Here is a 72,089-nt window from a genome sequence, read left to right as displayed (position 1 = left end):
ACTTGGTGAAAGAAATTTGTGGATTTTTCACTACAAGAGATGCGGCATTTTATGACGTATATGGCATGACAATAGGTCAAAATATCACTAAATCATCTGGTTTGGAGATGGAATGTCGAAAAATGACATATTACTTGTAGTGTTTGGAGCTAGAATGTAAAAAAAAACACATTTCTTGTAGTGTTTGGAGCTGGAATGTAAAAAATAACACATTTCTTGTAGTGTTTGGAGCTGGAACCCTATCAACCAGAGGTTTATTTACTCACATACTCCCTCTGGGTGAAAATATTATTCAAACCAGGTCAAATCATCTTAACTTTGATTGAGTTTATACAAAAAATATCAATATTATTTATAATACAAAACAAATATTATTAGATTCATCATCATATATTTCATATTTGCATAGTATAAGTATTCGATGCCATAAATATTAGTACTCTTTAGATAGTTTGATTACAGATAGAACTAAAATTGCAATCTTTTTCTGATGGAGATTGTAGTTTTCTATTCAACTTAATCTTAAATGATAATCACACCTCAATTATTTGAATTGTTCCCATACATTAATTATTATTACTTGCTTAACATATTGTAACATGTGAAGAGTGCCTAGGATGCCAGATTAAATTCCAAAAGAGCTTGATTACTCATGGATAGATATTACTAACATATTGCAACATGTGAAGACCACGCACTGTCACTGAGTATATGGTACTATTATACATGATCCCACATATCATGTAGGGCCATGTATGATCATCCTTAGGCCTCGTTCCGTTGGGGTTGGGAACGATTCCCAGCCGAGTTTCTTTCGGGTCTCTTTCGGTTAGTCAGGATTGTGCCTAGGAATCATTCCAGTTCAACAATGATTATACAAATTACACAAAGAATCCGAGTAGAAATAATTTCAGTCCTCCATTCCGTAGGACCAGAGCCTCAATAATTTAAATAGCGTTGGAATAGTTCCGACCAGGAACGGAGATAAGTGAACGGGGCCTTTGGATTATTCTACCATACATGTCACGATCTCGATGACCTGGTCCTGATTCTATATCATCGTTAGGCGCCACTCCCGACATAAGAATCATAGCTGAGAGCGCCAGCACTCTGCAAAGCCATGGCAGCACCACCGGCGCCATTCATCGCCGCGGACAGCAAGGGGGCCGCCGCCACCCACCACGGACATGGTTGCCGCCACGTGCTACTGTTCCCGTTCCCATACCAGGGCCACATCAACCCCATGTTCCGTCTCGCCGGCGTCCTTCACAGGCGCGGCTTCGCCATCACCGTCTTCCACACCCACTTCAACGCCCCGGACCCGGCGCGCCATCCAGACTACCGCTTCGTGCCCGTGCCAGACGGCATGTTCGGCCCGCCCCCGGTCACCATCGTCGAGGACACCTTTGCACAAATAATCTCGATCGGCGACGCGTGCGAGACTGGCTTCCGGGACCGCCTCGCCGCGGTCCTGCAGGAGTACTCCAGGGACGCCGTCGCGTGCCTCGTCGCCGACGCGCACCTGCTGCCTACGCCGTCGCGTGCCTCGTCGCCGACGCGCACCTGCTGCCTGTCTTCGAGGTGGCCTCGAGGCTGGCCGTTCCCACGCTGGCGCTGCGCACCAGCAGCGCTGCTTGCCATGCGTGCTTCCTCGCGTACCCGATGCTCTGCAAGAAAGGCTACCTCCCCGTGCAAGGCAGGTCCTGCTGTTTTTGGGTGACGCAACACGCATTTTCCCCTCCTGTTCTTGAATCCACTAACAACGTGCTCGCGTTTCGTCGCTGCAGATTCGCAGCTTGACCTACCGGTGACGGAGCTGCCGCCGTACCGAGTGCGCGACCTATTGCACATCAGTGAGGCCGGCTACCACCTGGCGTGCCAACTGGTGGCGCGCGCTGTGGCGGCTGCCAACATCTCCTCCGGTGTCATACTCAACACGTTCGACGCGCTGGAGCGCCGCGAGCTGGAGGGCCTCCGGCGGGACACTGCCGTGCCGGTGTTTGACATCGGTGCTCTACGTGAGCTTCGGCAGCCTGGCCTTGATGAGCCCACGGGACCTGGTGGAGACGGCGTGGGGAATCGCCGACAGCGGCGTGCCGTTCCTCTGGGTGGTCCGTCCAGGCCTCGTCCGCGGGTGCACGCCTGAGGCCAGCCAGCTTCCAGAGGGGTTCGAGGCCGCGACGCGCGGGCGCGGCATGGTGGTGCCGTGGGCGCCACAGGAGGAGGTGCTGCGCCACCGTGCCGTCGGCGGATTCTGGACGCACGGTGGGTGGAACTCGACGACGAAGAGCATCTGTGAGGGGGTGCCGATGCTGTGCCGCCCTTACTTCGCCGACCAGATGGGGATCACGAGGTACGTGGAGCACGTGTGGAAGGTGGGCCTCGAGCTGCGTGGCGAACTCGAGAGGGGCAGCATCGAGGCGGCGATCCACAGGCTCATGACTGATAAGGACGGCGCCGAGACGAGGTCGAGGGCCGGCGTGCTGAAGAAGGCGGCAGTGGAGTGCACCGGCAAGGCCGGCTCGACGCGCATGGCCATCGATAAGCTGGTCACACACATCATGTCGCTGTAAAAGTTGCATTTGGCCCAACTGTTGTTTGCCTTATGATTTTTTTTGAACTCTCTACTTGATGCTCAAAGTTTTCATATATGCTACACACCTGAAACTCTACCAAAAAAACAAAAATAAACCTCTTTGTTGTGCTTGCCTGAAACTGATTCATTGTTGACTGAAATCGGCTGAAATCTTGCTGAAATCCCGGAGACCATGAGATCGAGCACCAGTTAGCAGTATTCACTTGTCATATATGTAAAAACAATAAAGTGCACATTCAAGATGCTCTCATGTTGATGCCAATATGCTAAACAGTGTGTACCGGAAGATGAATAAAGAATAATCATCCCAAATCAGCACATTCTTCAACTGTATATCACATACTAGAAGGTGCAGTCTGGAGATTCTTAAGAGGTCTACCAGACAAGAACTCTACAGCACACCCCTTGTGCAGTTTATGCTTCGAGTGGGCGTGCTTTGTCATTCACTTTTCCTCCATTTTTTTACTGACCAGAACTCAGAAAGCATGTGATCGTCGTGCATTGACACTTGAGACCAAGTCACTGTTCTCCCAGCTTGTGTCTTGTGACTCCAACGAACCAGCACAACACTGCTACATAGTACTATTAAGCATCAGACGACGTTCCAGAGATGAAGATCTTGTTGTAAATGAAATTCTTCAGTTTCGCTGCCTGAAGATGATTTCTTTCAGACCACTTGTCTGAAGATTAATCGAGGAGATGGCTGTACACAAAGAGAAATATTTTTCAAACACTGCAGTTTAGCTGGGGATAGCCTGAACTTCATCTAAAATTCATTCTGAAAGTTGACCTTGTGGCGAATATGTCGTTGCTCGTCATATATATGTCTGTCTTATTTTTATGTTAAATTAAGTAAATGATTATGACTACTGAAATTTCCATTTGGAAGCAAGTCACTGTAACGTGTTAGTATCTTAACCATTCACTTGTCTGACATAACACAGCTGAATGCATGTAAAGATTCACTGAATCACTCGTAGCATGATTTGACAAAGCCACAAAGCTCTATAATCTGAAAAAGATCCTTCACACTACACTAGAGCTGCTGAACAATGTTCATCACATATTGAATAACTAAGATAAAGAAAAAGAATGCGCAACAGTGTAATATAACATTAAGCAAAACAACTATATGCATTAATTCCTTTAGCTTCATACATCATATCATCTCTCTGTCAGGCGTTTACATAGAGTAATCAGAAAACCACTCATCGTTTGGTGGTAAAATACAGAACACTAAGCTACATGTACATGTTTAGCAGACAGAAACATGTCCTGGGACAGCGAACTCGCAGCCCTGCTCGGCCGGCTCGGCGCATGGCTGCTGGCCTGCTGCAGCCCCTGCTCCCCTGCGGCTAGGAAGTCTTCGAAGCCTTTCCACTCGTCGGTCTTGAGCAAGTCTTGGATGTTGAACTCACCCAAGTCGCCGCTGTGCTCCGGCTCAACGTCGCCGAACATCACGGGGTCCACGCCTTGGGGACCACCATGACCATAGCAGGCGGGCATCGTCGGGTAAGCATTGGTGAAGAAGGCGGCGGGGTTCTACTGCACCTGCTCGTCGTGGATCAGCTTGGTTGGCGGCGCCTCGGGGTGATCGCCTGCCGCCTTCCTCTTGGATGACGATGACGACGACGACTCGAACTTCTTCTTGGCGAGAGACGAGTACGAGCGGTGCACCCTGCACAGCAGGTGGTCGCCGCCGCCGCCCTGCGTGTCGTCAAACTCCGTTATGCACCATCCCATCCTGTCGAAGCGCTGCCGACCCGACGCCCCCTCCTTCTCCTTGCGGCCGTAGGAAAAGTTGCAGAACGTGGCGCCGGGCACGCCTGGCACGGGCTTCGGGCCATTCTCCGAGTGCCAGCATGTCTTGCCGTCGGGCTCCACCGCGTGCTGTCTGTGCCCGCCGGCCTTGCCCCGGGTGTTCTTGTATCGCTTCAAGCAGTAGATATACCACACACTGTTGTACCCGTCCTCCGTCACGTCGGTTCCCGGCACCGGCTGCAGGTCGGCGACAAGCTCCTCGGGGGCGGCGGAGCACACGTCGGCGCGGTGGATGAAGCTACAGTCGACTATGGTTTTGGTGCGGAGGCCGCGCAGGAGGGCGATCGACGCCTCGTCGGTGGGCCGGAAGATGTCATCGTCGTTGGTGGCCATGCCGCCGGAATAGTGTCCGATTTTTGTCAAGAAAACAGTAACAGTAACAGCATCTTTCTGTCGATGTCAATACGGAAATGTTTTTCCTCCGTTTTTTTCGCTCATGTCAGATCGCCTGCTTCTAAACCTTCTCTGTGTTATTAATCAAGAATCAACAGAGACGCAAGACGCTGCCTCGGGAGTTTAGGATATTTTAGAAAAGAAAAGTAGTTAAAATTATTCCATTCAAGTTTAGTCTATGTCCGAATAATCTCCTAAGCTAATGTTTGTTCAGTTTCAGTAAGTCCAACTTACCCTTTAACAAGATTTTTTTTTACTTCTCCTAGTACAACTTGAGTTTTGTTTTCAAATGTCGTGAGTTGATAGTGGCATCACAATTTAGGTTCAGAAAATACATAATGGAACTTTCTTTACCATGCTTCTTACGGTTTTTGTTTTTCTAGTGTCAATTTATTACTACTAACAACACATGTCTATGCGTTGCATCGAGATGCATAATTTGCCTGATCCAGCTCCAGGGCGTCAGCTTGCTCCTCCTGTGAAGTCACCAATGGGAAAGAGGCGGAGGCAGACCGAGAGGGGGAGGAGGTGAGGCCAGATTCGGCCATAGCCCTTCCCCGCGCAAGAGGAGTTCGACAACAGGATTGAGGGGAGGGGGCCTTGGAAGGAAGGAGCTACGGAAGGGAGAAAGGACGCGATTGTCGGTTGGTACAGTCGAGCAGGTATGCTCGCTCGCAGATGGTGATAAACAACCCGTAATGGTTCCTTTGGATACACCCTTTCTCCATCGAGATTGAGGGGATTTTGAGGGTGAAACAGGGAGGGGTCGTCAGTCGCTCTACCTGGCAGGCAACAGGCATGCGTGTTTCATCTCGTTTACAAGGTTTTCGTCCTAGGTCAGCCAGTCAGGGATGGGTGGAAGATTTAGATGTGTTAGATCGAGTTTTCAAAACATATCTAAGGCCATTAATTATGTGGATAAGAAGTATTAGGATGAGAGACTTTTTTGAATTCTTTCACTCTTTTATAATGTAGATATAGATATTATATTGGATAATATATTGCTTAAGATTACACTAAAAGCTGATCCAGGTTATTAATAAGAATAAATTTACTCCTAATCAAAACAACATAAAATTTTTAATAGTGAGAATATTTATTTGTTAGAGAAAGGTCAAGACTCAAGAGTTCAACATAATAATACATTTCTCTTTTATATTTATAAAAAGATGGGAGAGGCTCGGTGGAGAAAAAGGACGATCGAAAAAATGGATGACCAAAAACGAAACGAAAAAACGAGCTTGCCTGCGAACCGTTTCTCGAGCCGTTCACGTGCCCACGCGGGGCCCATGCCACCCCGAACGTCGCCAGCATCGGGAAGAAGGGGAGGGACGGCAGACGCCCAATCGGCGCCAGGATGAGGAGAAGACACCGAGGCGAGGCAGCAGAAAGCGAAGAAGGAGATGTAACACTCGATCTACTTTTAAAACATTAAGATGCAACACTTGCAACATACGTCCGAAGGCAGATAAAACACTTGAAATACGCGTCTGAAACACTTGCAAAAACCACGTGGGCCCGCGCCGCCCCGAACGTCACCAGCATCGAGAAGAAGGGGAGGGGGCGGCGGATGCCCACCGGCGCCAGGAGGAGGAGACACCGAGGTGAGGCAGCAGAAAGCGAGAAGGGAGATGCAACACCAGATCTACTTTTGAAACATCTAGATGCAACACTTGCAACATATATCTGAACGCAAATGAAACACTTCAAACATGCATCTAAAACACTTGCAAAAACACTTAAAACCATTTTAAAACATACGCAACATCCAGATAAAATACTTACAATATATGTGTGAAACATATGCAACATCCAAATAGACACACTTGCAACATACGTCTGGAAAAATAAATAAAACATTGAGAACAAAAGCTTGAAACGTAAGTGTATAATCATTGCAACATATGCAATATCCCGATCTACTTTTGTAACATCCGCGTGAAACACTTACAACATACCTCTGAAACATACAACATGTAAATCTTTATTCATCGGCTATAAGTTCACAATACGTGGTTCCACCACAAGACATGTCGATGAATGAGAAAATTGGCTATAACAATGCTAATTATTTAGCCAGTTGCTCTAAAAATTCAGCACCATATGACAATGCTCCTATTCATAATTCGGCTCCATATGTTACTCCCAACTCGAGCCGAATTAATGAAAATTCAGCAAGGTGTTTAAGTGCTAATACTCATGATTAGGCTTCACGTGTTACTAGTAACTATAGCCGAATCAATGAAAATTCAGCACCTTATACAAAGATCAATGTCCATAACTCGGCTTTGTATTTCGCTCATGACCATAGCTGAATTAGTGAAATTTTAGCAACGCATTCGAGTGCTAAAACTTATAATTCGGCTTCACATATTGCTAATAATCATAGCCGAATCAATGAAAATTCAGCAATGTGTGCACATGCAAACAATCATGATTCAGCTTCATATGTTGCTCTCAAAGCAAGCCGAATCGATGAAGATTTAGCCCATGCTAAGAATCAATATGGTTCCTCTAAATGGAAGGTGCCCACTTATCATAGACCGTACCCATTATGCTATGATTACTTGAAAACTCCTAATGGTTGATGAGTACCAGATTTTTATGAATTTAGTGATGAAGATGATAAAACCGTTATGGAACAGATTAGTATATATCTCTCATAGCTGGGTTTTGCTAGTAAAGAAGACTATATAAGAGTGTGAAATTTTCCTTTATCTCTTACCGGTATTGCATTTGCATGGTTTACATCTTTGCCCCGGTGTACTGTTGGTTCATGGTCTCAATTAGAGGAGCAATTCTATGAATACTTTGGAAAGACTAATAAGAAAAGGCCGATCGCAGTTGAGTCATCGGCTAAAAGAGGGTTGCTAGTGGGCATGAAAGAAAGAATTGATTCGAATGTAAGCAAGGGTTCGGCTACAAAAGCCGAACAACACAATATCCCTTTCCAATCAATCACATCTCGAGAAATAAGTCTTACTACAGAAAAGCATGAGAAGCGCAAAAAAATAGATAGACTAGATTTTTTAGGAGCTAAAGTGATTGTACACTTATCTAGTGATTACCGCATCATTGATGGAGATCAAGCCCCTACAAGCAACAAAGAAGGGCTGCCTGCCTGCTCAGAATCGGCTGAGCCAACTTTTAAGTCAGCTGAGCCGATTGCTGCCTGCCGTGAGTCGGCTAGGCTAACTGCCTTTGCCGCCTACCTTGAGTCGGTGATGCCGACTTCCTAGTTGGCCAGGGCGACTGCCCTGCTGCTTTGCCTGCTAGCGCCCCAAGTCCTCTGTTCCTGCAGTTGTTGAGGTGCTTCCAGGTGATTTGACTCCTCTTATTGATTGGTTTCTGGAGATGAAGAGCAACATCATTAATGATATACACTTCTGTAGCTTGATCAACAAGGCACAAGGTACAAGTACTTTACCAAATTCCTAATTTGGTCATATTATTTCAATTGCTACATCTATTAGCGATATTCTTTTTAGTAGTTTTAAAAGATCGATTGAGGAAGGTACTTTACTTGTTGATGACAAAATAAATTTAGATTCTATCGGCCAACACATTGTGTCATATGGCAAGGCCGATAGTGGTAGTTCATCAAAACTAAAGTGTCCTAGAAGCAATTGCAAGGGTGTGGCCGAATGGATTGATGTCAAATCTGATCCCTTTGTTTGCCTAGCTTTAAAGCCAACTCTACAAAAGAATCAGCTGAGGAAATCAAAGTATACCTTTGACTTTACTTTTTGTGATCATGTCTTTGATATCTTGCTCAAGAATAATTTTATTAGAATTATTGATCATAATGTTTTGCCATCTATTAAAAATTTAGAAGAGCTTACATATTGCAAGTGGCATAATTTATCTGATCATAATACTTCTAATTGCAATATGTTTCATCGAGTGATCCAATCGTCCATTGATAAAGGACGATTGAGATTTTCTAATGTTCAACAAATGGACCAATTGGATTCAATTGGTCTTGATGGCAAATAGGTTTCGAATCGACTTGCATTAGCCGATTCACTCAAAGATCAAGGCTTGAATGCCTAGGGGAGAGATATGGAGCCCTCAAGTGAAGACAAGGTTGTTGTCCAAGAATTACAAGTTGAAGATATTCTAGAGGACAACAAATTGATCATAATTCCAAAAGAAACTGGGGGGCAGGTAAAATCTCTCCAACTGAAGCAAAGACCGATTGATTCTGTTGAGTAAGGGGAATCGGCCAAGGATCCTTTGGAGCATGTATATCAAGATGGGGAGAAGGAGAATGCCCATAAAGTTGATGGAGCTAAAGGCCATGACAAACAAAGAAGTATAAGGCCGAAGCTTAGCTTCGAGAAACTTCTAGCCAAATATGAGAATATAGCAGAAGCAAATGTCACTAATAGGCCAAAGAAAGTCCAATCATCAAAATTGCCTCCAAAGCTCAAGTCTCAAGAGTGAAATTGGCAAGGAGATAGATCTCACGCAGCAGCGGCATATTCTCTTTTTGAGCAGCCAATTCCCATGTCAGATGGACCACAGCCCACATACTTTCATCCTTATTCATATTGGGGCTGGTTTGATCAAGAGGCACATGTTCCATCATATTTTAGGCCACAATATGTAGAGTATGCAGCTCCTATACATTCAGAGAGATCATCATCTTATAAAGACAGTTTCGATCAAAATCGGTTCGGAGCTCAACCGAAGAAGAAAGTGGTAAAGCAAGTTTACCGCGTGAAGTATTATGGCCAAAAGAAGAAAAGTTCAGATCTGAATAAAACTATTGAAAAGCCTATTACATTGTTGAAAAATCCGGCTATTGATGGCAAAGAAGTAGGAGAATCATCTATTGAAATTCTAGATGCTAAATTTGAACAGAAGAAGGTGAGAGTGCCTAAAATCAAGAAAGAATTGCTGCTGTCCAAAATAGAAATAAAACAGATATGCTCAATTGGTTTACCAAAGTGGCAAGAAAAAAAATTATAGAAGCTTAGTGTAGAGAAGCTGAAAGAAAAAGGCTTAGCATGGGTTCCTAAAGGAAGTATTCAAGCTCAAAAGGATAATGTTCAAGTAAGTGGTGCAACAAAGGCAAAGGAGAGAAGGAGATTCAAGAAACAATTGCCAAATTGGAGGTTTGCACCAAATCATCAAAGTTATTGGTCATGGCATCATCCATACTCTCTGCCTATGCCTATGTGGAATTCATCTCCTGGTATGAATGGCTATCCCTCAGCTCCTTATTTTGATCCTTGGTATGGATCTTTATGTTATGGAGGGTTGCCAAATTATTTTGCTTATCGATGATCAATAGCTAGAATATTTATTTTGGTTATGCATACTTTTTTGGATGAGTTCATATGGTCGATATTTTGATATCACCCTTAGTATAAAAATATAGCCGATGAATGCTTGCAACCATCGTGCTATTAGAAAGACCCCATGGAATTTACTTTAATGGCTTTCAGGACCGGGGGCATGATATATGCATTTTGATTTACTTCATGGATGTGACAATATATTAATCAGCTTGCAAATAAGGCTAAGGTGTTGGCATAATCATTATTTCTCACAATGGTGCTGTTTGAGATATCAAGCCGATTAAAATTATGTTTGTACCAACATTCGAGCCTAATGTGAAGTTTTCTTATTCGGCTTGGCCATATTGCAATTCATGGGGTATGACATGTTGAAGCCTTTGGTGATTCCTTGCTAGTGGTACAGCAAGTAGTTGGTGAGTTTCAATGCCTAGAAGGATCACTTGATGCTCATCTTGATATGTGCCTTGATATAATTGCTTCTTTTGCCGAATTTCAAATTCGGCATATTTCAAGGCATGAGAATTTTATGGTCAACATGTTAGTTTAATAAGCATCTGGCTTTGACGTCGGTGGGTGTAATTTTCACATCAAAGAAAGGCCGATGCAAGAAAACTTTGCTGTTTTGTGTGCAGAAGCAGCAGAGTTGGCTGAGCTGACTCCCCGAGTCGGCTAAGCCAACTTTCCTCTGGCTCGCCGGGGCAGTTCACCGAGGAATTACCAAATCGGCCCAACTTGATCTCAAGTAATGACGGATGATTTGGGTGATTGGAGAACTCCCATATTGCGGTATTCACAGGATCCAAACACCAAAGTTGATAAATGTTTGATGGAGTGCAGAGTTTGTTTTGCACCATGAGCTATACCGAAAAATTGTCAAAAACCTATCGCTGAGGTGTTTAGGATTTGATCAAGCAAGGATGGCTATGGGAGGAGTCTATGAATTTTGATCAAGCTCATCAAGAAGAAGATTGGGGATAATCCAAGGAAGTGGTCTAAAGTTTTGTTTGAAGCTCTATGGGCATATTGCATATTTGGAATGGTGCTAGGTGTAGAAAACCATGCTACCAAGTAGACAAGGAGCAACAAATTTGGTAAGAGGACACCAAGTTGAGAAGGTCCTTATAGAGTGATCAAAGCGATATTTGGCAATTCATATCTGCTGGAGACGTTGCAACGTGATAGTCTACCAATAGCAATTAACGGGAGGTGTTTGAAAATGTATTTTTTAAGTGTTTGGCAAGAAGCCTAGAGTGCTCTCTAAACAATAGCCAATGCATGTATCGCCTTAGAACAAAATATGGCTGATGTATACATCGCCCTTAGATGCTAGATAGCCGATGAGTTGAGTATCGTTGCTATTTAGTTCTTTAATTATGCATATATGAGAAGATGATGAAAAAGTCGAGGATATTACTCTAGTTAAGTTCGAGACAGCAAACAGAAAGCATTACTGAATTTTTCTACACAAGACAGAAGCCAAAGGATAATTTTGGCTTTGAGGATGCTTTTTAGTACGCAAGCTTAACTAAAAAGCAGGGGGCATATGTTGACACCCAAAATTGTTTAGAGTGCATAATAGACCTCATCATCATGTTTCTGTCATCAAGACGGCTAGAGAACATACTTGGATCATCGCATTTGACGCTTGGGAGAAGAAAATGACTTTTCGGGTGCTGAACCAGCTAGAGTTGGCTTAGCAGCTTAGGCGACTTGATCAAATTCCTCAAATGCAAGAACAGACTTCACCATTGAGTTCCTCTCGTCGAGCTGATCGAAAAACATATACGGATTGCCTCATTTAAAGTTCGGATGAATTAATTATGAATTTCGGAAGTTTTTCACCCGAAATTTCCAGCCGCCAGTCGGCTTAGCCGAGTCCCTCAGTCAGCTAAGCCGACTCCCTAGTTTTCAGTCCATAAACAACGTTCCGGGCCTGTGGGAGTAAGCTAAACCGACCTGGGAGTCGGCTAAACAGACTTTTCTGCTGTTTCCGATCCGGTTTGACCCCTAAGTCGGTTTTGGACCTATTTTGAACGTGAAAAATTTGGAGATTGCGATTTGAACTTGTTTCTTACTCGCATAAGAGCACCCCATCTATATATACGAGAGGATCAAGGCCGATTGAAATCCCAACTATCCAACCGTCAAACAAATCAATCTACTACCTCTACTCCAACCATTTTACCCTCTTCTCCAGCTCCATGTTGTTCATCCCTTATTCGATGACCAAGGATGGCGCCATAGCCTTGCCGGCCGATCTAGGGCAACCCGACGACGTTCTTGCCCTGACAGGGTCCCTCCCGAGCAAGAGCTTCGACGGTTTCTTTGCTAGTTTGTCTGAAAACTAGCCGGTTCTTCGTCACGCAAGCACTTTGGTTATCCTTTGGTGGTTTGCTTGCAAACCTCCGTTCTTCACCACGAAAGAGTGGCATCCTCGCTGCGTTCTTCGGTCCATAGCGGCCAGGACATCCAAGGCCCTTTTTATGTTTGATTCGGACCACTTCCTTCTCTGACATAACACAGTTGACTGTAAAGATTCCTCATAGCATGCGATTTGACAACGCTACAAATCTCTATAATCTGAATAGGATCATTCACGCTACACTAGAATTGATGAACAATGTTCACATATTGATCAATAATGATGAATAATTATTTAATTAAGAGAGCATGCGCAACTGTAACGTTAAAACTAATAAAATATATATATATATATATATACACTCCCGGGAGTAATTACTCCTATAATCAATAAATCACGTTGTGTATGTGTACATACTCATTTATCGATTTGAGTATGTCGACATACTAATATTAAGATACTCCAGATCTTTACTATATGATTTTTTTTTCAAAAGAGCATATTTTTTAATATATTATATAATACTATGATCCGTATTTTTTAGCCGGAAGAGTGTTTTTCTCTCACAACAAATCAGCCGAAACAGTGTTTCGGCTTATTTTTTTAGCGAAGCGAACGGGGCCAAAATAAGTATAACCATATACTCTAGGTATACATACATACTTGTCATACATAGTACCCTAGATGGTCTAGTATGATAATATACTCCATCTACATATACATGGGAGTACCTACTCCCTAGGAGTAGGAAATAATTTTCCTTAAATGGAGTATATCATCATCCTAGACCATCTAGGATACTGTGTATGACAAGTATGTATGTATCCTTAGAGTATATGGTTATACTTATTTTATAATGAACCATATATATATATATATATAGAACTACTGTTCTGCAGCTGACCATAGAATAACTTATTCTGTGGCCACTTTAAGTTACGATAATTACCATGCTAATTTACGAGATTACAGTAACTTCTTACTAAGTGATTTACTATAACATTATCGTAAATATTACCGTGAGTTGTAATAACACGAGTATCGTAAATGCATATTCATGTTATCGTAAATTGGTACAAATATTATCGTAAATCAAGGTGGCTATAGAATAAGTTATTCTATGGCCAGCTGTAGAATAGTCTTACCACACACACACACATATATATATATATATATATATATATATATATATATATATATATATATATATATATATATATATATATATATATATATATATAAAATCTGTGCAAACTTGAAAACTACCAATCAGGGCCACTAGATGTTGATCCAATGGATGGGGCGATAGGTGGGATTTTTTTGCGTTTAAGCCCCCCACCCGCCGGTCTTTTTTTTTTTTTGCGTTTAAGCCCCTTCACCATATCCATTGTATCAGCATCTAGTGGTCTTGATTGGTAGTTTCAAGTTTGCACAGGTTGGTTGGTTTACACCTGATATTTTGTGTGTGTATATATATATATATATATATATATATATATATATATATATATATATATATATATATATATATATGCATTAATTAATTCCTTTTGCTTCATGCAGCATACATCATCATCTTTCTCGGTCTGGCGTTTATACAGAGTAATGAGAAAACCACTCATCGTTTGGTGGTAAAACACAGAACACTAAGCTACATGTACATGATTAGCAGACAGAAACATGTCATGGGACAACGAACTCGCAGCCCTGCTCGGCCGGCTCGGCGCATGGCTGCTGCAGCCCCTGCTCCCCCTGCGGCTAGGAAGTCTTCGAAGCCTTTCCACTCGTCGGTCTTGAGCAAGTCTTGGATGTTGAACTCGCCCAAGTCGCCGCCGTGCTCCGGCTCAACCTCGCCGAACATCACGGGGTCCACGCCTTGGGGACCACCATGACCATAGCAGGCGGGCATCGTCGGGTAAGCATTGGTGAAGAAGGCGGCGGGGTCCTGCTGCACCAGCATCTGCACCTGCTCGTCGATGTTGAGCAACTCACTGAAGTTGAACTCGCCGCCGTACTCCGGCTCAACGCGTGGCAGCTGCACACCATGCTCCTCCTCGCCTCCGACCATCATCGTCACGGGATCAAAGCCTTGGGGAGGTCCATAACCATAGCAGGGCATCGTCGGGTAAGCATTGGTGAAGAAGGCGGTGGGGTCCTGCTGCACTTGCATCTGCATCTGCACCTGCTCGTCGTGGATCAGCTTGGTTGGCGGCGCCTCGGGGTGATCGCCTGCCGCTTTCCTCTTGGACGATGACGACGACGACGACTTGAACTTCCCCTTGGCGAGAGACGAGGACGAGCGGTGCACCCTGCACAGCACGTGGTCGCCGCCGCCGCCGCCCTGCGTGTCGTCGAACTCAGTCATGCACCATCCCATCCTGTCCAAGCGCTGCCGACCCGACGCCCCCTCCTTCTCCTCGCGGCCGTAGGAGAAGTTGCAGAACGTGGCGCCGGGCACGCCTGGCACGGGCTTCGGGCCAGCCTCCGAGTGCCAGCACATCTTGCTGTCGTCGGGCTCCACCGCGCGCTGCCTGTGCCCGCTGGCCTTGCCCCGGGTGTTCTTGTATCGCTTCGCGCAGTAGATGTACCAAACGCTGTTGTACCCGTCCTCCGTCACGTCGGTGCCCGGCACCGGCTGTAAATCGGCGACCGGCTCCTCGGGGGCAGCGGAGCACACGTCGGCGCGGTGGATGGAGCTGCGGTTGACGGTTTTGGCACGGAGGGCGCGTAGGAGGGCGACCGACGCCTCGTCGGTGGGCCGGAACTCGTCGTTGGTGGCCATGCCGCCGGTCTCGAGGTGGTGGCGCACGGTGGATCTGCTAGGGTTCTCGCCGCCGGCCGAGAGGTGCGCACGGCGTGGAACGATCGATGGGAGCAGTGGAATCTACGACGATCGACGTGAAGGTGTGCGTGGCAGCGCAGCCCATGCAGATGCAGGTCTCCTTATATTTGTCAGTTGATCTCCACCAATAGGCCCAACGGTCTATTGGATCCTTGCCTATGCTCCCAGATCGGGAGAGCCTAACCCTAACTGGTTGGTGGGCCCCTGTCGCACAGCACATACAAATAGAGAAGGTGGGGATCGGGGCTCGTTTAACGAGGTTCACTGGAGCCGCCTCACCCACCTAAAGAAAACCCTAATCCGATCTAAAGGCCGTGCTGTCAGCGACGGGATGTGACCCACCACCGTCGTGCTTGTAGGTTCTCCGCCGGCGCCACTGGACTTCTCTCCACCACGCTGGACGACTCCTACTACACCGCGGCACCGGCGTCTACGTTGCTGTGCCGCAAAGAGAAACATCAAGGATGCTTACCCGATCCTACGGTCACAGAAAGGTACACATCGATCCTAACAATGGTACTAGAGCGGGTTGCCTCTGTGTAATCCTAACCCTAACCGGGTAAAAGCAAAGAAAAGGGACCGGGGTGGCGGAAGTCACTGTCTACCGGTCGCCACCGCCACCGCGCGGGAAAAGTGCCGCACTGACACGGCAAGAAAGAACAGATCCGTGTTCGGATCAGAGAAGTAAAGAAAGGGGAAAAGGATCTCAAGAACCCTAACCCTAACCAGCGCAGAAAGCTCGGGGAAGAAGAAGAGAAGAACCGAACGGGTTCACGAACCCTAAACAAGTAAAAGCCTTCAACGGGGAAGAGAAACAGTACCTAGAAAGTATCCCCATCTCGATCTTGAATCCAAAAGAGAAGAAATCAAAGAAAAGGAAGGAAGGAAAGAAAAGAACAGGGGTCGACACACGAACCCTAACCCTAACCCTAATCCCCACCTTCGGTTCGGAAAACAGAGATCAATCCAAATCGGAGAAAAAAAAGGGGAAGAAGGGAAGAGATTCGGATGAACTCCGAAAAGGAAAATAAATCAAAAGAAAATGAAACCCTAACCCTAGTACCCCGAATCGGGTTAAACTCGAAAAGAAGAAGGGAAGAAGAACAGGGGCTGGAATCGAACCCTAACCCTAGATCCCCTTTTCGGGTGAACAAACGAAAAGAAAAGAAATAAAAAAAAACAGAAAACCGAATCGGCCCTTTGCCGGCGCGGGAGAAGAAGAGCCGAGCCGGCCTTTCACCGGCGCGAGAGAAGAAGACCGAGCCGGGCTCGGCAAAGGGGTCACCGCGGCTAGGCCGCTCGACGGCGACACGCTCACCCGCTAGGGAGCGCGCACGCCGGCGAGGGGGCTGGCGGCGATGCCATGGACGCCTTCGCTCGCTCTCGCTCGCTCGGTTGTGCTCGGCTGAGAAGAGAGAGCAAGGTAGAGAGAGGAGAGAGAGGCGAAGAAGAGAGAGAAAACAAACGCTGAAATGAGCTAGGGTTTTGGGTATCGACGCGGTGTCGGTTTTTATACCGCCCGAAACGAACGCGCAGCCGTTGGATGCAGAACGAACGGCGCAGATCAACCAGGCCGCCTTTCGGCCCAGGCGGGCGAGGGCGTGAGGCCACTTTCCCGGCCCAGTGTGGCAGAACCTCCTAAATTATAGGGCCCACATGCATTTGTCACTGTCCGACGACCTTTGACATCTATGCATGTGTTTCTGTTAACTTAAGAGGATTGTCGGGTGTCCTCGGGGAACCCCGAATCATCCACGATTTCCGAGCAGGATCACGTTACAGAGTCATTGCAGTATTACAACATTTATTCAAATATCTACACCAGAGTAAAAACAACGGAAGTCTTACGATAACATAGTTTACAAACCAGTTGTTTCAAACCTTACAAACTAAGTTCGATAATTATTACAAACCATATTAGTAGTGGAGTGGCATAATTAACATATACATAACACACAAAATAAACATCCTGCCCAAGGATCACACATTTACTTCTCATCGTCAGAACGAACAATAGTCATGCAGCACGATCCAAAACAGATCTGCTCATGAGGCTCACCTGCAACAAGGGGCAATGAATCCTGAGTATAAAAGTACTCAACAAGACTTAACCGAAATAAAACTAATAGAACTCGGGAATGATGGCTCATGGGATTCAAGGTATGGCTTTAACAATAATCAAGGTTCTTTTGCGTAAAAACTCTTTAACAAAATTCTTTAATTCAAAGGTAAAACTTTATAAGTACCACATATGAATCTGCCATGATCTATAATGAGAACATAAACTTCATATCAATCTCTTTCGCAAACCTTTCTCAAGTTCCAGTTATTAATACTACGATGATGAACAGTGAGTTGAGTCTCCATAACCGAGGAGCAACGACGATTCGAACCGATTAAACCCAGCTGAGAATTCCAGACCACACAACATATGCAAGTCCCCAACCTACATATACCAACCTGCACTCAGATCCTCTAAAACAAGAACAGGTCCGCGCCACCCGAGAACATAGTACTCCACCAATCCAGCCCATGGCCACGTGGGTACACACTATTCCCACCATCTCTCCACTCCCAGTGCGCGAGTAGCCATTCTCGTACTAGAATCGCCAAGTTAAGGCTTACCAGAGTATGTCGTTAGTACTACAAATTCTTACCTCATGCAATTCAACAACGGACGTGCCTTAATCGACACAGGCGGAAAGAACCCGCTCACAAGACCTCCATGTCTTGTGGCTCACATACACCGCGTTCGCCCGGTCTAGATTTATTACTCCACATTCCCATATCACATGATAACATAAGTAACCAAGGTTCCATTAGAAACTTGCAGGTGGCAGGTAATCACCCGACTTTCATCGTTCTAAGCATAGCTAAGCAAAACTAGGCACATACGAATTTAAAACTAGTAATATGGTAAATATGGAATAACAAGGTTAGTAATGCACCAATTTGTTTTTCACTTGACTCCTAATCACTTAATGCAGTAAAGAGAAGCAAAAGCAAAATCAATTTGTAAAATATAAGGTAGGGTTGTATGCATCCGGGGCTTGCCTTCGTTGATGGAAAAATCCGGTTCCTACGACGTTTCACAAGTATTTGATTCGACCTCAACAGACAGATTAACCTCCTCAACAACTTGATTAACTACCACGTGTTCACCTTCGTTCACTACACGTAATAACAATGCCATGTTGAACATGATGCGGAATACGAAACATGATGCTCGATGATGGATGCAAAATTTAACAATTTGAATACAACTTTCCTTCGCGGTACAGTTGCAAGTCAAACAAACTAAATCTTTTTCGTAACACATACATCAATGGCCAAGGATCATTATCAACTAATGACCCAAGGTCATCACTTAATCCAAAATTTCAAACAAAACCTAAATCATTAAAGGTTACTATTTGCTTTTATGAATTAATTATTTCATTCAAAATTATGAAATAAATCAACTTATTCTAATTGAGCTCAAAATTTTAGTAAATGTTCATTACATGATAAGTAAGTGGCAAAACAAATTTCATAATTTTTGGACTATTAAATAAGCCTAAAAAAATCATGGAAATTCATTTATTAATAAATTGAGCAATTTTTATCACATTCAAAAAGTGCTAAAAACAATATTTCATATTTTTCTTAAATACTATACATCACAGAGAAGTCACACAAAAATTTTCATAATTTTTGGAGTTCTAAATAAATCTACACAAAAATAACAAAAACAGACACTATTCATTTAAATCTGAAAATAGAAAAAAATCCATTTGAACGCTGAGTCGCTGACAACCCGACCCCACCTGTCATCCCTAACCTCGCGCGTTTGACCACGACGGTGACGGCGCTGACCGACGTAAACTCGTCGACGATGAGTCCAACGACGACGGCCAAAGTACCAAAATGATCACCAAGACTAGGCGCATCGATTTACGTCCCTATCAGCACTGATTACGTCCCTATACTAGCTCGACGTCGGCCATGGCGGACATGGTGGCATGGCAATGCTACGCCGGCAGCGTGCAACCGGTAGAGCTCAAACAAAGGATCCAGGAAGCACCAGTGGCTCACCCCGAACGCGTTGAAGCAAGGAGCGAGGTCGGAGAAGCAACGAAGAGGCGTGACGACGATCACGGTGATCACGGTGGAGCAAAGATCGTCGGTGAGGAAGAACCGGCGACTGCAGTGGTAAAAATGAGCAACCAACTATAGATTAAGTACCATAGCATCGAGACAAAATGGAATCAATCAAAACCAGGGACGGAGATGCACCGTGGAGCTCTAGCCGTGGTGAATCGTGCTTGGCGGAGGAGTTGCCGGCCGCAAGGAAGAAGACGATGCAACTCGAGTTCCCGACGAAGACAAGCCGAATTGGTGGGTTGGCTGGATACGCAAGGAGTAAGCGAAGCTGGAACTAGCTTATCAGCGACGGTGGAGCACAACAACGACGGCGCGGGCTCGCCGGAGATGAGCAAGGCGACGGGAAAAACAGAGCAAGGAGAAAGGGCAAAGACGACGGCGGCTCAGGCTATAAAGGGGGCCAAGAAGCTCGAGGAAGCTGCGCTGTGGCCTTTACCGCGCCAGCGCGATGCCAAAACGGCCACGACCGCGCCTGGAACACCGACGAAGGAAACGCCGGCAATGTAGCTTCGGCGGTGGACACTGTTCACAAAAATTCCAGATTTGCCATTCACCAAAATTCACAATTTACTCTTAAATTTTCATAACAACTCAAAAATCTCCAAAAACAAAAGTTGTTCAAAATCAAAAGTTCTACAACTTTGCTTTTATAACCAACCCCTAATTCAGTCTAGATTTTGAAATGATCTTTTAAATTCAAATAGGGGATATTTAACGAATTACGCCTTTTTGAATTACTCCAAATTTTTCTAAACAACTTGAAAAACTCCTAAAATAAACTTTGTATAACTTGTCAAGCTCTACACTTTTGCTTTTGGGCTCAACCCCAAAATATGCTTAGATTTTGAAATGGATTTTCAGGGTAGGGTTTAAATACTGAAAATCAGGGTTTTCTGGAAAATTCAAATCCAAACCAAATTTTGACATGATTCAAACAATTCAATTCAACACTCATAACACAAATGTAAACTTATTTTAGTGAATGCATATCAAAGTTTGCAATTTGACCAAATGCCTTGCAATGCATATGATGACATGTCATGCTTTTAATATTTAAACACCCGGGGTGTTACAATCCTTCCCCCTAAAAGAGATCTCGCCCTGAGATTCAAAGCCATAGAGTAAGTAATGGAAAAGGAAATGTGTCAGTCCAAAAACATCCAAAACTTGTCCATAAAACAGCTGAGGTTCCTTTTACAAAACACAACTTGTACAACCGAGCTCAACCACATTATTCTATTCTATAAAGACGCTAGAAACTGTGGAAACTTTTCTAACAAGTAATCTTCTGATTTACAAGTAGCTTCCTCTTCTGAATGTTGATTCCATTGTATTTTATACAACTTGATTGTCTGTCTTCGAGTAACATGATCTTTCTGATCTAACACTCGGACAGGATATTCGGAATAAGTTAAATCCGGTTCTAGTTCCACTCCTTCAACTTCAACATTCTGTTCAGGCACTCGGAGACACTTCTTCAATTGAGAAACATGGAACACATCATGCACAGCTACGAGATGTTCAGGTAATTTCAAGCGATAGGCCACTTTTCCATACCTCTCCAAAATTTGATATGATCCAATATATCGAGGTGCTAACTTGCCTTTAACACCAAAACGGGTAACTCCCTTCATTGGTGATACTTTCAGATATACAAAATCTCCTTTGTTAAATACCAATGGTCTCCGTCGTCTATTCGCATAACTCTTTTGGCGGGACTGAGCTATCTTTAGATTACTCTGTATTTGCCTAACCTTATCTTCTGTTTCTTTCACCAGGTCAACTCCAAAGAATCTTCTCTCTCCAAGCTCAGACCAACTCAATGATGTTCTACATCTACGACCATAGAGTGCTTCAAATGGAGCCATTCTAATGCTTTCCTGATAACTATTGTTGTATGAGAACTCGACCAAAGGTAAGCACTCATCCCACTTATTGGAATAGTTAAGGACACAACATCTTAACATGTCTTCAAGTACTTGATTGACTCTTTCAGTCTGTCCATCAGTCTGCGGATGATAAGCTGTACTATACAGAAGTTTGGTACCTAACGAAGCCTGTAAGTGTTTCCAAAAGCTAGAGACAAACTGTGTACCCCTATTTGACACTATGGTCTTTGGTACTCCATGTAAGCTCATGATTCTTGCTAAGTACATCTTGGCATATTGAATCGTAGGATATATAGTCTTGACAGGAAGAAAATGTGTTGACTTAGTGAGTCGATCTACAATAACCCATACTGAGTCAAATCCCTTTGATGTCTTGGGTAGACTAACAATAAAGTCCATACTTATGTCCTCTCACTTCCAAGATGGAATAGGTAATGGTTGTAATTCACCAGCAGACCTCAAATGTATAGCTTTTACCTTTTGACAAGTATCACACTTTGCTATATATCTAGCAATCTCTATTTTCATTTTAGTCCACCAGAACCTTTGCTTCAAGTCATGGTACATCTTGTTGCTTCCCGGATGGATAGATAACCTAGTAGCATGTGCCTCTTCTAGAATTGACTGCCGCAACTCAGGAACTTTTGGTACCACCAGGCGATCCTTGAACCATAACACATCTTCATCACCTATGCTAAAGCATTCCGCTTTTCCATTCTTAACTCTTTCCTTGACATGGGCGATACCCTTATTTTCCTTCTGAGCAGCAATAACTTGATCTCAAATAGTGGCTTTAACAATTATGTTGGTCAAGCTTCCTTGTTGAATTACTTCTACATTCAACTTCTCCATTTCTTGACATAAATTCAAACCCATTGTTCTCACTGTCAGACAATTGCAATAACTTTTGCGACTGAGGGCATCTGCAACCACATTTGCTTTACCCGGGTGATAATGTACTTCCAAATCATAATCCTTAATCAGTTCTAACCATCTTCTTTGTCGCATGTTTAATTCTGACTGAGTAAAGATATACTTTAAGCTCTTGTGGTCTGTATACATATGGCACGTATTACCAAGCAAGTAATGCCGCCAAATCTTCAGAGCATGAACCACAGCTGCTAACTCTAGATCATGAGTCGGATAGTGTTCTTCGTGTTGCTTAAGTTGCCTGGATGCATAAGCAATGACTCGACCTTCTTGCATCAACACACATCCAATACCAATACCTGAAGCATCACAATAAACATCAAACGGCTTCTCGATATCAGGTTGGGCTAACACTAGTGCAGTAGTCAACAGCCTCTTCAAAGTCTGGAAAGCCTCTTCATAAACTAATGACCAGACAAACTTGACTTGGTTCTTCAAAAACTCAGTTATGGACTTTGATACTTTAGAGAAATCTGGAATAAACCGACGGTAATACCCCGCCAAACCCAGAAAACTCCGAACTTGATGAACTGTTGTTGGCGGTTTCCAATCAAGCACATCCTTCACTTTGCTGGGATCAACTGCAACTCCTTCGACTGACAAGACATGTCCAAGAAATTGCACTTCCTTAAGCCAAAAATCACACTTGCTGAACTTGGCATATAGTTGATGTTCTCTCAAGCGGGTCAGAACAATTCTGAGATGTTCCGCATGTTCTTTCTTATTCTTGAAATATACTAAAATGTCATCAATAAACATCACTACAAACTTGTCTAGCTCAGGCATGAATACTGAGTTCATCAGATACATGAAATGAGCGGAAGCATTTGTCAAACCAAAAGACATTACCAAGTATTCATATAATCCATATCTTGTGGTAAATGTCGTTTTGGGAATATCTTCAGGCTTTATCTTGATTTGGTGATATCCTGACCTCAAATCTATCTTGGAGAAAACTTTAGCTCTGGCCAATTGATCAAAAAGCAAATCTATCCGAGGTAATGGATACTTATTCTTGATGGTCACTTCATTCAATGGACGATAGTCAACACATAACCTCAGGGTCTCATCTTTCTTTTTTACAAAAATTGCCGGACATCCCCAAGGTGAGGAACTAGGTTGGATAAACCCCTTCTCAATTAATTCTTGTAACTGAGTCTTTAACTTGGCCAATTCCTTAGGTGGCATCCTATAAGCTCTCCGAGAAATCGGAGCTGTTCCAGGTTGTAACTCTATATTAAACTATACATCCCTATCAGGTGGTAGACCGGGTAAATCTTCAGGAAACACGTCCGAAAATTCACACACTACCAGAATATCTCTAATCTCATTGAGAATAGTTGCACAAATCTTTCCCATAGATCTTCTTAGGGTTGGAAGTTGGATGAGAAGTTGAGAATTACTATCAGACAAACTTACCCTTAATGTCCTATTCAACGCATCTATAACAGCCTTATGCTGATACATCCAATTCATTCCCAAGATTACATCTATATCCTGATCCTTAAGGATAATCATGGTAGTGGGAAAAATATGCCCACCCAGGTTTACGGGTACCTGGTATACCATTTCCTTAGTACACAGATGTTCCCCGGGTGACTGTATAAAGAAACTTTCCTTTGTTGCCCCAATTGAAATTTCATACTTCATGACAAATGTTCTATTGATGAATAAATGCGATGCGCCATAATCAAAAAGTATAACTACAGGGTGATTGGCAACAGGAAACATACCCATCATCACTGGCTCCCCTTCCGGAATTTCTCCAGCTTGAATATAGAACACCCGTCCTGTCTTCCTCTCATCTTTGCCCTTCTGAGCATTCTGATTGGGGTTCTTGTTTGGTGCCTGACCTTGTTGTTGATTGGCAGGGGGCTTCTGATAATTTTGATTAGCCTGCCTAGGATATGGATATTCCCTGGAGAAATGACCAGTCCTTCCACAATTGTAACACGGATAGTTGTGGCCTTGGGATGTTGGAGCATTGCCACTAGAAGCATTGGTTGACTGTGAGTTCGGATAGGTTATAGCAGGACGGACATTTGACTGTTGCCCGGCTTGAGACTGTGGCGGACGGTAAGGAGGATGATTATGATGTACTGGATGATAAATCACCCTCTGCCTCTTCTGATTTCCCCCAAAAGATCCAGACGGCATATTCTTTTTCTTTTTGAGCTCATTATGCTGCCGATACTTTGACTCTAAAGCAATTGCAATATTTACGGCCTCATGATAAGTGACATTGGTGCAAGTTGTCATCATTGTTTGCAGCTTGGTATTCAAACCTCTCATAAACCACCTCTTCTTCTTTGCATCAGTATTGACATGTTCTGATATATATTGGGACAGGTGATTAAATCTTCCCACATACTGCATCACAGTTTGATCTCCTTGCTTCAAAGCAAGAAATTCATCTAGTTTCATAGCCATCACTCCTTCAGGGATATAATGGGCTTTGAAGGCAGTACGGAACTCAGCCCAAGTTATTGGAATGCCAGCTGGTTGCATAGCCACTAAATTCACCCACCAAGCACTTGCTGCTCCTCTAAGTTGCTGGGCGGCAAACGTAGGTTTCTGATACTCCGTGCATGGAATAAGGTCAAATTTCTGCTCCATGATTCGAAGCCAGTCATCAGCCTCCAATGGTTCATCTGCCTTGGTGAACACCGGTGGTCTTGTGTCTGTAAAATCAACATAAGTAGCCTCCTATCTATTATGGTGGCGACCACGGTTTCCTTGCATCTGATTCTGATTACTTAGAGCGATCTCATGAAGCAAACGAGAATTTTCAGCCGTCACATTGACAAGTGCGGTTATAGCATCAGCTAAATTTGTTGGAATTGGTGGTGGATCTAGAATACCGTCCTCATCTTGTGAAGTTCCAGGAATATATGAACCCCGCGTACGACGCATCTGCTCATAACAAACGAAACTTTATTCACATATCTTTATTGAATTGTACCAAAGTTTACTCTAGACACATTACATAGAGTTTACTAATATAAATACAAACCCGTGAGTACGAAAACAAAACTACATAACTTAACTAGAGCTACTATTATACAACTCTACTCCTCTCCTTAATTACTTCAAACTTCAGGCTCGGTATCCATTTCAAAATTATTACCGCCTTCATCATCACTTTCATTGATCATTACTAATTCTTCAGGATCTTCTTCTTCTTCCTCTTCTGATTCGTTATCATCGGCAAGGATGACACCGGGGTCCATTGCATCAGCTTGAGGCTCATGATTTGGATTTAGTAGATTACTAAACCTATGAACTTCCTCATGTAGATAGGTATTATGTTCTTCTAAATCTTCTACATAGAATTCTAGCTCATGAGTTCTAGCTCTAGCTACATTTTCCCTATGCCATGCTTCATTCCTTCCCTCCACCGTACGAACTAACATGCTTTCACAGTTCCTGTGCGCGGTGGTGAGACGCCTCAATTGATCCTATAATTCTCCTACCTGTATAGCATCCAAAGCCCTATCTCTAGTAGCTTGTGCTAATTCTGCAGAAATCCTCTGTATCTCTACTTGGGGATCAGGCCTAGAACTGCTACTGCTAGCACCATCATTTCTAGGGGCAAGTTGGTGACGAGGAACTCCTTTGGGTCCAGTGGACTTACGGGGCGTCATCTTGGCATGAGCCATACTGTAGGAAGCCAATTTAATCCAAGTAAGACCATTTGATCAAAGTCTGAAGAGCAGCTATGATGGATTACATTACTCAAACTAGTCTCACTACTCAACTCCAGACTAAGAGGTGAAGGACGTAACGAGTGAATTAATAATGATGCATGAATCGTTCTTACGAACAAAAACATCAAAGTTTATAATGCACATAAACAATATTTATTTTTATATAGGGCATAGTAAGATTACTACTCCACCACACAAAACCTTTTAAATTAAATACGGAATGGTGAGAAAGAAATAAGATAAGTCAGAAGCAATTTGGACCAAACTATCAAGTTAAATTTAGTCATCCCAAATCCTTTTGAAGTTTTTTTGTAAAACAATACAACAAAAACCTTATAACGATCGCTCTGATACCATTCTATGGCAGAACCTCCTAAATTATAGGGCCTACATGCATCTGGCACTGTCCGACGACCTTTGACATCTATGCATATGTTTCCATTAACTTAAGAAGACTATCGGGTGTCCTCGGGGAACCCCGAATCATCATGATTTCCGAGCAGGATCACGTTACAGAGTCATTACAGTATTACAACATTTATTCAAATATCTACACCAGAGTAAAAACAGCGAAAGTCTTACGATAACATAGTTTACAAACCAGTTGTTTCAAACCTTACAAACTAAGTTCGATAATTATTACAAACCATATTAGTAGTGGAGTGGCATAATTAACATATACATAACACACAAAATAAACATCATGCCCAAGGATCACACATTTACTTCTCATCGTCAGAACGAACAATAGTCATGCAGCACGATCCAAAATAGATCTGCTCATGAGGCTCACCTGCAACAAGGGGTCAATGAACCCTGAGTACAAAAGTACTCAACAAGACTTAACCAAAATAAAACTGATAGAACTCAGGAATGACGGCTCATGGGATTCAAGGTATAGCTTTAACAATAATCAAGGTTCTTTTGCGTAAAAACTCTTTAACAAAATTCTTTAATTCAAAGGTAAAACTTTATAAGTACCACATATGAATCTGCCATGATCCGTAATGAGAACATGAACTTCATATCAATCTCTTTTGCAAACCTTTCTCAAGTTCTAGTTATTAATACTACGATGATGAACAGTGAGTTGAGTCTCCATAACTGAGGAGCAACGACGATTCGAACCGATTAAACCCAGCTGGGAATTCCAGACCACACGACATATGCAAGTCCCCGACCTACACATACCAACCTGCACTCAGATCCTCTAAAACAAGAACGGGTCCGCGCCACCCGAGAACACAGTACTCCACCAATCCAGCCCATGGCCACGTGGGTACACGCTATTCCCGTCATCTCTCCACTCCCAGTGCGCGAGTAGCCATTCTCATACTAGAATCGCCAAGTCAAGGCTTACCGGAGTATGTGGTTAGTACTACAAATTCTCACCTCATGCAATTCAACAACGGACGTGCCTTAATCGACACAGGCGGAAAGAACCCGCTCACAAGACCTCCATGTCTTGTGGCTCACATACACCGTGTCCGCCCGGTCTAGATTTATTACTCCACATTCCCATATCACATGATAACATAAGTAACCAAGGTTCCATTAGAAACTTGCAGGTGGCAGGTAATCACCCGACTTTCATCGTTCTAAGCATAGCTAAGCAAAACTAGGCACATACGAATTTAAAACTAGTAATATGGTAAATATGGAATAACAAGGTTGGTAATGCACCAATTTGTTTTTCACTTGACTCCTAATCACTTAATGCAGTAAAGAGAAGCAAAAGCAAAATCAATTTGTAAAATATAAGGTAGGGTTGTATGCATCCGGGGCTTGCCTTCGTTGACGGAAAAATCCGGTTCCTACGACGTTTCACAAGTATTCGATCCGACCTCAACAGACGGATTAACCTCCTCAACAACTTGATTAACTACCACGTGTTCACCTTCGTTCACTACACGTAATAACAATGCCATATTTAACATGATGCGGAATACGAAACATGATGCTCGATGATGGATGCAAAATTTAACAATTTGAATACAACTTTCCTTCGTGGTACAGTTGCAAGTCAAACAAACTAAATCTTTTTCATAACACATACATCAATGGCCAAGGATCATTATCAACTAATGACCCAAGGTCATCACTTAATCCAAAATTTCAAACAAAACCTAAATCATTAAAGGTTACTATTTGCTTTTATGAATTAATTATTTAATTCAAAATTATGAAATAAATCAACTTATTCTAATTGAGCTCAAAATTTTAGTAAATGTTTATTACATGATAACTAAGTGGCAAAACAAATTTCATAATTTTTGGACAATTAAATAAGCCTAGAAAAATCATGGAAATTCATTTATTAATAAATTGAGCAATTTTTATAACATTCAAAAAGTGCTAAAAAACAATATTTCATATTTTTCTTAAATACTATACATCACAGAGAAGTCACACAAAAATTTTCATAATTTTTGGAGTTCTAAATAAATCTACACAAAAATAACAAAAACAGACACTATTCATTCAAATCTGAAAATAGAAAAAAAAATCCATTTGAACGCTGAGTCGCTGACAACCCGACCCCACCTGTCATCCCTAACCTCGCGCGTTTGACCACGACGGCGACGGCGCTGACCGACATAAACTCGTCGACGGTGAGTCCAACGGCGACGGCCAAAGTACCAAAATGATCACCAAGACTAGGCGCATCGATTTACGTCCCTATCAGCACTGATTACGTCCCTATACTAGCTCGACGTCGGCCATGGAGGACGCGGTGGCACGACAACGCTACGCCGGCAGCGTGCAACCGGTAGAGCTCAAACAAAGGATCCAGGAAGCACCAGTGGCTCACCCCGAACGCGTTGAAGCAAGGAGCGAGGTCGGAGAAGCAACGGAGAGGCGTGACGACGATCACGGTGATCACGGCGGAGCAAAGATCGTTGGTGAGGAAGAACCGGCGACTGCAGTGGTCAAAATGAGCAACCAACTATAGATTAAGTACCACAGCATCGAGACGAAACGGAACCAATCAAAACTAGGGACGGAGATGCACCGTGGAGCTCTAGCCGCGGCGAATCGTGCTTGGCGGAGGAGTTGCCGGCCGCAAGGAAGAAGACGATGCAACTCGAGTTCCCGACGAAGACAAGCCGAATTGGTGGGTCGGCTGGATACGCAAGGAGTAAACGAAGCTGGAACTAGCTTATCAGCGACGGTGGAGCACAACAACGACGGCGCGGGCTCGCCGGAGATGAGCAAGGCGACGGGAAAAACAGAGCAAGGAGAAAGGGCAAAGACGACGGCGGCTCAGGCTATAAAGGGGGCCAAGAAGCTCGAGGAAGCTGTGCTATGGCCTTTACCACGCCAGCGCGACGCCAAAACGGCCACGACTGCGCCTGGAACGCCGAAGAAGGAAACGCCGGCAATGTAGCTTCGGCGGTGGACACTGTTCACAAAAATTACAGATTTGCCATTCGCCAAAATTCACAATTTACTCTTAAATTTTCATAACAACTCAAAAATCTCCAAAGACAAAAGTTGTTCAAAATGAAAAGTTCTACAACTTTTCTTTTATAACCAACCCCTAATTCAGTCTAGATTATGAAATGATCTTTTAAATTCAAATAGGGGATATTTAACGAATTACGCCTTTTTGAATTACTCCAAATTTTTCTAAACAACTTGAAAAACTCCAAAAATAAACTTTGTATAACTTGTCAAGCTCTACACTTTTGCTTTTGGGCTCAACCCCAAAATATGCTTAGATTTTGAAATGGATTTTCAGGGTAGGGTTTAAATACTGAAAATCAGGGTTTTCTGGAAAATTCAAATCCAAACCAAATTTTGACATGATTCAAACAATTCAATTCAACACTCATAACACAAATGTAAACTTATTTTAGTGAATGCATATCAAAGTTTGCAATTTGACCAAATGCCTTGCAATGCATATGATGACATGTCATGCTTTTAATATTTAAACACCCGGGGTGTTACACACAGGCCCAGGTTGCGGCCTGGGCGCGGGTGAGCGCGCGGGAAGGGTGCGTGCGGCTGTGGGCCGTGGGCCGTTTCAGGCCGAAACAGTAAAGTGCAAGAGCCCACTTTCATTTTTTTTATTTTTTCTAGAAAATTGAATATGCAAATTGGCTCAAAAGAAAAATAGAAAAGTAATTTTTCCCTGTGGGTAAAATTCAAGAAATTGAGTAAGTACATTCTCCAGTGATTTTGAACAGACATGATATTTAACTGGAGAAAAGGAAAGTTTTTCCAGTAAATGTTTATTTCCTGGAAATTGATTAATGGATTAAAGAAAATAGAAAAAGCAATTTTTCCCTGTGGGTAAAATTCAAGAAAAAGAAAGTTTTCCACAGATAAAGAAATTGTTTATTCTCTAGTTAATTTGTACCAACGTGATATTTAATTAGAGAAGAAAGAAAGATTTTCCGCTGATAAAGAAAATGTTGTTTCTCTAGTTATTTTGAACCAATATGGTATTTAATTGGAGAAAAAGAAATTTGACATGATTATGATGTTGTTATTTTCTGACCAACGTTGTTAATAACAATATCATAATTTTACTGATTTATGCATTAATTCTATTTCTGCCCAACGGTGATGTAGAATTAGTGTATAAGAAAAGTTGATAATTTTAATAATTTATGCATTAATCATATTTCTGCCCAATGGTGATGTAGAATTAGTGTATAAGAACAGTTGTAAAAGTTAATGATTTATGCATTAATTCTATTTCCGCCCAACAGTGATGTAGAATTAGTGTATAAGAATAATTATATGTTTTGATTTTGATCAACATTGGAATCAAGGCATGCAAATGATGTTATTTTATGTTAAGAAAAGTTTTGACCTGGTTTTTCATCTTGTCTAAGGTGGACTGGGTAGTCAACTCACCCTGTTCCACTAAGTTTGTGACACCGGTGAGGGAGACAAAAGAGAATGATGCCACTTAGGCAACTAAAGAGAGGGATTTTGAATCCCAAAAGATAGTCATATGACTTTTGTGCAGAGGAAGTTGGTCACTACCAACAAGAAATATTTATCTGTGATAAAGAACATGATTGAACCTGCAATTGTGGGCTCAATCCCAGAATATGACAAGGTAACCAAGTACCTCGATAGAATAAAGAGTCAGTTCACTGGCTCTTCAAAGACATATAAAGAGTCAGTTCATTGGCTCTTCAAAGATATATGCCACTCAGCTGATGAAGCAGCTGGTGACAGATTGTTAATCTGGAAATGGTGGCATAAGAGAGCTCACGATGCGTTGTCGAAATTATGGCACTATCGTTCAAGCCATATTTCGAGGGGGAGAATAGAAAGACTAGTTAAGAATGATATTCTTCCTCCATTAGAGCTCTCAGATTTAGAACAATGCAGAGAATGTATAAAAGGAAAGTATGTAAAGAAGATTAAGAAAGATGACAAAAGAAGCGTAGGAATTTTATAGATTATTCACACAGACATCTGTGATCAGCTTTTTCTGTAAAGAGTGTGGATGGTTATGATTCATTCATAACATTCACAGATGATTACTCCCATTATGGCTATATTTATCCAATCAAAGAAAGAAAAGATGTATTGGATAAATTTAAGATATTAAAGATTAAGATAGTCATGTCTGACCGGTGGGAAGTACTACGGTCAGCATACCCTAAAAGAATGGCATAGTAGCCCAGTATTCTACACCGGGCGAACCTCAGCAGAATAGAGTAGCTAAAAGAATCAACGCACCCTGATGGATATGGTGGGCAGTATGATAAGTTACTCCACCTTACAGTTGAGTCTGTGGATGGAGGCGTTGAAAACGGCCATTCATATTCCCAATAAAGTATCAAGAAAGTCGGTGCCCAAAACACCGTATGAGTTGTGGACAGAAAGAGTACCCTCACTAAACACTTGAGTGTGTGGGGGAGCCCTGCTGAGGCTAAAATATTTAACCCAAACATTGGGAAACTAGATCCCAAAATAGTAAGTTGCCATTTTATTGGCTACAAAGAAAAGTCAAAAGGTTTTCGTTTCTACTATCCAGAGTGACATACAAAGTTTGTGGAAATGAGACACACTATTTTTCTAGAGGATGAAAAGATGAGGGGGAGCATGGTAGCTCGAGAAATTGACCTTGAAGTGAAGCGGGTGTATGCACCCACTCCAATGATTCATGAGCCAATTTTCTCACTACATGCTGTTGCTACACCGACAGTGCAAGATAATATGGTGTCAGCACCTGTTGTTATTCCACCTGTGGCAACAATGAATGAAAATGAGGAACCTGTTCTTCAGGATCCTATAGAACCTATTGCCACACATGAGGGGGGGCAACAACAGCCTCAAACAGAAGATGTGCCAAATGTGAAGGCCTCTAGAAGGTCTCAAAGAGTTAGTAAATCAGCTATTCCTACTGATTATGAAGTGTACAACACTAAAGAATTTCAAATGGATGATGATCCCACCTCATTTGAAGAAGCCATGAGAAATGATCATTCATCGAAGTGGCTTGAGGCCATGGAAGATGAAATAAAATCAATGAATGCTAATAAAGTTTGGGACCTGAAAATAATTCCTAAAGGAGCCAAAACAGTATGCTGTAAATGGGTCTACAGAACAAAACTTGACTCTCAAGGGAATATAGAGACATATAAATCGTGACTTATGGTAAAAGGCTTTATGCAAAGAGAAATGATTGATTACAATGAGACATTTTCTCCAGTCTCATGTAAAGTTTCCTTCAGAATCATAATGGCATTAGTGGCACATTACGATTGAGAATTACATCAGATGGATGTAAAGACGGCATTTCTCAACGGAGACTTGGAGGAAAATGTTTACATGGCACAACTGAAAGGTTTTGTCATGAAAGGAAAAGAACGAATGGGATACCGCCTAAAGAAATTCATTTATGGATTAAAATAAGCTTCAAAACAGTGGTACTTGAAGTTTGATCAGACAATAAAGAATTTTGGGTTTTAAAGAGAATGTAGAGGACAATTGTGTCTATACAAAATTTAAGAATGGGAAGTTTATCTTCTTTGTTCTGTATGTAGATGATATCTTACTTGCTAGTAGTGATGTTAGTCTACTATAGGAGACAAAGAAGTTTTGTCCTCAAAACTTGATATGAAAGATCTTGACGAAGCCTCGTTCGTTCTAGGGATCGAGATTCACCGAGATAGAAGAAAAGGGTATAATGACTGTCACAAAAGGCATACATGGAAAAGATCTTAAAGAAATTCAGTATGCACAAATGTAGTCCCTCACCTACTCCTATAGTCAAGGGCGACAGATATGGGGATTTTAAATGCCCCAGGAACCAATATGAGCTCAATCGATAAAGTAAAAGTGGTTCTATATGCTTCAGCTGTCGAAAGCTTGCAACATGCTCAAGTATGTATGCGCCTGGACTTGGCATTTGTTACCGTGTTTTACTTGGCAGATTCTAGAGCAATTCTAGAATAGAACACTGAAATTAGTAAAGAAAGTCTTGCATTATTTGCAAGGAACGAAATGCCTCATGATGACATATAGAAGATCTGATTCACTCCACATGGTGGGATATTCAGATTCTAATTATGCAAGAGTGAATGCATATCCAGACGTGGATTTTCTATCATCTCGCAAAGGGGGGCTATTTTATGGAAAAGCTCAAAGCAAACTGTCACTACATCGTCCACAATATATGACAGTTTGTAGCGTGTTATGAGGCAACGGGCAGGTGAACTAACTAACGAAGTTCGTACCCGGTTTGAAGATGGTTGACGACATCTATAGACCACTTAAAGTTATACTACGATTATAATCTGGCAGTACAGTATGCTCACAACATAAGTCAAGTGGTGCTGCCAAACACATTGACATAGAGTATTATGTTGTGAAAGATAAAGTCCGGGATCAAGTCATAAGTCTTGAGCATATAAGTACAGAAAGGATGCTCGCGGATCCGCTTACAAAAGGCTTACCACCCAACATGTTCAGAGAACATGGTGTTCAGAGAACATGTAGCTAGCATGTGTTTAAGGAAAAGCCTAAAATTCCTAGACAAAAGAAGGCCCAAAGATAAGTATCTATTTCAGAACAGAGTAGTGAGTTGTAGCTGTTAAGTCTATCGGCAATGGACCGTGACGACGAGACATGCTCTATGAGCTAATCTGTAATGGAATGAACAAAAGTAAATGATATGAAAGTGAAAGATGGAATGAGATCAAGGGGGAGAATGTTAGTTGATCTCCACCAATAGGCCCAACGGTCTATTGGGCCCTTGCCTCTGCTCCCTGGTCGGGGGAGCCCAACCCTAACTGGTTGGTGGGCCCCTGTCGCACAGCACATATAAATAGAGAAGGTGGGGATCGGGGCTCGTTTAACGAGGTTCACTGGAGCCGCCTCACCCACCTAAAGAAAACCCTAATCCGATCTAAAGGCCGTGCTGCCAGCGACGGGATGTGACCCACCACCGTCGCGCCTGCAGGTTCTCCACCGGCGCCACTGGACTTCTCTCCACCGCGCTGGACGACTTCTACTACACCGCGGCACCGACGTCTACGTTGCTGTGCCGCAAAGAGAAACGTCAAGGATGCTTACCCAATACTACGGTCACAGAAAGGTACACATCGATCCTAATAATATTGCCTTGCCTCTGGCGCAGTGCGCATTTCGGTTTCGGTAGCGTCGGTCCTAATCTTCGTGATTCTTTGTGAATTTTTTTGGCTTCCGATGTCCAGTTTAGTTCGGTGCCAAGTTCCCCTAAAAAAAAGTTTCGTGCCACGAAAACTAACCGTAACATCGCTTCCAATGCCGCATCTACAGACGCATCTACCGCCACGGAAGATATTTTAGAAAAGAAAAAACTATATTTTTTTCTAAACAGAATGGCTAACTCTCAACCGAGTGATTTTAGTCAATCCCTCAACCGAATTCTGGGCTGTTGGATCTTACACGTGTCGGCATCTGCTCGAACTCCTTCGCCGCTCCTCTGCCACCGCCCCAAGGCCGCTTCTCTGCTCGGGCGGGCGCGCGCTCCTTTGTCGCTCCTTTGCCGCCGCCGCCCCGACGCGGATGTCCCCGGCGGGTAGGCCACCGCCGCTACCCCGGTGCGGACGCGGGTGGAGCGTCCCCGGCGGGCGTCCCCAGCGCGGGTGTCCCCGGTGCGGCCGCCGCCATCCCGGTGTGCCGCCGTCCTCTGCTTTCTGTCCCTTTTCTGTTGCTGGAAGACGAGATGTGCTCTCGGGTGTCTGTTCTTCTTTGCTCTCTCTCCGTTCTTCTATTTATAAATTTGTATATTTATGAACAATTTGACGATATTTATGAATAATTTGGCATATATTTCTCTGGTATCTGGAATCCATAGAAAAAATTTGTAATTTTTTTTTAAAAATTTGGCTTATATTTGTCTGAGATCTTAGGTTATCCTCAAATTATACCACTCTGTCCTATATAATACACTGAAGAAATTAGTGTAAATATAGTAATAGAAGAGTGTAAATATAGCTAGATGATAGTGTAAGTGCATGAAAAAATTCAGTTAACAGGGAGAGCCAAATTAACTGAATGTCACCTAGACAGATCCTTTCTAAAATTAAAATTTTTCCATCCAAGTTTACCTATGTCAGGATAATATTTTAAAGTAACATTTGGTTCAATTTCAGTAAATCCAATTTACCCTTTAACAAGATTGTTTTTTTTTTGAACTTCTTCTAGTATAGGTTGAGTTTTGTTTTCAAAATTTGTGAGTTCAGAAAATACATTATAAATTTGTCATTATCATGCTTCGTAATTTTTTTTTGTTTTTCTAGTGTAATTTATTACTATATATGCCCAACCTTATTACGAGTGAATGTCGAAGGAGTAATTTGGACTTTGTCCTTTAGAAAACATAGGCTTTGACTAGTAGCCTAAAATTATAACTCTGATTCCACGCTCTTAAATAAAAAAAAGCATATTATTTATCTAGGAACTAGTTTGAATGATATACCGGACTGAAATGGAGAACTCAATATCTCAGGTAAGCAGATGAGTACAGGGCGTTTAGTTGGACAATCTCTTTGTTAGGAAGCTGAAATTGCACCCAGCCTATATATATCATGGCTCCTGCATTCAACAATTGATCATTCAGTTACACTGGGGCATATATGTACTGTGAATCTTCATTCAGTTACACTGGGGCATATATCTATCACTAAAACGGTATTGTGAATCTAATTATAGAGAACTCGAAGCATGTTAACCTAAACATCTGATCAGACCGAGCGTCACAACGACTGGACACCAACAAGGACATGATTTTTTGTTGGTTTTGTAGACCAACATACAGCATGTCAGCATTCATGTCTGATCTTTGATATAATGCATAAACAGATATAGGTAAGACATAAAAAGATACATATAATCCATATATCATCATTCTATCCACGCAGAGTGATGTAGTTCATAATTTAGTTTTTAGTTTGTTGATGAGAACCAGATCCTGCTAGATGAGTAGACCAGGAACAACACATCCAGCAACAGTTTCTGTGTAGACACATACAGCCGGTTCCCTTCGGAAAACAAGGGAGGTGAAGCCACACGATAGGCTCAATGACAGAAAATATTCGTAAAACATGTCAGATTACAAACCGTGAAAAGCACTGGAAGTCAACAGAAAGGAGGGGCGCTGTGTTGTGTGAGAAAATGTACAGAGAAACCATGACTTGAGTACAACAATCCATTCACTGGAAACATGCGTGCTTGTACTGATATACAACTCAAGCTGCAATAATAACACATCAGTAAAATTCTCTATAACATGGTTGTACCCACAAACCAGAAGCCTACTACATATCTTCAATCATGTTGTGAGCAGCAGATAAACAAGGCCTTTCAAATATTCAACTATCTCGGACCCACCAAGTTTTGAAACTCCAAATACTCTGTCGACAAATGTTATTGGAACCTGGAGAGGAGAAGGCAATCAACGATTCATTTACCAAAGTCAAGAGATGATCCAATATTATTCGATGAAAAACGAGACCCCACAGTGGCATACCTCTTCAATGTGATAACCTTTCCTAGTAGCCCTAACAATCATCTCCATCTGGAACACATAGCCCTTGCTGACACATGAGGAGATTAAGTCTTCCAGGACATCTCGCTTATATAGCCTATTATGATATGCTCATCAAAAGAGGTGATTGAAGGGTGGGTATTTCATCTGTTCGAGATAAAAGAAAGACAGACCTAAATGATCCGGTTAAATCTGAAGCTCCAGGCTGTAGTAACGTTTGTGCAAGAACATTTGCACCTCTGCTAGTCAGCTTGCGCATGAGATTCCAACCATGGACACCACCATTCTTAACATACCGTGTGCCAGTTACAACGTCAGCTCCAGTTTCCTTTTGTTTCCTGGTTAAGGAAATAACATGATTAAAAAGACACGTTTTCTAAACTACTTCATTTCAGTAGCCTCAGTGAGGAGCCCAAAGGGACCAACTGACAAGCTTTACTTGAAATGTGTTTTCAGCTATTGGATTCAACAACTGTGACACCATTATTTTTTTGTCGCTAAAGATATTTTGAGAACAAATTGGACCGAGAATTATATGCACTAAAAAAATAGATTTGAGGATGCGGACTAATATCTGTAAAATAACATGTAGTAGAAACCCAATAACTCTTTATATCTTCAGAGATATGATTCATACCTAATAAAGCTTGGCAAGTATTTTGGCTGTTCAGAGTGGGAAAATAGTTAGTAAGCTAGGAAGAACAATACTGTAAATAGCAAACATAACAAAAGTAGTAACAGAAAGAAGAAAAGGTGAAAGATTTATACATGGTGAGATAGGTCCGCATCCATGATAACGACAAATTCCCCTGAGGCATGCTTTAATCCATGTAAATATGCAGTACCTGGATATTTCCAGATGCTACATAATATAAGTGGGAGAATAATTTCAGTAAAAAATTGAAGTCAGATGTCTAAACTCACCAAGTCCTAGCTTCCTTGGCCTAGCTCGCAGTAGCTGGCATCATGTCAGGTTAAAGACAATGCATTAAGCCATTACACTGAATAAACAGATTAACACCACATGTACAAAAACTTCAAGTGGACGAGGAGCATATACTTACAACAAAATCTTCCCCATATACTTGCTGCAGTTGTTTTACAATGTCCTGAGTTCCATCTGGACTACCATCATCCACAATAATGATCTCAAAGTTCACATCCCTGGGGTAAAAAAATGTCAAATCAGGTTATATAATATGTAAGAAGTTGGCAACATATCTATATGAATGTAACAATTTTTTCCTTTCCACCACAGTAACAAGCTTCCAGCAAACAATGGAAGTTAAATAATGGCCATGTAGCGCATGGTGACATTCTAAGAAAAGGGACACACAACAAGCCAACAGTTGCAAGTTGTAATACCTAATAGTGCATTTGATATCCAAGCAGGAGAGCTTCTCATGACCCATTTGACATATCCGATGAACTCATAAAAGTTTTTCAAGTTTTTTTGTGTGATGGATTGAATTAGGCCCGCCCAGCAGGGCAGCACTAGAATGAAGGGTATCTATGACCTGTATGGCCAAAATACACAAGTAAAAAGGAAAACTGGTTGCCACTATGACAGTTCAAGACTTGATAAACAAGAAGCAAATTCTAGCTCAAATGTTGGCAAAATAGCACTAGAAAATTGTTTCAGTTCTTGTTCTCAGGAAGAAAAAAAAAAGTGGATAGCGACCACTTCAACAGTACTGGCATCATTAGAACTCTGCAACTATATACTGTAAGATGTGCAAGCAGAGCTCAAGGGAGGGCTGGTTAATGTCCGCATAACAGAGTTCGAATTGCAACAAAGAGGGAACATAAAGAATCTATGTCATCTACTTGGACGCATAATGGAGTAACAAGTGATTCTACTTTATGATTCACATGTGCCTGCAGTTGGATCTCAGAGCAAGGTAACACCTAAACAGATATCGGCAGTTAAATTCACATATTCAGATCAGGTCGGTTCTTGTTAAGTAGGTTATTAATCTAAACGATCCAGATGACGCACGCAACCGAATGACATCTAATCTAGTGAAATCGAATCCGACAACGTTCACCACTGAAGATCTCGACGCAACCGTAGCAGCAAAAGGCGCAACGGAGAGAGACAGATCAGCGCCGGACGGGAGAGAGGGAGCTGGGCGTTGCTTACGGGAGGTGCTTGAAGATGAGGTAGACGATGAGGGCGACGTTGAGGCGCTCGTTGTAGGTGGGCACGATGATGCTGTACGCGCGCTTGCGGCCCGCCGCCGCCTCCATGGACGGTCGACTGGACACAGCGCCGGATCTCTCCTTTCTCCGCAGGCGAGCGCTCCGTCGGAGCCTCACCACAGGCTGGGTCGCTGGGACGGGAACGAGTGGCTCCGCAACTGACCTTCGTCGCTCGCAGCCCGCAGCCGCCGTTGCGGAGGAGGATGAAGCCGGCGAGACGAACAAGGCCAGCCAGGATGGCCGGGCTCAGGTCCCCATGGGCATGCGTGTGAATGGATTTTGGGCTTTTGGCCTGCGTAGCCTTCTGGCCCAGACCCATAGCCCACGAATGTATATTCCAAGTCCATTTTTGTTTTCTGTCAGTTTAGACTACTGATGAAGAAGTTAAAGTTTTCTTTTTACGATTTGAAGAAGTTATTACTCGTAAGTTTAAAGACCTTTACACTCTATTATTTTAGTTTCAAAACCTACTTTGTACCCAGAATTGTGAAATTCAAATAAGAGGTGTTAAACTGTTAAGTTAATATTGTAATCACACAGAAATACAGCACACAAAAAAGAGAGCAAAAAAACTGAAAGTATCTCAGGGTAACAAGGACCAAATAATGTACTCGTTTCGTTTTCATTTGGTATGTGGCCGTCTAAATCAGTTGAAGATCATGCGCCAGATATTAGTTTTCTATAACTGATCTCATATACAGGGTTAAAGAAAAAAGCAGCCCAAATCTTCTTTTCCTCTCATCTTTAAATAATCATTTAAACGCAATAATTGGTACAGAAAACACAAATTCCAAATGCAGCAAGATAAAGAATCCATAGTAGCAACGTAGAATATGTATATACACACGAAGAGAACATAAGGTAACAATTTAAGCTACCAGAATAAAAAGGTTCAGTACTTTCTGGCAAGGACAAGTTTCGTTTGCGCCTTAAACTAATCAGGCTAGAATGATTCTTGCACTCTGAGCGTCTGAGGCAGTTAGAAACCAACAGTAACATTTCATTCGAACACATCTAAAAATACTGGCATCTCAAATTTGCAAAAGACTTCTTGCTATATTTTGGAGCTGATGAAGACTCCGAACTGGCAAGGCCATGAAATGCTACGAGTTCTTGTGCCAAAGGGATTTGAATGGCAACTGAGAAAACCATGACTCAGAGCCTGAAGATTTAGGAGACGCACTGGAAACAGCATGCGGATCTCGCCAGAACTTGAAAACATAAAGGCTCTCCTCCTCAGTACACCTCTTCAACACAACGCGCGATGCATACCCCATCTCGCTCATCAGATGGCATATATCTGAAGGATCATTATCTTCGAGGGCCACCATGTACAGCCACCCTCTTTCCGATAGCATCTCACGCACAGCAGGAAGGATCCTGTCTATCACTTGGCGCCCGTTCAAACCGCCTGCCCAAGACGAAGCAATGCCTTTGCATCCAACTTCTTCCACAGGAGTTGGCACATAAGGAGGGTTAACAACTGCCACATCAACCATACCAGCAAGGTGTTTATCAAGACCAGACACAATATCAGTAACAATTACATCTGCATGCACCCCATGAGCTTCAAGGGTCGCTTGAGTTGTCTCAGCAGCATGTTGGTTGATGTCAGTTGCTAGGTACTGGGCTCCAGAGCCTAACTGCCTGAGCATGATTGCAAGAGAGGTGATGACATAACCACTGCCGGACCCAACCTCCATACATAACCTTGGCTGTAGCGTCAAAAGCTGTGCTTTGTCTGAGAGTAGTGCATCAACAAGGGCAAAGGAATCATCACATGGCTCATACACATCTGGATGGCTTGCAACAAGCGAAATTTGTGCAGTGTTTAATGTCCTCCCGGAAGAAGCCTGCAAAAAATAAGTTTTTATCATACAACTAGCATAGACATTCGCAGAAATAAATATAGATTGCACATATTATTTTTTCTATCTGTTTAAAGCAAGCACAATAATTGGTTAGAATGAAACAAAAATAGTACATGACAAAATGGATGACAAGCTTTTTAGCACTCCAACAGTGAACATCGAAAAGAGCACAATAGTTGAATGTCACTTTTAGTGGAATTGGATAATATCTCGCCATTCATTTCCTGTAAATGCAACATTTTGGCAACCGAAATGTCCCTCTTACATTAAGGATATCCAGCAACATAATTTAACAGCATTGATGGCCACCAGAACAGTTCAACATGGTGACTATATGCAGTACTTACAACACACTATAGTTCAGTATGCTGAGGACTTCTTTTTAGTGGGCATGCTGAGATCTTCAACAAGACATTGCAGCCGTCATGTCTCTTTCTGCCCAAGCCCAACCTTAGATTGTGGTAGCTAAATGACTTCAGTGCTTATGACTGAGAAATTTGTACCAAAGATTGATTCAGGATCAGATTTCCGAACTACTATATCCAACTTTAGTGAGGATGGGGATAACCGCCGCCCCTTCCCGGCAACTACCTCGCGGCGGTAGCGCCGCCATGGATATTGAAAACGAGCTCGGATCCTGCACCTCACCACCTCCGCTAGGTTTCATATCGGAGGAAACGAGGACTCCGCTCCCAAACCCTCGGCTTTTCTGCCAATCTGGAATCAGGCGTTGGAGGACGAAGTGCTCACCTTGCCCCTCCTGGGGAGCCCCTTCTCGGCGCCGCTGGGGAGCTCCGCGAGCTTCCCCGTCGCCGCCGCGCCGGCGCCGTCGCCTTCCGCCATGGAACAGCAGTCGCTGGGCCGCTGGGGGTGACTGGATGAGAGATGCCGCCGCGATGTTGACCTGTCGCAAGTTGCGTGCGGCGGCGTGCTGGTGAGAGAGGAGGACCCAATAGGAAAGGAACGGAAGTGTCTTTTTAACTGAACCGAAGCCACGGCGGACAGGTTGGTCAGGCTCAGCCCGCTCGGGAGTCCGGAGAGAGAGCGCTGCGACTCTATCCACTTCCCCCGGAGGAAAAAATCTCCAACGGGTCTGTTTAGTTCCATTCCAAAACATCAAATTTTTTAAGATTTTTTGTCACATCGAATCTTTGGACGCATACGAAGTATTAAATATAAATAAAAAATAAAACTAATTACACAGTTTACACGAAATCCACGAGACGAATCTTTTAAGCCTAATTAGACTATGATTAAACACTAATTATCAAATAACAACGAAAACGCTACCGTATCCATTTTACCAAAAAAAAAAAAAAATTGGAACTAAACTGAGCCCAAACACACACACACCCCCCCAACCAACACACACACAAATCCAAGGCGTGGTGGAATCCAAACCCCCTCCGCGCGCGGCGATGGCGCTCGTTTCCACCGCCACCGTCGCGTCGTCGTCCTACCACTGCGACCTCCTCCTCTTCCCGGGGGCCAGGAGGAGCCGGCGCGGGCCGAGGTGGAGCCGCGGCGGCGCGGGCGCGAGGCTACCGGTGCTGCCGCGTGCGGGCGGCGGGCTTGCGGTGCTGGAGCGAGCGGGGTCCACGGCGGCCGCGTCGAGAAGGGAGGAGCTGGTGCCCGCGGGGAATGGCAGGAGCTCGTACGAGGTGGAGTCTCTGATCGACAGGCTGAGCAGCGCCAGTCGTGGTGCCGCCCCGACGAGCACATCCACGCCATCGTCATCGGCGTACTCGGGCGCCAGGGCCCCGCGCTGCTCGACAAGTGCCTCGAGGTGTTCCACGACCTCCCCGCCGAGTCGCGCACCGCGCTCTCCTACACCACCCTCATCGCCGCCTATGCGCGCAACGCGCTGCACGAGGAGGCCCGTGCGCTGCTCGACCAGATGAAGGCCGCGGGGGTCGCGCCCACTGCCGCCTGCGCCCGCGCCACCGACCCACCCGTCCCCTTCGACATGCTCCTCGGCCTCTTCGCTGAGATGCGGCACGACGCGTCCCCTCCGTGCGCCCCGACCTCACCACCTACAACACCCTCCTCGCCGCCGCCTCCTGGCTGATCAGTCTGAAATGCTGCTGCGCACTATGCTTGAGGCCGGCGTCTCCCCGGACACTGTATCTTATCGTTACATTGTGGATGCCTTTGCCAGCGCCGGCAACCTCTCCCATGTAGCCGAGCTGTTCTCCGAAATGGCTGTCATGGGGAACACGGCGGATGCCTCTGCGTATCTAGGACTCATGGAGGCACACACGCGTGTTGGCACCACTGCTGAGGCGGTGGCTGTGCTGCGGCAGATGCAGGCTGATGGATGTGCGCCAACAGCTGCCACTTACCGTGTCCTGCTCGATCTTTATGGAAGGCAGGGGCGGTTTGATGGAATGCGTGAACTCTTCCGTGAGATGAGAACTGCTGTACCGCCAGACACGGCCACATATAATGTGCTCTTCCGTGTATACGGGGATGGTGGCTTCTTCAAGGAGGTGGTGGAGCTCTTCCATGATATGCTTGAAACTGGGGTAGAGCCTGATATGGTGACCTGCGAAAATGTCATGGCTGCCTGTGGTCGTGGTGGCCTCCATAAGGATGCAAGAGAAGTTCTTGAATATATGACCAGAGAAGGAATGGTACCTACTGCAGACGCCTACACTGGCCTGGTTGAGGCTCTTGGCCACGCGGCTATGTATGAGGTCAGGAAACAAATCCTAAAATCTTAACCCTGAGTAATCCCACCTGTGATGAAATGATTTATTCGTGACCTTTTCGGTATGCAGGAAGCCTATGTTGCTTTCAACATGATGACCGAAATCGGTAGCTTGCAAACTCTTGAGACCTACAATGCTCTTGCATTTGCATATGCTAGGGGTGGGCTCTTCCAGGAGGCTGAGGCCATCTTTTCTCGGATGAGTAACAATGCTGGCATTCAGAAAAACAAAGATTCATTTGATGCCCTCATCGAAGCATATTGCCAGGGCGCACAATTGGATGATGCAGTGAAGGCGTACATGGACATGCGCAAATCCAGGTTTAATCCAGATGAGCGGTCCCTTGAGGGGGTACTTAATGCCTACTGCATAGCAGGGGTCATAGATGAGAGTAAAGAACAGTTTGAAGAGCTTCAATCTAGTGTGACTGTACCCAGCATCATTGCCTATTGCATGATGTTGTCACTATATGCTAGGAACGACAGGTAACGGTGAAGGACTCGTTGTCTTAATCTGCCACATATTCCCTCTGGAAGATTGCTCATGGTTTTATAACAAACAGCACATTGCATGTTCTCGACTGGTTTGGGGGGGGGGGGGGGGGGGGGGGGGGAATAGGAAAATAGATTTCTGAACTGCGATTTGATGTGCTTGTCATCTACATTTCAGATTGCTAATCAAAGTTCAAACAAGCAATTGTAACATAAGTTGCAAAAAACAACTGACCCTCAGCCTCCAAAAACAATTGAGCACCAAACAGCATGCTGGTAAGCGCTAACAGAATTTAGATTAATAATTTATCAGATCAGGGATCCTGATCCTTGTTCACCCAATCACCCTTACCAATACAATTGAGCGCTCAATTTCAGAAGCAGTTGTTTCATGGTGTGTTGAGTCACACATCACGGTACCACCTGTTTTCACTTTGGTACTATTGGGTATGAATTCATACTTATTCTATGCTTTGTGTTGGAATAGGTTTCTTCTGTTATTTTGTCTGCTCTTTCTGGTGCTTAGCAATCTTACGTTGGCCATGGATATTAATCTAGGTATGGCCAGGTCTACATTATTAAGGATTTCAGGAAACTAATGGACGACTGCACAATGCCTATAGTCACAATTATCAGTTTAAACCAAACTATTGTCAAGGAGACGATCAATGCTTTGGATGCAAAGCGTATTTGTGTTTATATAACTTAGAATACTCTGAAAATATTATCTTATTTGGTGTCAGATATGACATTGATGTGCAGATCACATTCCCTATTTCTACCCAATGCGATTGGACTACACTATAATCAATGTTCATTTTTCAGGTGGTCTGATGTGTATGATCTGCTGGAAGAAATGAAAACAAATCGTGCTAGTAGTACACATCAAGTAATTGCTTCCCTAATCAAAGGGGAATATGATGATAGCTCCAACTGGCAAATGGTTGAATATGCCCTCAAAAACAGTACCATGGAAGGCTGTGACTATAGTTTACGATTCTTTAATGCTCTCCTTGATGTGCTTTGGTGGTTTGGTCAGAAGGGCCGAGCTGCAAGAGTTCTGGATCAAGCAGTAAAATTTGGGCTCTTCCCTGAGTTATATCGTGATACCAAGCTTGTCTGGTCACTAGGTGTACATAGGTAATGCTATATGTCTCGTTCATAGTATTTGTGTTAAGCAACCTGATTTTCTTTCGGCTAGGCTGTACTCACTATCAGTTTGCATTTCAGGATGTCGGTAGGTGGAGCACTGGTGGCTGTGTCAGTATGGCTCAATAAGCTTTATGACAGACTAGTAGAAGATGAAGATCTTCCACAGTTAGCATCTGTTGTTGTATTGTAAGCTTCCAGCCTAATACTCAAATGTTCCTTTCATATTATCATCTTCTGTCATGTGGGGCCGCTCCTATTCTAGGAAACGGCGCGCCCGAGACGTCCGTCGCGCTACTGAACGTGCGGCTGGCTCACAGCCGTCGGCCTCAGGCCATGCGGGGCAGGCTGTGTCAATCAGCGGATAGGAATAGAAAGAGTGATCAAATTGGTTCCTAAGATTGAGGAGTAATTAGCTCCTAGTTGTTAGGCTCAAGGCCTATTTAGCCATGTACGTGGACAAGGAATAAAGCAAGCAAGTTATTATCCATCTAATCTCTCTCTCACCTTCCTCCAACTAAGCCTAGCCGGCCGAGAGGCAAAACCTCAGCTCTAGACGACGACGGCAGGAGATTACGAGCTCCGTAGTCGAGGGCCAGCTACCCTAGGGCACGACGCCCTTGACATCTTATGTTGCTCTCTTATGGTATATTCTTGAATTGGCTCTATAATTAGTTCAGTTGTTTTGCTTGATATATTCACAGAAGTGCAACTTAATTTTAAGCTAGTGCCTATACTGCCGTTTGAACTTTACATGAAGAGAGGGCCTTGGAGGGTATAATTGGGTATTTTACTAAAAGGGGGCAGACCCAGTGCCGGAGGCTCCCACATGAGTGGGGTCTGGGGAAGGGAAAAACCGAGGCAAGCCTTCCCCCGCAAAATCTGCGGAGAGGCATCTTCGAACCCGCGACCTGGTGACTCAGTGAGACAGCTCTCACCATTGCACCAGGCCTGCCCTTCATAATTGGGTATTTTACTGCAAGTACAAAATTGAAACGTGAACTTTTTCACAGGATAACAATACTCCATAATTATCATTTCAATTTTATTCTCATAGAACAATATCTTGCCTTCACTCACATATAATTGTCTAGTTCAGTGAATATTTTCCTGCTAGCCTGCTTTGGTCTGTCTGATAGGTTTTCAATATCCAGGAGAGGTGAAATGGAGAAAAGCACAATTACAAGAGGACTGCCAACCGCCAAAGCTGTCTACTCCTTTCTAAATGATACACTACAGCATCCTCCCACTTCCCAAAATGGAACAAGGGACGAATCATATGCTTGAAGTCCCAGTTGAAAAAGCCGCAGTCAGCCGTAGATTCCTCAAATGGGTCTCCTGCAGCTGGTTTTGTCCCCATGATGAACTCCCATTTGCCGTCTCCTGGTTCCAAGATATATACAAGGGAGGACCAATTGGAAAATGGTACCGGACAGCGGCCATTTGCCAGACGAACCGTTGGTAGAGGAAAAGGAGTCAGAGCTTCTCGCATTGTGAGTTCTCAGGAGCTGCTGCCCATCGCATCTACAGTGTGATGCCATCGGTCTGAACAAGGGGAGACAGGATCCAGAATAACAGCCATATTTTGGGAGTTTGCTCATTCAGATCTCCGTCTCAGTACTATGGCACGTCCATTCACATTTTTGCAGAGCACGGCTGGCTTCAGTTATACATGGTCCTTGTGAAAACGCGAGTCCTGTTATCCACGGTGGATGCTACTGCAGATTCACATCTTGCCTGAAATTTGTTTGAAACTTGTGAGCCGCTAGCGACTGCAAGCTTGACAGATGACAGACAATGCTGAACGTCAGTTGCATTTCAGGATTTTAGCACGTTGTAGGGAGAATAAGCTTATGGGTGTGTTGTTTGCCGCTCACTTACTGTGTGTGACATCCTTGTACGTCTAGCTCAACTCTGTAAAACATGATAGCCTCGTTAGCCTGATAAGTCACTGTTAGTGAATCATGTCAACTGTTGATACGCACTCCTGATGAGGGAAATAGTGCCTGTAGTGTGATTTCTTTTCTTATACAGGGTCGCCGTGCCAAATGTCACTTCAATTTTTTTTGTTGCTTTTATCTGTACTGATTCATGTCCGTGCCTTGCTACGAGATAGCTAAACTTTTATACTAAAAACATAGATCGCACGTTAAGATAATAATATTGTGAAATTAAATACCGACATTAAAATGATACTTAATCTAAAAAGCAAAGTTCGTGAAATTAACAAACGCGGCGTCGCAGGCTCACAAACTCTATTATACAGACCTTTTCGTGATACAACTAAGATAATGTTTTATATCGGCAGGAAGAAATCTTCGATATCTTTTTCTTTCGTGCGCCACTAAATCCACGTTCAAGTTCCACCGCATCTCCATACCATTATGTACACAGGTTCGAATATATATATAAACACTAGTGTATGTCAGTTTGTCGCATGAGTAATACTGCGTCTTAAAAAATCTCTCACAAAACCTTAAAACAAAGTATGTTATACTCACCGTGCGTTGCTACGGATTTCAAAATCCACACAACCCTATATATATTTTCCAGCTAACACGTATAAAAGAAATATCTTATGTGCGTCCTGGTTTCAATTTAAGTTCAGACATGGGTAACCGAAATGATCAAACATCTCGCAAACGAAGCTTGTAGTTTAATTTAGCTAAGTGCCCCTTGTAAGCCAATGATTGAAAGACTACTATCAACACGTAAGCACGTGTTTAGTTAGAGGGAATTTTAGAATTTGGCTACCATAGCACTTTCGTTTTTATTTGACAATTAGTGTTCAATCATAGACTAATTAGGCTCAAAACGTTCGTCTCGCAATTTTCCACCAAATTGTGTAATTAATTTTTTTTCGTCTACATTTAATGCTCCATGCACGTATCGCAAGATTCGATATGATGAGTACTGTAACACTTTTTGGAAAGTTATTTTGGAACTGAACACGGGCTAAGATGTAAGCTAAATTGTAAGGCTATTGACATATATATATCAAGTTCGTTTGGGCTTGTTTGGTTTATAAGTCGTATTTTTTCAACCAATAAATAATATTTTTCTCTCACACCAAATCACCCAGTACTTTCAGCCATGGCTTATCAGCTAAACAAGCCCAAACGAACAGGACGATATAAGGAGAAAGGTGTGCCCACAACAGCAGATACAGTGCATCCTAATATTATGATATTTCTTACTACGTTAATATCCGATCAAGGAGACTTGACGCGCCTCTCTCTCTCTCTTCTCCACCGGTGTGGTGGCGATGTCATTGCCTCCTTCCTCCTCCCTCCTGCCTGGTTTCGTGAGCAAAGAATGGCGATGGCTCCACAACTTGGTCCAATGATTGAAAGACTACCATCAACACGTAAGATGTTCAAGCTAAATTGTAAGGCTATTCACATATATAATTTGATTGGAGGGAACCTCAAGAGAATAGAGCTGACAGACATGATGAAAAGACAATTTAAAAGCTGATAAGCATTTTCTTAAATATTTGAAGCTCAATATTTCATCTTATAGGCATGGTGCACTACATGTTCTATAACTATAGAAATAGCCACTGTTTACTGCATGTTACTCGCTCCATTCCAAATTATAAGACGTTTTGGCTTTTCTACATATATTGTTTTTATTGTGTATGTAGACATAATGTATATTCAAGTGTATAGCAAAAATTATATATCTAGAAAAGACAAAACGTCTTATAATTTGGAATGGAGTGTAATGCAAATTTTTACCAGGTAACAAGTGAATAGACAACTGGCACATATTTCATTTTTCTGCCAAGAACAATTGTTGAGTAGACTAACTATTAAATGAAATACCTTTTGTAGTTACCAATTAGGTAGTTGCTACCATTGTTGCTTCTTTTTGTAGAGACTAACTATAACATTCCACCAGAGAAGCACAGAATTGTGAAGAAACATGAAAAAAACTGATTCTGATTCCGATGATTGCTGTGTGCCTAGGCCCGACCAATGGTTGTGCTTGTGGATGGTGGACTTTGATAATTTATGAGCATGAATAATCGCATCTTTACCAAGAAAACTGCAAGAGGTTTTTAGATACCATTCATAAGTGGCGCTACACTGTTTTAGAAGATATTTAGGAGACAAAAAAAAAGTCAAACAGGTGATCAAATATACAAATGTCAGGGTCAGATAATTATACTAACCAATAAAAAATAGCTTCTTGCTTTCGCACTCTTACAAAAGGCATGGGTTTTGACCAGATCAGGGATGTAGCTCCTCCAGTGAGGAAGAAATATTGTCTCATAGCTTGCGCCGTCAGCGAGTAATGAATATGTCGTGGCGCAGCCAATTGCTTCGTGGGGGCACCGCTGTCGAAACACAAATTGATGAAAAATGCCATAAGCTAGCTTCCATCCAATACACATAAGCACATGAAGAATTGATTTATCCAGGAAATACCTGAATTCATCTAAGATCATGAACTGATAAACTGCCACCACCACATCCTGAACCTACGATGCAACTGGCAAGCCTGACAATGTCCATGTTCGTAAAATCAGCAGAAGTGATAGTACTCATAATATTAATATTAATACAAAGTTCTCTACTAGATATACCTATTCCATGAGATACAAATCACATCAGCTTCCCACAGACATTGACAGATATACAAGGTTTGTTCTCAGTACACTTTAAGACTTGCAAACTGTCCAATAAATAGAACTGCATCTATGTTCCAGTTGTTTCGACTTGGCTCCCATAGGTGAAAGCGCACTTATTAGTCACCTGCGCTGTAAGCCTTAAATTAATTCATGATCGACACACTGTATTCTGAGAATAAATACATTTAACAAATTCTTTTATGTGCCTAGGTGCCTCAAATAGGCCAAAATCTGCATCAGACACATGATTAAGGATCAATCATTTATCTAAGTCTTCTAACTCACCATGCTATTCACACCCTTTTGTTAGTGGAAAAAACAATCACCATGGCTTCAGTCTAATCTTTTGCAATATGTTAAATTCCACTCCATAATAAACTCTACAAAATGTTCATTTCCTTTGTGACTGAACGGAAGTTAAGCTGAAAATCATACAACTATGGAAGCAGCTAATCTCCTGGAGATGAGAAAAGGTACATAACTGTGACAACAGAAAGAATTCAGTTAAAGAGTCCTGGAATCCTTTGTTCACACAAATTGCATACCCAATTACAGTATGACTGGATCCAACTTCATCTATGACTCCATACCTGATGCTTGAAAATAATATACAATGGCAAGCATATGCATTCTCAATAAGAGGACGAGAATAGGATAATTGCAAAAAAAAGCTAGTCATATTTCTCAGATAAGAGAAAGTGGAAATGGTGATATCTCATTGACTGTTGCAATCTATGCAAGAGATTTCAAGCACAAGTATTTTTTTTTCTCAAGTGCCGCAATTGATCCTGCTCCTATGTTTCATGTTTTCCCTCCAAATCGGCCCTCAAACCATAGTTAACAACTTTGGCCAAATGGAAAAACAGAGAGTATATCAATACTGATGTTTCAAAAAAAATTAACACGGTTTCTTGGAATTCATCCAAACTTCCCTCGGCACTGTCAATTCCAGCAGCCAGATGGCCATCATCCACTAACTACCTGCTAACTCAAATTTGAAAGAATTGGTGGAAATAAATCTATTTTCGATTGGATGCTTCTTGGGGGAAAACAAGACAATATTTCAGAATACTTTAGAAGGTAGGCATAATTGTTTTGAACATTTGTATCCATGCTATTGTCTTGTGTCTCACATTTAGGCATTACCTAAGGTTCTGAAATCTTCAGGGACTACTTAAGGCTTGATTTTTTTTGCCTGCATAGAAAATGGAGATGCCAGGGCTGGTTTACTGATTATACCTTGATGTCCCACATTTATATCCATGCTATTGAAATCAATTTGTAGAAGCAAAGGGTTACTGCAGCAAAGGCCTTAAGGTTTTGAAATCTTCAGGGACTACTTAATGCTTTGATATTTTTTTGCTGCATAGAAAATGGAGATACCAGGGCAGTTTTATAGATTATACCTTGATGGGCTGAATGTTGATTTGTGGACCTCCTGAATGTTGGTTTGTGAACCTTCGTTACCAACTCCAGCTTAATGGAGTCATCTACTGAAACCAAAAAAGATTAAAAGAAACCTCTACTCAAACCAAATAGGATGAGAAGATCAAAGGGATTCAAGGGGGAATAAAATTACATCTTTGTTCCTTTCTTCCAGTTATCTTCGTGCTTCCAAGATAAGGAAATTGTTCAGGAGTGAGGCTGAGACCTGGAGACGCGTCTGTCGTACGGTCTGCTGGATTCTGCCCCCCGGCCCCCGGCGGCGGCCTACCTGGGTCGAGTGGAGATCAACCAGGAGCAGAGGGTGGCCTCTTCTCCTCGTGCGGTGAGGGAAGGTTAAGCAAGCGCCGCTGCCGCCGCCGCCACCACAAGCCTCCGCTCCACCCACCTGCCCCTGCCGCGCGAGCCTGGCCGGCCGCACGCCTCAACCGCGGACCAAGTGCGGGCGGCACGGGAGGCGGAATGGCTGGCCGACGCGTCGGTGTAGCGGCGAGCCGCGTTCTTGGCGCGTGCGTCTATGAGGTCTCCTTGTTGTGGAGGCGCAAACGACGAGGGCGATGGCGCAGGTGCATGAGGGAGGGCGCAGAACGGTGGCGCGCAAGGAGCGAAGCTGGCGGGCGGCGAGGGCGACCTCGAAGGAGCGAGGCCAGCGGGCGATGGCTGAGCGATGGGATAGCGGGCCATCTCTAGGTACCGGAGGGGAGGAGATATCACGGCATGGGAAGGAAGGTTCTGGAGCTCGCGGGAGTTGGTTACTGGGGTGGAGATCAGGAGCGCCCGAGAATCCGGATTCCTTTTTGAGACTTTTACGTGTGCGCCCTTATAAAAGATCACAATCCTCTCTGTCCTCCTAGAAAAATTCAGCGGCCTTCAGTGCCACTACTCTAACTTTTTCGGATCCTCCATGCCACTTCCGTCAGTTCAGGCTCTAACGCCGTCAAACTGCTGGTGTGAAAAGACGAAAATGCCCTTAAGTTCAAATATGTTATTAATTTTTTTTGAGCATCTTAACGACTTCAAATGAAAAAACTCAAAACTAGAAAGTTGTAGATCTCGTCGAGATCTATAATTTTCATATAAAAATTATTTTCATTTAATTTCGCAAAAAAACTATGATGATTTTTCTAAGATATATTAATCATATCAAATCATATTTTTTTGCGGAATTAAATGAAAATAATTTTTATATGAAAATTATAGATCTCGACGAGATCTACAACTTTCTAGTTTTGAGTTTTTTCATTTGAAGTCGTTAAGATGCTAAAAAAAAATTAATAACATATTTGAACTTAAGGGCATTTTTGTCTTTTCACACCTGTAGTTTGACGGCGTTAGAGCCTGAACTGACGGAAGTGGCATGGAGGACCCGAAAAAGTTGAAGTAGTGGCGCTGAAGACCGCTGAATTTTTCCAGGGGTACAGAGGGGATTACGATCTTTTATAAGGGCACATAGGGAAAAGTCTCTTCCTTTTTCACAGACAGAGCAACCGATGGAGATTGCGCGGGGAGGAGCGGGCGAGCGTGGGATTGCACGGACTGGCAGGCCGATGACGCGAAAAAAATGTCACACGAAGAGATCCCTTTTTAGTTGTGAGAGATGAGAGAAGAGACGGTGAGAGATGAGGTCTATCTGTATGATGCCGAATCTCATATATTGAAGTGACTTTCATGTTCAAACAAGGAAGAGCGGGGAAATCATAAAGGGAAAATTGGCTCTGTACCATTAAAAGACGGGATGTTTGGATATGTACCATTAAAAGAATGAACTTATGCTATGTACCATTAAAAGATTGTATCTCTTTGGATCTTAGCACTACCGTGAAGTCTCGATTAACAGGGATATATATATCCCTGTCTCTTACAATACATGAGCCCAACATAGATATATATGCTTATATAAAAGTGACATATTATAACACCACAAAAATTTAGCATGAGCTCAACATCACCTATTAGAATATTATATTAGTAAGATATGGCATAACTTTAGCAGTACATAACATTGTTCACATCTGAATGCTTAACTGGGTTCTCTAGATCACATATAGTACCATAGTTAATAACACATTGGTTTAGAACAGAACACATACCAAGTTACACATGCTTAGACTAAGATAACTACTCAATTATAAGCCTACAGTTGATTCCTCTAGGTGAGATTGATGCCATCCTCCTTGTTGTCACACCTAAGCTTGTTGGAGAAAGGAAAGCCATCCTCCTTGTGGTCACACCTACTGGACTTGCTGAAGAAAGAGATGCCACACCCCTTTTTATCACATCTGGGCTTGATGTTACTTTTGGATCATCAATAATGTTCAATGGCTCAGTAACTTCGTTGGAGGCTTCAACAGCTTCAGATTTCATTTTCCTATAAGACACAAGTCGGGTTAGTGAAAGAACATATTCCATCACATATAAGACATGAAACGTTAGCATATCAAACATAGGCATGGTAAATTACTTTTTCTGTTTTTCTGGACGAGGGGGTGAAAGTTCTTGTTCTAGTTCAGCTTGAGTTGCATAACAGCCCTTCTCTATATGTCCAAATTGGAGGCACCTTTTGCATTGATATGGACCTCTTTTTCCTGGCTCTCCACTAGCCTTGATTCTTTGCTTCCTTGGTCTACCAGCAGGCCTTTCTAATGGTGGAGGAACCACTTCAAAACCAGGGTCATTTTTTTGGCCATTGAGATTTGTCACCCATTGGAGTGATCTCGAACTGATAAACTACCTTGAACCTCCCTACTGAATAATAGTCATCCACATAGTCCTCTACTTTTAGTTGTCTAACTTTTCCAAATAAAAAGATAGCATGAGTGCATGGTTTTCCAGACACCTCCCATTGCCCACAGCCACATGTTCTTTTTGCAAGGTCAACACCATACCTCCAAGTCTTTCCTTCATTTGTTGTTCTAGGTATCTCAGCTGACAGTGAGCCATTTTTGCAAAAATCATAGTGCAGCCCTCGACTCTTCATGTTCAGTTCATATAGCACACTTGGGAGGATATGACCTTCAAGTCTCTTGGCTATTTCCTGCCTTGTGGAAATCTTCTCCATGATCTTCTCTCTAATCTTGTCCATCAAATCAACAACTAGAAGGTCTTTGTAATCCTTAATCCAATTATTGAAACATTTAGAGATATTATTGTTAACATAATCAACTTTACATTCTTTAGAGAATTTTGATCTGCTCCATATCAGATTGTGATGCTTGTTTAACCAAGGAATTGCTTTAGAACAAGCAGCTGCAATTTTCTCCATTAGATAATCATGCCTACGAGCTGTGCATGCCCATGCGCAAGGCCACATAAATTTCAGCACATCACCTTTGAACTTCTTCCTAAAATTGGTCATGAGGTGTCTAAAACACACTCTATGCTCAACTTCGTCATTGTAAGCTTTTTGGACACCATATGCTAGTCCCTTACAAACTTCACTGTGAATTGTCAACCCAGGTGGAGTCCGAATAGCCTTTTTCAGATTGGTCATGAACCATGCCCAATTGGCATTTGTTTCTTTGAAGAAAATGCCATACGCAACTGGGTACATCCAGTTGTATCCATCAATTGCAGTACCTGTAGCTAATTGCCCTTTATACTTTCTAGAAAGGTGTGTGGAATCAACACCAAGATATGGTCTACACCCAGCAAAAAAGCTATCAACACACGCTCTAATGCACACAAACATCCTTGAAAAGTGCATTTTCCCTTTGATCTTCTTGCAACCAATCTCGACAATGCTTCCTGGGCAGGATTCTTCTAGTGCTGCTTTAAATCTCCATAGCATTATGAAGCTCTCCTCCCAAGTACCATGAAGATCATTCATTGCTAACTTTTTTGCCGACCACACTTTCCAATATAACAATCCAATGTTATACTGTTTCTCTAACCTTTTCTATAACTTCTTTGCACTAAGAGTGGGATCCTCCTTCACTATATCTTTAGATCTGTGTGATAACCAATTTATTTAGATCAAGTAGAAGATACAAAGCGGAAGGTACAAAGTGTATATTCTATAATAGTTTAAATAATAATAACCATTATACAATATACACTTCAAATTTTTGATGAATATACAACAATTTAAATCGACACCAAGTGGGTAGAAGTAAAACCTTGAATGTGTTGCTGCCATGCAGTTTCTTGGCAAATACTTTCCACTCACAATTAGGATCTTTGCACCTTGCCATGTACTGTTTTTATCACTATGTTCAATTCTACTCTCAAACTTATTTCTTATGGCATATGTCCTAATTGTTTCAAGAAAATCAACCTTATCTTCAAAAGTGTCTCCCTCCTTGATTACTGGATTCTCTCTATCATATGTTGTGTGAGGCACAATATTATCATCCACCAAAGCAGCCTCATCATCAGGAACATTTTCAGTATCAAAGTCTAGAATAGGACATGTCCTCTTCCTTTTATGCACCTCCATTGGTTGCACATTCCCCACTGGTTGCATAGGTTTGAAGTACCTCCACTCTTCATCTGCTCCTATTGCCTCATCTCCATCAGAATCACACCCAACAGTCATAAAAGTGTTCATTTTTCTCTTCTTCAGCCATTGGTGGCCCTGCAGCTGTCTGACCATATTCAGGTATTTCTCTCCATTCCGGCTCATTTTCCATATCAGCAAGCATCTCATCATCTCCATCATCCACTACCATGGGTATCTCTTTGCCCACCACACCTACGACATCATGCATCTATTTGTCCACCGAATCTGTTGTAATAGGCATTTCCTTGCACACCATATCTGCTACAGCAGATGCCTCCTTGCCCATCACATCTATTGCAGCAGGCATGTCCTTGTTCACTCCATCAGCTGTAGCAGGAAACTCTTTCCCCTTTTCATGTCCACCCACTACCATAAATATCTTCACCTGATTTGATGACCTTAACAGGTCAAGAAGCTGAGCATCTGAAGTTAATTTGGAGTCCAAACCACTTTTCTGAACAACCCAAAAAGTCGCCTTTTGGTTGCTGCCCCATTTAAAATATGGATCCATATCTTTCTCCAGATCGATGAGTGCATATTCTTCTGGATCCACATTCCATTTTATAGTCCTACTTTGATTATAAAACTTTTTACCCTCATGAACAGTGAAGTAAGAGTTGACAGTAACCTCTAATCTACACTGATTATTTGGATTTTTCTTGCAATAAATCACACATGCATCGAAAATACATAGAACAAATGTAAGGAGCTGTTGACAATAATTTTAGGTCCTATTTATTCACTTCACCCAGGATTGGTCCAATTTGCACTTCACACATCCATGTATACTTATACACGAATACAAGAAAATAGAGGAATTTAAGAGATGGTCAGAGATTACCCTTCTGAACCCCAGCAAGATCCATGTCGATGGAATATCGTCGACAGTCCTCCGAGGGGTATCCCACGAAGGTAGATTGATCGGCAGAGAGGCGTGTAATCAAGAATAAGAAGGCAACAGAGACACACGAGTTAGACAGCTTTAGGCCATCAGTATGACGTAATACCTTACTCTTGTGGTCTGTTGGTTTGTATTAGCTATCGTATGATATTGTGTGTCTTTGGAAGGGGTCCCTGCCTGCCTTATATAGTCCGGTGGCAGTGTTACAGGTCGGTTAGATCTGAGAGATAACCAGAAAGTAATAATAAATTACAGGAATCTTGGAATCATACGTATCCTAACAGATCTCGTAGTATCTTCAGGATATCTTCCCGGTGTCTTGCGGGAGGCGCCAAGTAGAGTCGTGCCCCGTAATGCTTTGTCTTGTGGGCTAGGCCGCCCCTGGGGGCACCACCCATGTGGTCTGTCGTGGGTATCCGGGGTCGTACCCCCCACAGCTAGTCCTAGAGGTTTTTTTTTAATTTTAACACTTTTTCTAACTTCATTTTAAATCTAACACTCTCAGGTTTTTTTTAAAACTAACACTTTTGGCCGCGCCTATTGCCCTGGCGCGGCCAAATGCCTGTGCCGCGTCATGCATGGTGGCGCGACAGAGGGCTGACGTGGCGGCGAATGGAAGCGCTGGCCGCTGACGTGGCAGGGCTCTACCGCGCCACTGATCTTGGCGCGGCAGTGTCGCGCCCTGATCCATGGCGCTGTAGTGCCGCGCTCTGATCGATGGCACGGCAGAGCCGGGTATAACCTCCGCCGTAGCCAGTCCCACTGCCCGAGCAGCAAAGCGGCCTACCGCCCACGCCTGCCCACCGCCGTGCACGCCGTCTGCCATGGCCACGGCCGCCCACGCCAGCCAGCCTGCCCGCGCCAACCAGGCAGCCAGGCCGCCGGCCGCCGGGTGCGGTCGCCGTGCCCGCACGCCGGCGCGCCTCCCCCTCTGGTCACGCACGGTGTCTGCCCTGCGCCCACGCCTCCTGGCCCAGTCTTGCGCGCTGCAACGAGGTACTCCACTAATATAGTTAGCACAGTTAATAAAGTTAGTAAAATTATTAAAGTATAGTTAGTTAGTTTAGTTAGTATATGTAATATAATAAGTTAGTATAGGTAGTAAAGTTAGGTAGTTTAGTTAGTACAGTTATAGTATGCCTTGTATAGATGTTAATATTTGATTAGTTAATATAGTTATAATTAGAAAATATATTAATGTTAGTATGGACATTACGTACGATGATTTCGACGACTTAATGAAGTTTCTTGAAATGCTTCTGCAGATGGATTGTTGTGTTAGAGTTTTATATGGAGGAAGTGTTAGGAGAGAACATGATATGTTTGAGGATATGGAAGAAGAATTGGAATGGTTTGATGAACCTGCTAGCTTCAACGACCTTTGTGTCCATTTGAATATAAAGTTTGGCGGTGATTTCACACTAAAGGGGAGGTTTGATACTAGGAAGATTAGGGCACACTATGTCCTCATGCCCTTGCATGACCCTGCTTACTGGTCCCGCTACACTAGGGTTCTCCAAGGTTCCAATGTGCCCATGGCTGAGGTGGTGGTGGAGAATGGGTACATGATGCATGGTGTTCAGGACGGCCCGTCCATTGATGGTTTTGGAGACAATGAAAAAGAATTAGGGGTCGAAGGGGAAGCAACTCAGGATAACATGGATTTGGACGGTCAGTTGATGCAGGAGTAGTTTCATTCAACTGCAGTAGGCTGTATAAGCAATGACTTCGATGTCAATGAGTTTGAACGGGAAGAGGAGGAGCAGGAGGAGGAGGACAGGATCGGTGATGTAGTTAGCAGTGATTCAAACGATCCTGATGATGACCAAGGAGGTACAGATGCTATGGCAACAACGGTTGATGCCATGCCAGTACTGGTACATACTATGCCATTACCAGTACCAACTGAGGTTCTGCAAGGTGTCCATGCTTAGGGTAGACTAGTCATAGATTTAGCTACAGATGATATCCTCTATGATTCATGGGTCAGAATTAGCGAAGCGCAACAGTATGTTCCACCACCACCTTACACAGTGACTGAGCTTCAGCAACTAAGGTCCAAGAACATACCTTTTAGGGGCGTTCCGAACTATAGGGATGTCAGCATGACGGATATGGCAGTTTGTGATACTGGTCTCCAGATGTGTAGGAATTCATTATATAACCATGAGACAGAAACCCTTAGGAAGGGGATGATATTCAACACAATGTCAGAGATGAAACTCTTCCTTTAGGACTATGCTGTGTACCACCATAGACCGTACACCGTCACTCATTCGGACCAGGAGTTGAGGTACCACTTGATATGCAAAAATAGTTGTCTGTGGAGGTTAAATGCATGAAGGAGACAGAGTGATGGCAAGTGGAGGATAACTAAAGTTATTGAACCCCACACTTGCCTACACAATAGGGGGAAGGAAAATCATCAGCAGCTCACTGCACATTACCTTGCTCGTCATATATTAGGGCTCGTTGATGACAACAACGACATCTTGGTGTCTTCTTTACAACAGTCCATATCTAGATTCGTTAGGTACGATGTGACGTACGGAAAGGCTTGGCGTGCTAAGCAAATTGCTCTAGCGATTTGATGGGGTACTTGGGAGGAAGCGTACAACAGGGTGCCCCGCATCTTATGTGCAATGCATTATTACAACCCTGGCTTGAAATGGTTTGTGGACACCAGAAGGATGTTTTTTCAGGACCCATTGAGGCATGTCCTCTATCGTGTGTTCTGGTCGTTTGCGTAAACGGAACATGCATTCCAGTTTTGTCGGCCAGTCGTACTTGTTGGTGACACTTTTCTGACAGGAAAGTACAGGGGCACCTTGATGATGGCTGCTGCTATTGATCCTAAGGACCAGATAGTACCCGTGGCATTTGCTTTGGCAGAGGGAGAGAACAATGAATCGTGGTCATGGTTCATGCGGCTTCTACGTGTGCAAGTGCTTGGCCTAACTCGCAATATATGTTTGATCTCCGACCGTCATGTAGGGCTTCTTAATGCTGCAGCTGAGCATATAGATGGGTTTCCGCCTCTAGTACATAGATGGTGCATGAGACACTTTGCCGCTAATTTCTGGCGGCGTCAGTGGAAGCAGGAGGTATGTGACAAGGTAAAGGCTCTATGTTGTGTACGTACAGAGCACCAGTTCAAGGAGACAAAGAGAGAACTAGACAAGATGGTAAATGCAGCGGGAAAGGCCTGGTTAGAGGCGCAGATGGAACAGAAGGCTCAGTGGACGTTAGCATATGACGAGGGGGGTTTTAGGTATGGCATCATGACCACTAACTCCTCGGAGTCCTTCAACCGTGTATTCACCGGAGTTCGATCGTTGCCTATGTCTGGAATTGTTAAGTTCTCCTTTCATAAGTGCAACGAATATTTTGTGAAGAGGTGGGAGCTTGCGCAGAGGAATATAGCTGAGCAGGGGCATTTTGGCAAGGCTGGAGCTGAACATTTGAAGGAGGCCGAGGAATTGTCCAAGCAGCACACCACCGAGCCGTATGGACCCCGCCGCCATATCTTTAGTGTATGGGGCAAGGGTGGCACAAGCCTGGGCGGCGAACGTTATGGTGGACGAAACTACCGAGTTGATCTTGAAAAGGTAGAGTGCAGTTGCAACGTCCCTTAGATCATGCATGCCCCTTGCTCTCATATGATCACGGCCTGTAGGGTTCGCGGGTACAACTATAAGGATCTGCCATATATGTCACCCTTGTATCTCCGTTCGAACACCGTTAGTATTTGGGAGATGAGCTTCGAGCCATACCTTGACCCAACACAGTGGCCACCTTATAATGGTTATGACTATGTGCCGTATCAGGATCTAATGAAGGTAGGGAAGGGTAGGAGGAAGAAGAAGCGACTACAGTGGGACATGGACGCTATGAGAGGGTACGACGAAGACATGTACGATGGGGGAGACTTCAACAAGACCCGTGGCAAGAATCTTTGCTCCATTTGCAAACAATCTGGCCACAAGGCTAGCCGACATAGAAGACAGCAAGTGATTTCATATTGTGTTCGTATTGCATAACAAGTAGTTCAAATTTTGTAATGCTACATAATGTTACTCTAAAAATTGTTAATTTGAATACTCCAACCCTTTGTTTATTATTTTGTAACAGGATGACCCCTCCCACGCCACACCAGCTGGTCCCCCTTCTTGATGTAGAGTACAACGACCCCCTTCTTGTACCGGACGACGAGGTTCATTATGTCGTGGGACTTAGTTCATTACGTCCAACTTATGTCGAACGAATATTGTCGTTGAAAACTTGTAGACTCATAAACCAATGAAAATGTTGTATGGCAACTTACCGTCCATTTATTTGCTTCATGTTCATTTTGTACATCACTTATAGTTTTGTATAGCACCTCTGCCTATAAGCCCACCTCCGCTTGTAGTTCTATAGTTTTGTACAACACAGACGTGTCGTGGGCTATGGCGCGATAAATGGTTACGTTCGTTTTAGAAATTTTTAACGCATGATACAAACAGATGTGATCACTTAAGATCGATCATGGGTAATCCGAGTACATCATACATGGGTACAATACATCGTTAGTTCAAATGGAATATAAGACAACACAATAGAATTTCTACTACATGGCTACATTGATCATTAATAAAGTATGGAACTAACAGACGGCGTAATAAAAAACCCTTAGTCAGAAACATACTGAGTAAGCAACTCATCGTCCGAGTACCAATCCTCAACCACAACCCTGTTGCTGTGGCTAGGCTCACCTACGTTGCTCTGACCTGCCTATCGCCTGTAGTAAGCGGCCTTCGCTTCATCTACGGCCACTGTGGCCTGAGTGAAGAACACGTCGTCATCCTCCTCCGCCTGTAACACCACCTCTGCTAGAGCGATGAGCTCGCTCAGTATGCCAGTGTTGTCCTCATCCTCCTTCGCCTACAAGCTCGCCTCTACTAGAGCGATTAGCTCGCTCAGTCTGCTAGTGTCGTCCTCATCCTCCTCCACCTGTAAGCCCGCCTCTGCTACAGCAATTAGCTCACTAAGTCTGACAGTGTCGTCCTCATCCTCGTCCCCCTCATCAGACAACACAATCGGTGATTGAACGGTGCGACCAGCTCACTTTCTGTGCTCATCTAACTTCTTTTCCTAGTACCTTGCATGAGCCACCTCTGCAGCATGTTCCTCGCTATATCTAATCCCTTCATGTATAAAATGCAATCAATTAGCAATGTGATTATATTACATTTACAATCAGGCAACGAAAATAGGCGTTCAAGCACTCACTGGCACATAATGCAGCAACATGCTCGTTCAAGACATGCATCTGTACTCTTGTCTCCTCCCTTGCCTCCTTCCTTGCCCTCTCCTCCTCTAACGTCATCCGTCTCTCCAATCCCCATTTGTTAAGCCCAACATCGATTGGGTTATAAATACCGCGCTGTCTAGCAAACTCACGCATCTTTTCTTTGTGATGTTTAACGAATAGGTTGACGTAGTCAGGTCCATATCCCCTCTTCCTTGCAAGTAGTTGCCTCTTCTTTAGTTCATCTAAGAACTTAGCTTGACCATCGTAACGTTCCCACTTGCATTTCCTAGTGCTCTGTTCAAAAGAAATATTATATCATATATGTCTTAGCAAAAGAAACAAAATACAATTTCATGTTTACCACAAAAATAATGAACCTCTTCGTACTCAACCATATGATCACAATAATGGCCTATTCCAAGCTCCGAAGGGACTAGGCCATAGTTAGAATTAACACCACATTTGCACTTGACTGGTGGTGCTTTGTAAATTAACCTTTCTTTCTTCTTTTGTTTTGTTTTTGGAGGTTCTTTGGGCCATTTGTTTTTAGGACCATACAACCACTCCTTGAAACGACACTTCACCATTGAATACACCTAAATAACATGACATTAGTACATGACACATATAGCTCAACATTTCAACACATACACTTTGCACTTACTTCATGCTTGTTTGGACACACAAACTCCAACGTATTGTCAGGGTTTATCACGGCTCGGTCTTCGTAATGGCACATAGGAGGTTCCTCGAGTCGTCTAACTGCGGCTAAGTGCTTGTCCTTAGCCGTCATTGGAGGGGGGTTAGGGGGAGGTGGAACCCACCGCTCGAAAGTGCTCTCGTGGATGTCGCCCTCTCCACCAATCGTCGAAAAGGAGGTACCTGGGGTCAAACTTGTCTGCATCGTCGATCCACTGAAAGAAAAAGCACCTCTCATGGGCCTACACAACAAAAATTCAACAAAATATTAGTAACCTAGTAATACAAATGAAGAAGAAAAATATATAGAAAACATAAATTACATTAAAACGACTGCACGTGTAGAAGCAACGAGCCGCTGTGTTCAGATGTCTCGATTGAAACACATCAGCCGGACGACCACAGTCACAATTAGGGGCAGGGAGTTCAGGAGGGACGGGGGCATCTTTGCTAGACTCGTTGGGGTACATTTCTCTAGGATGACACCGTTTTCGCCATAACTGCTTCCGAAACATGTCTTCCATCTAATAAAACGATTCAAATTAAACACCAATCAAAACAACGCAAATTAATGCAAAATATAATCATTTGCAATGCAACTAAAATATTATAAACAACAATTATAGCAACAAAAATATACATGGCAAACATACTTCTAACTAAATAATTAACCTTAACATTGATAAACTCATACTAATATCTTCACTATAGTTCCCAAACATAATTTTCCTACTAACCTTAACTCCCATTCATAATATAATATCCACCATTCAAACGAAAATAAAATATGCGTCATTACCTTGAACTAGGACGAGGAGGGAGGGAGGCGGCCGGGGAATGGAAGGGAAGGGAGGGAGGGAGGCAGCAATGGAGGGCCGGGCTGCCGCCGTTCGTGGCGCGGCGTGCTTGGATGAGCAGAGCCCATTTTGCTGCTCGAGCAGCGGGACTAGCCGCGACGGAGGTTATACTCGGCTCTGCCGCACCACCGATCAAGGCGCGGCACTACCGCGCTAAGATCGATGGCACGGCAGAGCCCTGCCACGTCAGCGGCAAGCGCTTCCGGTCGCCGCCTATCAGCCCTCTGCCGCGCTGCCATGCATGGCATGGCACAGGCATTTGGCCACACCAGGGCAATAGACGCGGCCAAAAGTGTTAGTTAAAAAAAACCCGAGAGTGTTAGATTTAAAATTAAGTTCGAAAAAGTGTTAAAATTAAAAAAAATTCTCCCAGAGCACCTTGTACCCATTGTGCAACACTATCTTGAGCTTGTCCGAGCAGGTGCGAACAAAGCCGAGCAGTCAAACTCATGGTCCAACCACCGTGATGAGTTACCGAGCAGTTGTGAGCAGTTGCCGAGCAGCGTGATCTGTCCCCGAGTAGCGCGAACTATTGTCGAGCAGCGTGATCCATCGCCGAGCAGCGTGAACCGTTGTCGAGCAGTATAACCCAAGTATGGCTTTTCATAAGGGTGTAAGGAGCTCAAATTCAGAATTAAAAATTTCTTCGCAATGGACCAAGTGTGCACACTTAGAGTCCGACCATGAGAAAAGGAGATAGTCTTCCTTAGCTTCAAGAGGCGCAGAGTCTTCTAGAATAAAGTAAACACATTCACCGTAAGGTGAAGTGTACCCACTTAGTCCCCAAGCCTGATAGTAGATGCCGTAGTCATGTGGTGCTAGGGTCCAAAGTAGAAGAAAAGTAGAAGGCCAGCCGAGCAGACAACCAGTCCTCGGGCGTAGACCCGAAATGAGAAAAAGCATATTCACCGCAAGGTGAAGTGTGCCCACTTAGTCCCCGAGCTTGATAGTAGGTGACGTGGTCACGTGGTGTCAGGGTCAGAAATAGTAGTCAACAGGAGAAAGCTTGTCGACGTCATCTGACATGCGCGTATCAAGACCCTAGATGTGCTGCCCAAGATCAGCACCCTGATCCGAATAGCATGGAGCAGCTTGATAGCACACTGATGAGACGTAGCAAGATCCAACCATCAAGGGAGTCCTTGGCGTAGCTGGTGACGTCCGAGCACCGAGGAGTTCCCGACGTAGCTCGTGATGTCTGAGCACCGAGGAGTCCCCGGCGTAGGTGGCGATGTCCGAGCACCAAGGAGTCCTGGGCGTAGCTAGCAATGTCCGAGCATCGAGAAGTCTCGGGCGTAGCTGGCGATGTCCGAGCACCGAGGAGCCCACGACGTAGCTGGCGATGTCCGAGCACCGAGGAGCCCCCAGCGTAGCTGGCGACGTTCGAGCACCGAGGAGTCTTCGGCGTATCTGGCGATGTCCGACCACCATGGAGTCCCTAGTGTAGCTGGTGATGAAGCTCGAGCGCCGAACAGTCTAGTCAACTGGTCGGCGACGAAGTGAGCATTGAGTAGAAGCGACCGGCGAACAGTCCGATCAACTGGTCGGCGACGAAGTCCATGAACCTAGCGGTCCGACTAGTTGATCGGTGGAGAAGTCTGAGCATCAGGTGGTCCGATCATCTGGACGATGACCCTACAATACAAATACATAGAATGAGTAGTACATGATGTAAAAATATATGAACTTCGGAGAATAATCAGCAATGGTGATAAAATAGTGTATGTAGCTCGGCGATCAGTTGGTGTGAAGATGTATTTATATTTAATATAAACCGTCTAAACAGTTAGTGTGTAGCTGAGTCTCCAGCCCTAGCTAGCCCGTTAATCATAACGGCAAGCGCGGAGCCCGTGCACGTGTAGGAGAAACATGTGTCGCCAAGGAGCCGCTGTCGACCACCCATAACGTAGAGGGCAGACGCTCATGCACGTTTAGGGAGGAGCCGGAGATAGGGCCGTCTCTGGAGGCGTCCGAGCGTCAACATGACTGTTTGGGGGTTCAGAAAATCATTTGGAGAGTAGACATGGAGAAAACAGCTCGGAGAAACATTATGGCGATATACGAAGACTAGAGAATATTTAGAAGAATATTAAAGCATGACTTAGCTTTAGACAGAATATCTGGTCGGCGGCGTATGGCATTATCTGGTCGGCGAGAGGATTGACGTCTCCAGCCTGGTCGACGAATTTGCCCCTTAGGGCATCTTGGTAAGCGGCGGCGACGTTGGCGAACTCGAAGGGTAGGGCCGTGACCCTTGGAGTCTCCCGAGCAGCCTCCGATAGATCTAGATCGAAGGGTGGTCGGCGCTGAACTAGAGTGTCCAGAGTCGATTCGACAATGGAGAGGCAATCGGCGAGCTTCAGACCAACCTGATCGATGGATGCGATTAGATCGTCGTTGTTGATTTGCCTCCTCTGGTAGCGAGGAAATGGTCGGTGAGTCATCGATGAAGGCGACCTCCGAGGCGGTTGTGAGATCGGATCTACAGTCACAGGTGTTGGGGTGATCGGCGTAGTGTTGATCTGCATCGACTCGATGAGCTCTCCGACTTCGTCAGCGTTGATGACCCATGAGATGGATCCGACCATGAAGATCTAGCTGGGATGCGGGAGGGGCGGAGAGCCTACGAAAAAAGCCATCTTGTTCGATAAGGAAAAAGCATGCACACCCCTACCTGGCGCGCCAACTGTCGACAGAATATCGTCGGCAATCCTCTAAGGGGTATCCCACGAAGATAGATTGATCGGCAGAGAGACGTGTAATCAAGAACAAGAAAGCAACAGAGACACACGAGTTAGATAGGTTCAGGCCGTCAATATGATGTAATACTCTACTCCTACGGTCTGTTGGTTTGTATTAGCTATCGTATAATATTGCGTGTCTTTGGAGGGGGTCCCTGCCCGCCTATATAGTCCGGGGGGCAGGGTTACAGGTCAGTTAGATCTGAGAGATAACCGGAAAGTAATAACAGATTACATAAATCTTGGGATCATACGTATCCTAACAGATCTCGTAGTATCTTCAGGATATCTTCCCGGTGTCTTGCAGGAGGCGCCGAGCAGAGTCGTGCCCCGCAAAGCTTCGTCTTGTGGGCTGGGCCACCCCTGGGGGCGCAACCCATGTGGTCTATCATGGGTATCCGGGTCGTACCCCCCACAATCCATCTACCTCAATCCCGCTCTCCAATTTCACTTCAATGTTCTCTAAAAATCACTCAAAAAAAACTAGGGTTAGAAGCCATAAACCTGGTGATGGGGAGGGAGAGAGAGGAGAGAGGAGGAGCGCACACCATGGACGAGAGGAGGAGGAGGAGCAGTAGCCACCGAGGAAGAAGTGGGAGGCGCGCCTCTGGCCACCGGTCACCGGAGGCCTAGAGCCTCCTACCCGCTGCTGTGGATGTGCGTGAGGAAGTGGTGTGCCTGTTGATTGCTGTGTGCGTGATGAGCAGGTTGAGGTGTGTGTGATGGAAAGGACAAGGGCAAAAAGGATCATTCATAAATCCTTTGTTGACCAAAAAAATAAAACTCCAAACTGATGTAATAGAAGTTAACGGAATGCTAAAAATCAATAACGTTGCAACCTTTCAATGATACATAGCTAAGACTAAATCTTTTAATGATATATATTCAAACATGCAATTTTTTAATGGTACATAGCCAATTTTCCCAATCACAAAATGGATCCACTGACATGTGGGGCAGCCACTAAACGAAGCCACTGGTATCTGGAGCCAGGCCTTTCGATTGGTTTCTTCCACCAGCCGCCGAGCTACTGCCCAGAGTACTCGAACCCGGGAGCCAGAGCGGCATAGCCCAAGCCACCACCTACCAGAGGCTGGAAGCGACGGCGCCGCCGGAGATGGAGATGGAGACGGAGGCGGCGGCGGCGAGGCAGGCGAAGGAGTCCCTGGAGCTGGCGTTCCAGATGTCCCAGATCCTCGACACCGGCCTTGACCGCCACACCTTGTCGCTGCTCATGGCGCTCTGCGACCGCGGCGCCAACCCCGAGGCCCTGGCCGCCCTCGTTCGCGAGCTCTCCTCCGCTGCTCCCCCAGCCGCCGCCGCGGCTTCCTCCCCCGTGAGCAACGGCACGGCGGCTCCGGCGCCGGCAACCGCGTCGATGTTCCCCTCCGGCCTTCGCCGTCCCTAGGGTTTGTGATATCCCTTTCGTCCCCGATTAGACTGCTTGTCAGATAGTCGACTAGATCCCGTGGTATGCACTTAGCCGTTGTGAATGCCTGAATGTAGCATTTCCTTCTGTTGACTAAATTTGTGCCTTTGGCTTGTGATTATGATTCACAAAGGGGTAATGATTCAGACAAAATGGGCGTATAGCACGTGACTGCATAGATGTGGTGCTGGCTGCATTTGGCATTATTCAAGTTACAATGTACTTATTTGAGTCACATTATTAATTTGGAATCTGGCATCTTGCAAACAGGGAATGGTTGTGTGAACTGTGGAGTTGGTTATTGTTTCTATGCAACATCAACGGTTGTGGTAGTTTCTATATCTCGTTCTCTATATGCCACCCTTTTAGTTGGACCTTCTTGAGTAGTGGCATTGTCATGATATAGCCATATAGGTGTGTTGCGGTGACTAGTAGATTAATGGGGTGTTTGGTTGAGGAGTGGGGTAGTCCATCATACTCTCACTCCTAACTTTTTTTGTTTGATTTGTGGAATGGAATGGATTGATCCACCATCCTCTCATCCATTATAAGCTAATAATTAGGGGGTGTTTGGTTCTTTAGTCGCTCCTAAAATTCATGTCACATCGAATGTTTAGATATTAATAAAGAGCATTAAATATAGATTAATTACAAAACCAATTACATAGATAGAGGCTAATTTGCGAGACGATTTTTTTAAGCCTAATTAATCTGTCATCAGCACATGGTTACTGTAGCACCACGTTGTCAAATCATGGACTAATTAGGCTTAAAAGATTCGTCTCGCAAATTAGTCGCAAGTTGTGTAATTAGTTTTGTAATTAGTCTATATTTAATACTCCATGCATCTAAACATTCGATGTGACAGGAATTTTAGGAGGGCCTGTAGAAACCAAACACCCCCTTAGTATAACCACCTCATGCCACTAAAAATCATGGGATGAACACATGATGGACCACCTCACCGCTGTTCCCCTACAGACTTCACTGTCCATAGGGTTTGTGGTGTCCCTTTCTTCCCCAGTGAGATTGCTTATTATTAGTCAAACTAGATCCCACGATATGCATTTAGCCGCTGTGAATGACTGAACTGAATGTAGTGTTTCCTTCTGTTGACTAATTTTGCATCTTGATTAATGATTCACATTTCCCAAGCAGATAATACATGGACTTATGTAGTTCCTAGATGAGTTGGTTCAGACAAAATGTGCATATTGTGACATGACTGCAAACATGTGCTGCGTCCTGCATTTGGCATCAAGATTCAAATTACAATCTCTATTTGGGTTACACAATTAATTTGCAATCTGGCATTTCTACAAATAGGGAATCTAGATATGGGCATGTGAACTGTGGGGTTGGTTATTGTTTCTATGCAAGGAGAACAGTTATGGTATCATCTATCTCTTGTTCTATATATAGATATACCTTCTTGAGTAGTGGTATTGCGATGACATAGGTGTATTGCGGCAACTAATAGATTAATTGTCCATGTGACTTGGTTGAGAATGTTAGTACATCAAGTGTTCCATCACAAACCGATTTTATGCTGTAGTATAGTGCTGACAAGTTACCCAATCAGAGTCTAGAGTGCCACAAGTTTCTCAATTGTCCTTGGATAGTTGATCAGATATAGAGGTGATAATCCATGAACAATTGATTGATCGAGTTGAATATTATTGTTTTTTTTTTGTGTTCATATGGCAGCAGCTCTACCTATCACTTAAGAAGCAAGAGGTTATTGATTGCTGTTATGGTCGGCCGGACCTATGAACGCAAGAGGCGTCTCAGCAGTGGCTAAGTCGCCGGCACCAGGTGGTGGAGCCGGCCCGGTTGATGGCTGAGTCACAAGTGGTTAATGGAGTCAGTTAGTTTGTTAGATCACAGGAATAATTTGTGGGGAGTTTGTTAGCTGCATGTTAGTTGGTTATGCATGTTTAGTTGTTATCCCTAAATTAGTGGCATGCTTGTATCAGCCTATATGGCAAACCATTCGATGAATGAAGGGATTAACCTGGGATTGAGACTCACCGTCTCCCTTGGGTGCCCAGCCGAGAGTACTGTTCATCGTCATCCTCTTGTCATCCAGAGAGCAGGCGTCGGTCACGGCGCCGCCAGTTCTTCGCCGAGGGTTCATTCCACGGCCAGCCACCACTCACTCCTATTCCCTGCGAAGCCGTGACAACCTGGTATCAGAGACCATGGCGTCTTCGGCCCCCGCTGCGCCCACCACCGCCGACACCGCCGCCCCCATAAACCCATCTGCTTCCGCCATCATCGTCAACCCAGTCACACCCGCTGCCACCGATGCCATCATGACCACTTCGGCGGCTCAGCAGTTGTACACGCCGCCAACGTCCCCCGCCGAGGCGTTCAATACCCTCACGGTGGCCATCTACCAGATCCAGCACCAGCTGGGCGACCTGTCATTGCGCATGGCGGCACTCGAGCGCCGCTCGCCACCAGTATCATCGTCGGTCCAGTACGGGCTGCCCGGCTACGGCGGCATCCCTTCGCTGCCGGCCTCTGCACCAATCCCTTTGGAGGTGCCCCCGGTATCATCCACGGCATCTGCACCACCGGCCCAGCCCGCCCACCTACCGGCGACCGGCTCCCTGCATCCACAGCCATCGGTGGGGATTCCCATCACCGAGATATCATTTCCCCCGTCACCATCCCCAGTGCCATCTATGTCCACCATCCTCCACGGCGGTTGTTACACACCCCAAACCACAACCTTGCCGACTACCACCATGCATTGTGCGCCGCCGCACCTTCATGTTGGCCATGCCGTGCCACGCTACCACAAACTCTCCTTTCCCACCTTTGACGGCAAGGTAGACCCGCTCGGGTGGCTCAACAAGTGCGAGCAATTCTTCCGCGCCCAGTAGACCCCGGACGCAGATCGTGTCTGGCTCGCTTCCTACCACTTGAGCAGCACGGCTCAACAGTGGTACATCACCCTAGAGCGTGACGCTGGCGAGCCTGCCTGGGATGAGTTCAAGCGTCTCTGTCACCAGCGATTTGGACCACCAATCAGCACGAATCACTTGGCGGACTTGGCCCGATTGCCGTTCCCCTCCACCGTCGAGGCTTACCTAGAGCTGTTCCAGGCGCGGCTCGCACACGTAGGTCGCCTCGCTCCACTACAGCAGGCCCAACTCTTTACCGGGGGACTGCCTGAGGCCCTCCGCGTCGACGTCGAGCTGCACGAGCCACAGGACCTCCAGCAGGCCGTGCGGCTGGCGCGTGCCTACGAACGCCGGAATGCGACCACCCTCCTCGCTCTTCCGCAACCGCCCCCACGGCCGCCACGACGCGTCCCTGGGCTCCAGGCTGCCCTGCCAGCGCCAGCCTCCCTCCAGGGCGCACCGCCCTCGGCTGCGTCTTCAACGACAGCGCCCCCGCGCTCCTTCAAGCGACTGTCCCCAGACGAGATGGCAGCGCGTCGCAAGCAAGGCCTTTGTTACAACTGTGACGAGGCCTATGTCCGCGGCCACAAGTGCGCGCGGCTCTTCTACCTCGAGGCAGAGGATTACATTGTTGAGGAACCAGACGACGACGACGTCACACCAGCGGGGGCAGCCGCTGTAGGCGAGGCACCGCACGGGTTCGACCCTGATGCGCCCCTGATCTCCCTCTCGGCCATCACGGGCATCCGCACGGAGGACACCATGCAGATCCGTGTCCGCATGGGTGACCAGGAGTTCACGGCTTTGATCGACTCTGGCTCGACGCATAATTTCATCAACTTGCCAACCGGCCGCCGCGCCGGCCTTCGGTTCCACGACAGCAGGGGCGCTCACGTCACGGTGGCCAACGACGACCGCGTGCCCTGTAGTGGTCTCGCGCGGGATGTCGCAATCCAGATCGGCGACGAGTTCTTCACTATCGACTGCTACTCCACCGGCCTCGACTGCTATGACATGATCCTCGGTACCACCTGGCTGCGCACCCTCGGGCCCATCCTGTGGGACTTCGACGACCTTTGCATGGCGTTCAATCACAATGGTCGCCGGGTGCTTTGGAAGGGGATCGGGTCCACGCGCACTGATATTCCTCCAACTGGCCACCTCCAAGCTCGTCACATCTTCACAGCCAAGGTCACGGAACAGGCCCTGCTGGAGCGCCTGCTGGACGCCTACGCCGCTGTCTTTGCCATGCCGGTGGG

General features: G+C 44.3%; 4 protein-coding genes and 2 pseudogenes across 19 annotated transcripts; 3 read left to right on the top strand and 3 right to left on the bottom strand.

The window, feature by feature from the left end:
* The first annotated feature begins 1,106 nt into the window (after positions 1-1,106).
* LOC136480336 (DIMBOA UDP-glucosyltransferase BX8-like) lies at positions 1,107-2,752 on the top strand (annotated as a pseudogene).
* A 1,386-nt stretch (positions 2,753-4,138) lies between these two features.
* LOC136455252 (uncharacterized) lies at positions 4,139-4,750 on the bottom strand. Its single transcript, XM_066455364.1, has one exon. It carries the CDS (start codon positions 4,748-4,750, stop codon positions 4,139-4,141), a length of 612 nt encoding a protein of 203 aa, XP_066311461.1.
* Positions 4,751-36,588: 31,838 nt separating this feature from the next.
* On the bottom strand, positions 36,589-39,443 carry LOC136480328 (dolichol-phosphate mannosyltransferase subunit 1-like). Its single transcript, XM_066477912.1, has 8 exons — positions 39,141-39,443; positions 38,062-38,161; positions 37,922-37,955; positions 37,766-37,842; positions 37,635-37,660; positions 37,171-37,335; positions 36,980-37,094; positions 36,589-36,886 (listed from the first exon to the last, which is right to left on the bottom strand). The coding sequence occupies exons 1-8, from the start codon at positions 39,245-39,247 to the stop codon at positions 36,782-36,784; spliced, it is 729 nt and encodes a 242-aa protein (XP_066334009.1). The 5' UTR covers positions 39,248-39,443; the 3' UTR covers positions 36,589-36,781.
* Positions 39,444-39,994: 551 nt separating this feature from the next.
* LOC136493782 (uncharacterized) lies at positions 39,995-52,274 on the bottom strand. Of its 16 annotated transcripts, none has more exons than XR_010768469.1 (7): positions 51,637-52,274; positions 51,464-51,550; positions 51,204-51,252; positions 50,013-50,181; positions 49,855-49,927; positions 49,599-49,763; positions 49,174-49,471 (listed from the first exon to the last, which is right to left on the bottom strand). XR_010768469.1 is itself a non-coding variant. In XM_066489953.1 (2 exons), the coding sequence occupies exons 1-2, from the start codon at positions 41,911-41,913 to the stop codon at positions 40,303-40,305; spliced, it is 843 nt and encodes a 280-aa protein (XP_066346050.1). In that variant the 5' UTR covers positions 41,914-42,071; the 3' UTR covers positions 39,995-40,302. The 16 variants fall into 16 exon arrangements, 1 of the variants encoding a protein (XP_066346050.1); XR_010768478.1 differs by having other exon boundaries at positions 51,464-51,547; XR_010768540.1 differs by lacking the exon at positions 51,204-51,252 and adding an exon at positions 40,917-41,052 and having other exon boundaries at positions 49,249-49,471; positions 51,464-52,274.
* On the top strand, positions 42,448-49,472 carry LOC136493703 (pentatricopeptide repeat-containing protein At1g74850, chloroplastic-like; annotated as a pseudogene).
* Positions 52,275-67,485: 15,211 nt separating the features above from the next.
* On the top strand, positions 67,486-68,187 carry LOC136480319 (mitotic-spindle organizing protein 1A-like). Its single transcript, XM_066477904.1, has one exon. It carries the CDS (start codon positions 67,607-67,609, stop codon positions 67,895-67,897), a length of 291 nt encoding a protein of 96 aa, XP_066334001.1. The 5' UTR covers positions 67,486-67,606; the 3' UTR covers positions 67,898-68,187.
* The last annotated feature ends 3,902 nt before the right edge of the window (positions 68,188-72,089 follow it).

Source organism: Miscanthus floridulus, chromosome 1, assembly GCF_019320115.1.
Source record: "Miscanthus floridulus cultivar M001 chromosome 1, ASM1932011v1, whole genome shotgun sequence".
Taxonomy (NCBI): Eukaryota; Viridiplantae; Streptophyta; class Magnoliopsida; order Poales; family Poaceae; genus Miscanthus; species Miscanthus floridulus.
This window is presented reverse-complemented; position numbering and strand designations above follow the sequence as displayed.

Bases quoted from the DNA above. Each gene is read 5' to 3' on its own strand.
- LOC136455252 (XM_066455364.1), bottom strand. From the start codon at position 4,750: ATGGCCACCAACGACGATGACATCTTCCGGCCCACCGACGAGGCGTCG.
- LOC136480328 (XM_066477912.1), bottom strand. From the start codon at position 39,247: ATGGAGGCGGCGGCGGGCCGCAAGCGCGCGTACAGCATCATCGTGCCC. The intron at 37,956-38,061 runs GTAAGTATATGC...ACATGATGCCAG, and splicing joins TATATGGGGAAGATTTTGTT to CTACTGCGAGCTAGGCCAAG. The intron at 37,336-37,634 runs GTATGAATCATA...TTCCTTAACCAG, and splicing joins TACTTGCCAAGCTTTATTAG to GAAACAAAAGGAAACTGGAG.
- LOC136493782 (XM_066489953.1), bottom strand. From the start codon at position 41,913: ATGGCGGAAGGCGACGGCGCCGGCGCGGCGGCGACGGGGAAGCTCGCG. The intron at 41,053-41,820 runs GTGAGCACTTCG...TATTTTTTGCAG, and splicing joins GGCTCCCCAGGAGGGGCAAG to GCTTCTTCCGGGAGGACATT.
- LOC136480319 (XM_066477904.1), top strand. From the start codon at position 67,607: ATGGAGATGGAGACGGAGGCGGCGGCGGCGAGGCAGGCGAAGGAGTCC.